This window comes from Canis lupus, chromosome 12 (genome assembly GCF_011100685.1).
Source record: "Canis lupus familiaris isolate Mischka breed German Shepherd chromosome 12, alternate assembly UU_Cfam_GSD_1.0, whole genome shotgun sequence".
Lineage (NCBI taxonomy): Eukaryota > Metazoa > Chordata > Mammalia > Carnivora > Canidae > Canis > Canis lupus.
This window is the reverse complement of record NC_049233.1, coordinates 45,883,236-45,955,324: the sequence shown is the minus strand read 5'-3', so window position 1 is coordinate 45,955,324 and position 72,089 is coordinate 45,883,236. Positions and strand designations below refer to the sequence as shown.

Genomic DNA, 72,089 nt, shown 5'->3' with positions numbered 1-72,089 from the left:
TGTGGGAGGGGTGAATAGGTGGAGCACAGAAGATTCTTTAGGACAATGAACTATTCTATAAGACACTGTAATGCAAGATACATAACATTACCCATTTGTCAAAACCCATAGAACTATACAACATTACTATGAACTAAATTGTAACCTCCAAAATCCATATGTTGAAGCTCTAATCCCTAATGTGACTATTTTTGGAGATAGGGCACCTAAGGAGATAATTAGGGTTAAATGAAATCATATGGGTAGTATACTGATACACTAGGATTAGTGTCCTTATTAGAAGAGACACTAGGGGGCTCTGTGTGTGTGTGTGTGTGTGTGTGTGTCTGTCCCTTTATCTCTGTGTGTTTGTGCCTCTACCTATATATGTTTCTGTTTCTGTGCTTAAGCACAGAGGAAAGGCCATGTGGCCACAGAGCAAGAAGGTGACTATTTACAAACCAGGAAGGGAGCTCTCCCCAGAAACTGAATCTACTGGACATTGATCTTAGACTGGCAGCCTCCAGAACTGTGAGCAAATAAATTTCTGTTGTTTTAAACATCAAGTCATTCATCTGTCATAGTCTGTTAAAGCAACCCAAGCAGACTAATAAAAAAAAATAAGAATAGTAAAAACTCATTGAGGGGTGGGGGATATATATTTTTTGTTCTATTTTTCTGTAAACCCAACAGCTACTGGTTTAAAAAAAAAATCTATTAATTAAAAAACACTTTAACAGAGAACATTTGGGGCTTTCATGATACAGTATGTGTTTCATAAAGATTAGAATCTGACCATGCCAGGGATGAGCACTGGGTGTTATGCTATATGTTGGCAAATTGAACTCCAATAAATAAATAAATAAATAAATTTGACCATGCCCTATAGCTATAAATATATCACCACAAATTGAGAGCTATTAGTTGTGTATGTTCATCAAAAGCTTTTATCTTTTTGGTCTTTAAGGAAAGTGTAACTTTGTTGACAAGGAACAAACTGCTAAAATATTTATATTTGGCCTTTTTTTCAAGTTTTTATTTAAATTCTAGTTAATATATAGTGTAATATTAATTTCAGGAGTAGAATTTAGTGATTCATCACTTACATGTAACACCCAGTGCTCAAAATATTAGTAACAGTCAAGGTTCAATCTGAAAAGCAGAACCACAGCTCCTCTACTCCTACCCCATAACAAAAAACTATCCAGTCAAAAATCCTGCAAATTTCTTAATCTCCAAATGTAACATTTTTGGACCAGATAATTCTATGCGTGTGTTGGGCAGGGTGGGGCATGCTGACTTGCACACTGCAGGATACTTAGCCATATATCTGAAGTCTGCCAACAGGGTGCCAACAGCTAACCTCTTGCCTGCACCACTATTCCTCCCACTCTCTCATTCCCATCAAGATAATCAAACCTGTCTCTAGGGATCACCAAATGTCCCATGGGATTCAAAACTGCTCTCCATTGAGAACCACTTCTATGAAGGGATTTGACATAGGGACTGTAAGAGCTGGTTAAGCAGGCCCTATAAAGGCTAGTGTCCCCAAATCTGATGAAGGAACGTGAAGTCCCCAGGGCAGGCAGACAGGAAGGGAAGATAGTGTATAGTGGGGACGAGCAAGAACAAAGTGAACACACATCTGGTGAAGAGTCAGAGAAACTGAAAAAGGACTTGGAGGGAAGGTGGAGTGGTTGCAGGTCCAACAATGTGAACCAGCATATAAGTGGCAAAGTGTATGAGTTACAAAATGGTTACTGCTTCATTCCCACTCTACTAAACTTGCACAAGAATATCTCTTGTGACCTACACTAACTGGAACTACACAGGAAAAGTAATTCTGGGAAATATAGTTCAACCTAGTCAACACATTACAAAGCCATCACAAAAATATTCTCACTTTAATACTATAAAATGAAAGTGTTCAAAGCTAATCAAGTAATCTCATCATAGATTTTATTTATTTTCAAATGATCTTCAAAGAAAAATATTGAAATACTCCAGTGAATCTGCAGGGACCTTCAACAAACTATACATTTTCTACAGAATATCAGTTTTGTCCGGTTGATAATCAAATTTTGTTCATATGTCACCTGCACTGTAGCCATATATAAATCAGACTTTTAAAATCAATTAAAAACAATATAATACCTGTGGAATATTTACAATTTATGGTTGCAAAGGCTAGATGTTAATGACAAGGAGGACTAGTATCAAAACATAATCTAAATGAACCTCTCATTTTCTTCCACCCTTCCCCCTCTCTGCTGAGTATCTAACTTTATCTCTTCAAGGTAATTTTCAATGGCCCATTTTTACATAATGCATTTGCTATTGATTTTTTCATTGCCAGCTAATCAGTTTAGAATCCATCTGCCAGAGTCTGAAGGTGTCCTTGCTGGGGCTGGTTAAAGATTCTTCCTTGTGAATGATCACATAGATTAGGGAAGATGAAGTGTGTCCTCTGATATATAAAATCTCAGTAATTTAGAAGTTTTCTCATAATGATCTATTTAGAATATTAAAAGATAAAACAACATCCCTGCAAAGAATAGCACAGTCTCTCTTGCTGCCCCTTTGTTATGGTTCCAAGATAATGGGGACTAAAGGGTAATTGGAAAACAACTTAGAAGATATTATCATATGGGTTCAATAAAGTCTTCGTGAAGGTGTTCCTATCTGAATCAGACTTGGACTGGGGACTGCCTGATTCACATTGGGTGGACATCCATGGGGTTAAAAATGCCTCCTCTAAAATCCTATGAGCCCAGAAGGATGTGTTCTGACCCAGCAATACATTTTTTAGTGATTAGGTCCATTTCTATCAAAATCATATCCTTTATCCATCTGCCAGTGAGACTGTAAACTTCCACATAAAAGTATAAAAAGAATTCCAAATGTACATGTCCTCATCTCCTTAACTGCTAGAAGGAAATCATTTCTCCTCAAGAATTTCCAGGAAGAATCAAGGGTGCTTTCACCAGCCAATGGGTCAGTCCTAATTTATGGTTAGCCACTACAAATGGCCATCCCAAGAACCCACAGCCTCAAGCCTCAATAGTCTCTCAGAGGCATCATTCTGAGATGGAACTCTTCTCCTAACACCAGTGCCCGAAACTAGTTAATCATTCTTTCTCTCTTTTTTTTTTTTTTAAGATTTATTTATTTGAGAGAGAAAGAGCAGGAGGGAAGGGCAGAGAGACTCTCAAGCAGACTCTGCACTGAGCACAGAGCCCAACAAAGGGCTCAATCTCACAACCCTGAGATCACAACCTGCACCAAAACCAAGAGTCAACCACTCAACCAACTGTGCCACCCAGGCACCCCGGTAACCATTCTATTGTGGGTAGAACCAAAACACCACGGCTCACAAGAGATGGCACTAATGCTTATGCAACACATAGAAACCATTTTTTTCTGTATTACACTGATGTAAAGTATCTCATGATAAACTTACTTGAGTCTCAAAGTTACTGTTTCATTACAATTAGTAACACGGTAGCTCAGTAAGTGTGTTAGCAATTAGTAACACAACCACTTTCTCCTGGGATATACAAACCATGTTTTGACCTCTGCGTTGTTGCTGGAATCTGTTCACAATGTGTGTGCTGTTCCTGAGCATGACCTAACCTGTCAGATACCCTCCTCTCTTCTAATGAATTCTTTCTCAGAGTCTTGGTCATGCTCTCTATAATCTAAGATTCCCATGGTGGTCCACTCTTTTGACCTGAACAAAATATGTGTCTGAATTCTTGCTGAATGGTGGAGTTTACATCTTTTCCCTAGAAGGAACTCAACTTTTATAAATGGTTTAGGGGTGAAGAGGCATGTGCCCTAATAGGGGTGAAGAAGCATGTGCCCTAATTTCACTCATCAGAGTCTATTTGAACCCCAGATAACATAACTTGTTACACTCCTTTTTATTTCTACCCTCTTCCTCAATAAATGCCAATAATAGAGATTCATAAATTGAATCTAGGTTACTGTTAAGGAATTATTTGTATCTAAAAGTAGATACAAAATTGGAATCTCATGATGTGACTTTCCTGCCATTTTTCCATAAGCATAGGTAGAGATTCCTGTGGGTTAAAAAATAAGGCAAATATGGCAAAATATGAACAAATTTTAAATCTAGATGATAGGTATATAAGTATTCTTTATATTATTACTTCATCTTTTCTATATAATTAATTTTTTTCATAATAAACAGTAGAGAAATGACAAAATTTAAAGTATATCTTATAGTTATTAAAATCTAGGGAAACCCAGTTGGCTCAGTGGTTTAGCACCAGCTTCAGCCCAGGGCATGATCCTGGAGACCTGGGATCGAGTCCCATGTTGGGCTTCCTGCATGGAGCCTGCTTCTCCCTCTGCCTGTGTCTCTGCCTCTCTCTCTCTCTCTCTCTCTCTCTCTCACTCTCTCTCTCTCATGAGTAAATAAATAAACCTTTAAAGAAAAATCTAGACTAGGGTGCCAGGGTGGCTCAGTCAGTTAAGTGTCCAACTCTTGATTGTGGCTCAGGTCATGATCTCAGGGTTGTGGGATCAACCTCCATCCAGCTCTGTGCTTAGTGAGGAGTCAGCTTGAGATTTCTCTCTCCCTTTCCCTCCCCCTTCTCTCTCTCTCTCTCTCCTCTCACTCTCACTTTCAAATAAATAAACCTTTTTTAAAATCTAGACTAATACGGCTTTATTCTTTTTAAGATTTTTTTTTTATTCATTCATGATAAGAGAGAGAGAGAGAAGCAAAGACACAGGCAGAGGGAGAAGCAGCCTCCATGCCGGGAGCCTGACACAGGACTCGAACCTGGGACTCCAGGATCGTGCCCTGGGCCAACGGCAGGTGCCAAACCACTGAGCCACCCAGGGATCCCCAATACGGCTTTATTTTTTTTTTAAGATTTTATTTATTTATTTGAGGGAGAAGAGAGAGAGATCATGAGCTAGGGAAGGGGCAAACAGAGGGAAAGGAGAAGCAGAACCCACTGAGCATGGAGCCTGATGCAGGGCTCAATACCAGGACCCTGAGATCATGACCTGAGCAGAAGTCAGAAGCTTAACCAACAGAGCCACCCAGGTGCCCCAATATTTATGGCTTTTATATCTATAATGTTGTGTATTGTTAATCAACATCATAATAATAACCCTTATACACTGTAAAATCTTTATGTCTCCTGAATCATCAAAGATTAATGATATTAAATGTTAAGAATAAAAGTAAAATGAATAAACAAGTTTGTGTATTGTGACATCATTCAAATAACAAAGAATTGGAAACCTCAAGTCTATCAACAGAGAACAGGATAAATAAATGATGGTATATTGATAATACTAAATATTATACATTCTTCAAACAAGAATGAAGAAGCATTATATATGCTGATATGACAAGAATGCCAGGATATATTGTTAAGTGAAAAAAAGAAAGGAATGGAACAGTGCATATGGAATACTATTTGTCCAAAGAAAAGAAAGAAACATATATATGTATACATATATATACACACATATAATTCTTACATGTATATTTAATAGCTAAGGAAAGATATCCTAGACGTGAGTAAATTGGAAGGAATTGGGAGACTGAGAAATAAAAGTGAGAGGAAGACTTAGGATATACTCTCTTGAAAACTTTTGAATTTTATGCTGTCATTATATCACTTATTTAAAAATAAATAAAGCAAACATTTTAAAATAAACATTTAAAATAAAATAAATAGAAAAAAGATAGGTGAGCTGCATATTTTAATCTATACTTGGGAAAGTTACAAAATTAACATGAAACTAATATGTAAATGATCAAGTATCAGAATACCACAAAACTGGCAAAATCCATCCATTCTTTTTGCATAAAGATGAGGAATTAACAGATCATTTTGTAATGAAAGCCTGGGAGAAAAACTAAAAGTCTGTTACTTAATAAAATCACCAAGATCCTTGCCCATTTTCTTTTTTTTTTTTTTTTTCGGGCCTGCTTTGAACACTCTAATTTTTTCAAAGTAAACGCTTCGTCCTTGCCCATTTTCAAGATCTCAGGAGGTTCTTTATATATATGGGTTTCCCTCAAGAGCACAGGAAACACCTCAGAGTGGTCATCTGACCTTTGCCTATTCCATATCAAACCATGGCCCAGGCTTGCCTTGGCCAGAGAACATGGAATCAAAAACCAGTTCCAGTACCATCCAGTCCCACCATATTGTCAACTCCAAATCCAACTTTTTTTTTTTTTAAAGATTTATGTTTTGAGAGAAAAGAGCACTTGAGAGCATGCGTGAATAGGAGGGGCAGAGGTAGAGAATCTCAGGCAGACTTCCTGCTAAGCGGGGAGCCAAACTTGGGGCTCAATCTCACCCCCTATGACCTGAGCTGAAATCACAAGACCAATGCTTAACCAACTGAGCTAACCATGCACTCCTCCAAATCCAACATTTTAGGTTCCATTTTCTTTCAAATTTTAGCAAATTTTCAATCATTTTTGCTATTTACTTATGCCAGACACAATCTTTAATTAATAAAGAATTTTTTTCAAAACTTGAATACAAATTTGAATATTTGTTTCACTCAAGTCCTGCTTAAAATGTTGAGCATCACAACTCTGTCATGTCCAAATTCATCCACTGACAGAGTAATAATCCTGGGGAAATTTCTGTCTTTACATGGCTCATACTTATTTAGCTATGTAGTAGCAGCCTCTGTGCTGATTTCCAATGACACTAATCTCTTGGTATTCATTCACACCCTGTGTAAGGGGATTCCCTCCCATTTAGTGTAGATGGATTTAGACTCATTTCTAATAAAAGATAGCAGAAGGATGTCACTTCAGAGATAGGTTATAAAAAGATTATGGTCTCCATCTTAAGGACTCTCTCTTTCTTACACGTATATCACTTGTCGAGGGAGAGGTCAATCGTCATGTTGTAAGTCTTTTCTATGGAGAGGACCAGATAAGTGAGTTTGGAAGCAAATGTTTCAGTCCCAATTGAGCCTTGAGAGGACGGCAGTCTTGGCCAAGAGCTTGACTGCCATCTTGTGAGACACCCTGAGTAAAAGGCACCCTGCTAAGCTATTCCCAGATTCCTGACGCTCAGGAACTATGAGATAATAAATGATTGTTATTTTAAGCTACTAAATTTGGGGATAAATAGACAACAATAGATAACCAATACATACTAAAATTATTAAAGCTGCAATTTAAATAAACTGATGCAGCATCTGATACATTCTCTAAAATACAGTAAATCTTTTGTCCAAAGAAGTTAAATAACAAAGAGTAGATGCTTAAAGTGTTGAATGATTGTGTGATAGACAATTGGAAACCTCATTTCAATAATTCGTAATTAATAAAATAATAATCAAATTTTAAAATAATGAAGACCTTGAAATGACTCATCAAAAAAATGAAATATTGTTTACCATAGCAAGTTTTGCATGTTTTTATACTCTGTGTAATATTAATGTATATTAATGTATTAAGAATCCCTGTATTTGCATAAATGTAATCACTAATCCCCAGTTCTACCAGATAATAAACAGTTTACTAAACTTGAAATTCAATTTGTAGGTTGAAATTTTATTTCAGTCATAATTCCTCTCGAATCAATGTCTGAAACAGTACTTGATATAAAGAATGGGGCATGAGTGCCCTCTTGTGATAGAATAGGCATTTAAATGCATGTGTAAATATTTTTCAATTGCATATGAAATAATTTGAACCAAATCATTTCACAAACACAAAATGCCCTTTAATGCTAAGCCAATTTGTATCAGTATTTTTCAATGTGGGGAGGACCAGTACCTGAAGAACTCGGTTAATGTTAATAGACAATATGAATAAATCACACTAAATTCCATTCCTTCAATTGTTCTTACAGCTACAACAAAAGCTGAGAATGATAGATGCTCTTTCAACCAATCATCACTTAACTGTCTCACAGATGCTCTCCATTCCTGTTTAGTAACTAGTCAGGCTCGCAGAACAAGAGTCTCAGGACCAAGCAAGTATGCTCCAGTAATGCCTCCACTCTCTAGCTCTCACTGGGTGAGGTGTTTACATTCTAAGGGTCATTGCTTGATCTTGAACCTATTTATGTCGACTGTACTTCTATTCAAATTATGTAATTAAACTAAATAATATGCAAAATAATGTTTTATTAAAAGGAAAGGAAGTGTTATTAGGTAAAATAATTAAATTGGATGCTTTGGAATGACTTCAGAAAAAGCATTCAAGAAAAAATTTTGAAATTGTACACGAGTAAGAAAACTATAAAAAAAATTAAAAATAGGGGGCACCTGGGTGGCAGTGGTTGAGTGGCTGTCTTTGGCTCAGGTCATGATCCCAGGGTCCTGAGATCAAGTCCCACATCGGGCTCCCCATGCAGAGCCTGCTTCTCCCTCTGCCTGTCTCTGCATCTTTCTCGGTATCTCTCATGAGCAAATAAATAAAATCTTTAGAAAAAAATTAAGAATGGAAGTCATGAAAACCTAAAGGAATTCTAAAACTTTTTTAAAAACTGTTAATAAAAGCTTTGGCCCCAAATCAAAAGATTGGTACAATATTCATTTTTATATTTTATACTAAAATAAAATATTTTAGCTACATATTACCTTTTTGAATGATTTTCTATTTTAACTTATTTATTTATTTATTTATTTATTTATTCACAAGAAACACGAGAGAGAGGCAGAGACACAGGCAGAGGGAGAAGCAGGCTCCCTCTGGGGTGCCTGATGTGGAACTTGATGTCAGGGCACCAGGATGATGCCCTGAGCCAAAGGCAGATGCTCAACCGCTGAGCCACACAGGTGTCCCTATTTTAACTAATTTTTTTAAAGATTCTATTTATTTATTCATGAGAGACAGAGAACGACACAGAGAGTGAGAGAGAGAGAGAGGCAGAGACACAGGCAGAGGGAGAAGCAGGCTCCATGCAGAGAGCCCGACATGGGACTCGATCCCGCGTCTCCGAGGTCACACTCTGGGCTGAAGGCGGCGCTAAACCGCTGACCCACCCGGGCTGCCCATTTTAACTAAATTTTTTGATCACTAAGTCTGAAGGATTTTTTTCCCCAAATGCTTGTATTTTACATATATTTAGATAAAAAATTGTATAGGATATGGATTTGGCCAGATTTTAAAATGAATTGGGTCTGTGTGACCTGAAATACAGGAAATGTGCCTGCCATTAAATATTGCAAAATGAATTCCTTAAAAGGATCATTCATCATGATCAAATGAGATTTATCCATGGGCTCCAAGGATGGTTCAACATATGCATAGCAATCAATATGATACATCACATTAATAGAATGAAAGAAAATCATGATCATGTCAATAGATGCAGAAAAAGCATTTGGCAAAATTTAACACCAATCATAATAAAAACTTTAAAAAATTAGGCATAGAAGGAATACATCTCAACATAAGAAAGGCCATATATGACAAGCCCATAGCTAACATCGTACTCAATGGTAAAAGAATGAAAACTCTAAGATCAGGAACAAGACAAAGATGCCCACTTTCACCGTACTATTCAACATAGTACTATAAGCTCTAGCTAGAGCAGTCAGACAAGAAATGAATACCAGAATTAGAAAGGAAGAAGTAAAATTGCCTTGATTTGCAGATGACATACAATATAGAAAATCTTAAAGACTCGACCAAAACTCAAAAACTGGGCAGCCCTGGTGGCGCAGCGGTTTAGCGCCGCCTGTAGCCGGGTGTGATCCTGGAGACCCGGGATCGAGACCCACGTCAGGCTTCCTGTATGGAGCCTGCTTCTCCCTCTGCCTGTGTCTCTGCCCCTCTCTCCCTCTGTCTCTATGAATAAATAAAATCTTAAAAAAAAAGAAACTCAAAAACTGTTAAACTTAATGAATTCAATAAAGTTGCAAGATATAAAATTAACATACAATAAATATTGGTGATTCTATACACTAAAATTCCATTTCTGAAAAAGAAATAAATCAATCCCATTTACAATAGTACCAAAACCAGCAAAATTCTTAGGAATAAATTTAAGTAAGGAGATAAAAGATCTCTATGCTGAAAACTACATGTCACTGATGAAGTAAATTGAAGAAAATACAAGTAAATGGACAGATATCCTGTGTCCTTGGATTGGAAGAATTAAGATTATTAAACTGTCAATACAACTGAAAGTTATCTGTAAATTCAGTGCAATCCCTATCAAGAATCCAATGGTATCTTTTACAGAAGTAAACAAAATGCTCCTAAAATTTATATGGAATCATAAAAGACCTGAAAAGCCAAAGAAATCCTAAGAAGGAACAAAGCCAGAAGTATCACTCTTCCTGATTTCAAGCTATCCTATAAAGCTATAGTCACCAAAACTGTACACTACTGGCATAAAACAGACCCAAAAGCCAATGTAACAGAATCGGGAGCCCAGAAATAAACCCAAACATATGGCCAACTAATATTTGAAAAGGGAATCAAGAATGGAGAAAAGACAATTTCTTCAATAATGGTACTGGGATAATTAGATATTCACATGTAAAAGAATGGAACTAGACCCATATCTTGTACCACTTACAAAAATTAACTTGAAATGGATTAAACACTTAAATATAAGACCTGATATAATGAAATTCCTAGAGGAAAATATAGGGAAAAAAAGCTCCTTTACATGGGCTTGGTAGTGATTTTTTGGATATAACACCTAGAGCATATGCAATAAAGTCAAAAATAAACAAATGAGACTAAACAAACTAGAAAGCTTCTGCACAGCAAAAGAAACCACCAACAAAGTGAAAATGCAACCTATGGAATGAGAAAAAATATTTTCAAACCATATATCTGGTAAGAGGTTAATAACCAAAATATATAAAGAACTCATACAACTTACTAGCAAAAAATAAATAAATAATCCAATTGAAAAGTGGGCAAAGGACCCAAAAAGGCATTTTTCCAAAACAATATATGAAAGGCCAACAGGTATGAAAAAGTGCTCAACATTACTAGTCATTAGGGAAATTAAAATTAAAACAACAATGAGATTTCACCTTATGCCTGTTAGAATAACCATCATTAAAAAGACAAGAAAAGAAAGGCTGGCAAGAAAAAAAAGAAAGAAAGAAAGAAATGTCAAAGATGTGGAGAAAAGAGAAATCTTGTATGCTGATGTTGGGAATGTAAATTGATACAGCCACTATGGAAAACAGCAGGGAGGATTTTCAAAAAATTAAAAATAGAACTACTGTATGATCCAGCAATTCCACTTCTGGTAATATATCCAAAGGAAATGAAAACATTAATTTGAAAAGATATCTGCACTTCCATATTCATGGCAGCATTATTTACAACAGCCAAGATAAACAACCTAAGTATCCATTGATGAGTGAATGGATAAAGTTGTGGTATTTATATACAATAGAATATTATTCAGTCATTAAAAAAAGAGGAATCTTACCACTCATGACAACATGGATGGAATTTGAAGGCATTATGATAAGTGAAATAAATCAGAAAGATAAAGTCAAATACTGTATGATCTCATTTATATGTGAAACCTAAAGGGATCCTTGGGTGGCTCAGCAGTTTAGTGCCTGCCTTCCACCCAGGGCATGATCCTGGGGTCCCAGGATCGAGTCCCACATTGGGCTCCCTGCATGGAGCCTGCTTCTCCCTCTGCCTGTGTCTCTGCCTCTCTCTCTCTGTGTGTCTCTCATGAATAAATAAATAAAATCCTTAAAAAAAAAAAAAACTAAAACAAGTAAACTTATAGGAAAAGAGATCAGTCTTGTAGCTAAACAGAGGTGGGGGTGGGGAGTCCATGATTTTCCTTTATTTTTCTTTTTTTCTTTTTTTTTGTGTGTCTATTTGAGAAGGCGGATGTTAGCTGAACCTATTATGATAATCATTTCACAATGTATGTAAACTAAACCATTATCCTGTGTACCTTAAACCTATACAGTGATGTATGCCAATTATTTCACAATAATACTGGGGGAAAAAATCAAACCATAACATTTGGCACTGACATCTGGGAATATTTGTATAAAGTTTTGACCCCTAAAACTACACTTTTATATTACTGGTATCAATATTTGGTATAAAATATTGATAAATATTGATAAAATATCTGCTTACACAGATAACAAATGTCTGGAATCCTCACCAAATCCTCAGCATTTACAAGTCTGAGCAGTTTTTTGTGGTGATGTAACCAATTACAGCATCAGATAAAAGGACTACCTCATTTTTAAAATTATTTTTTAATTACTCAGGAAATTGTGAATATAACTAGCCCAAACTAATGTAAATGGCCAATATTTCTCTGTATTAACATTAATGTTAAAATTTCTAAGCACCTACTATGAGCTCCTTCGATTCTTTTTTCCCTGAACTTATACAGTAAGTTTACACACAGTAATCGTCACATCGATTAGCAGATTTTGATAAATAGTTGTCCCACTTTGGAATCCATGAGAGAAAACAATAGCTAAAGTGCCATAAGACATGTATTCACATATCAGTTAATCAATAATTATTTAGTTTTTGCTATGTGTGAGGCTCTGTTCTTAGCCAAAACAAGAATAAAACAGATAAAAATTCCTGACCTTGTAGTGCTCACATTTTTTAGATGGAATATAAGAAAACCAAAAAACATAAAAGTTAGATAATGTGCTAGAAAGTAATTTATGCTATTAAAAAAAAGAAGAAGAAAAAAAAGGCAGATGGGGAGTGTTGGACCAGGGCTGCAATTCTAAATAGGCTGGCCTGGAAACCATACTGACAAGGTAACATTTAGGTTAGGACCTATAAGAGGTGAGAGAATAGTCAGGAAGAAATGTGGAAGAAAACCAATCCATGCTAAGAGGGGCATAGCTTTGACAAAGCCTAATCATAAGGCAGTTCTACCCATAAGTAGAATGACAGTATAATTTATGTTTAAAGCAAGATATACGTATATGTGCTGGTATGAATTCCAGGTGCTGGTATGAGTGACATAGCCAGTCAGTGGCCTGAGCTCTCTCTTCTGTGTTTCTTTCTATTAAAACAAAAACAACAACAACAACTTATCTGCTACCCTAAAGTCAAAAAAAATGTGTGTCTTTTTTTCATAAATTTATAACAGCATGATAGTGATTAAAGGGCTTTGGGCTCCATACTTGAAAGTCCAGCTACAACTCTGCTCCACCCTACACACCATATTAGGTGGTAACAACAAGCTAACGAACATGAAAATAGAGAAATAAAGGAATCTAAATTAAAATATTTGTCTATTTTCATCCAAGTCAGGTTTAAAAAGAAAAAAAGAGTACCCACAGTTTTGCCAAGTTGAGATTCACCTAGTGAAAAAAATGAATAATCTTTGAACCTCACTTCCTGGATATTTTTCTGTCCCTGGGAATTTTTCTGTCCTGGGTACTGCTTTGCATAGGTACATGTTTACTAAGTCATAGCTATTAAAGTCATGATTTTTTTTTTTAAAAACACAATGAAAAAAAAAAAAAAAAACACAATGAATCGCTTTTATTTCGGTATGCATCCACATCTCAGCATTTAGTGGTCCTGAACAGAAAAGTGGAAAAACGCAGCAATTTGCCAGGAAGTCAAGCCCGCCAATTTCGGGGATCTGCTGTGCACACTGAGTTCTTTCTCGATCCCTGCTGAGAACCATGAGACACAGCAGCACCAAAACCAAAGTATGCACCGAATCCAAGGTTCTTTTCATTCCAGTTGTCAGATTCCAAACTAGACCCAAATGGATTGTAAGATGACCACATGAGAACCCTGTTTAAAACTTCAATTGTTAAAAGCAAAAGCAATTACAAGAAAAGAAAACAATTCATTTAAAGGGATCATGTGTGCTTACAAGTGTCTTCTGTGGCCTTTCTCCAAGTTTTACCACCAAGCACTTTGAGAGCTGGCAGGTCTGAGTACCCCTGGTGACTGTTCTTTTCACTTTATCAAAACCTGAGCTAAAAAAACGGCATCAGCTGATGATGACAGCAGAGGGTGGCAGGGCTGAGGACCCAATATTCATTCCCAGGCTGGTGGAGAGTGAGTAAATGTGGTTCCAAACTAAACGAGGGAAGTCAGAGACTCTTTCCAACCTTACCTGATGGCTTCTGGCCAAAGCAAGGAAGTATTGGGTGGTGATGGTGCAAAAGGGACTTGAGGAGGAAGGAAAAAGCAGCACCCCTCAATTAAGGTGGGGGAGAAGATATGGGAAAAGCCCTGAATTCCTCACCAAAGGCCAATTTCAGAGGGGAGCAGAGGGGGTTACAATCTATGCTTCGGCCGAGGTCATGGGAAGTGGAGAAAGGATGATGGCTTGGAGGGGGGAGGGCATCATTTAAGACTTTAAAAAAGAAACCAGGGGTGCAGCTGGAGCACCCCTGCACACCCAGCAGTAGTCCCACAGGCTGCGACCTGAAACCTTCACGCCTATTTTAGCAAGCCACCCCAAGCTGGAGGGCTGTTGCAGGGAACAGAGGGGTGGGTGGAGGGAGGGAGGGAGGGAGCCAGCAGGAGGAGAAGGGGAAGAAGGCAGAGACCCCAGGCCATGTAATCAGTAGCAAGGTGATTATGTGATGTGTCTTTTCACAGTTGAGTTAGATGTGCCCCACCGGTTATGATGAGAATCAATTTAAATATACTTTCTTGATCCCAGAAGTTCAACTATGTGGACAGTGGTTACACTTGACAGGATGATTTGTTATAGCACAACTTATATATTTCAAATGGACAAAAAATTAGTATCGTTTACAGTATCTTAAGATAAATTGCCTTTGAATGGGAGCTTCCTTTTCAGTACTTTTGAGGTCTACAAGATGTATCTAGAAAATGTACTACTGTGGAAAATGACTGCTTAAATCGAATGGGGGGGAGGGGAGGGTCTGTGGTTTCTCTTTTTGATTAATTGCTGTAACACTGTCCTTCGGACGGCTGAGGGAGTTTCAAGTTTTCTTTAGACATCATTAGGCACCGGAGGTCTTGCAGGACAACTTTGATGCTATATGAATCCTGCCATTTTGCTAGCACGGATATGGCTCTTGGGTCCACCACTCCATTAGAACTATTAACTCCATTCATATTAATTTTTGTTACAAATCTTACAAAGGGGGGTACTTCTGGGTATTTAGGCCCACATTCTATTTTAAGGCTGTATATTCAGTTTTCATAAATTGTTCTTGGAGGCCCAATTATCATCCCTGTCCATCTTGTAAGTGTCATGTCTTCGTCATCTTCTAGACCCCAGCTAACTGTGCCATCTCCTACTCCTTTCTGGCCTTCTCCCAGTTCTTCCAACAGTAGAAAATTGCGAGGGACTTTTACTCCCGAGCCCATGGTGGCTGCCATCTTGTGTCGCTGTCGCTAAAGTCATGATCTTAAATGAAAAAATGAAACACATGATAAATTATTTTAAAAAGCAGTAAGCAGGGGACACCTGGGTGGCTCAATTGGTTAAGAGTCTGACTTCAGCTAAGGCCGTGATCTTGGGGTCTTGAGACCAAGCCCTGCTGTGGGCTTCCCCAATGGGCAGGGAGTCCTACTTGATCTTCTCCCTCTGTTCATCCTCCTATTCACATGCTCCCTCTCTCTTTCTTTCTTTCTGTCTCTCTCTCTCTGTCTCAAATGAAAAAAATAAAATACAGTAACCTATAAATTCTTGTCAAGATACCAGGAAGCTTTCTGTCTCTTTCTGGCATTCAAGATTTCAAAGTAAGGACGTGGCAGGTCTTCTGGTGCGAAATTCTAGATTTCCCTAGGTCTTCTGGTAGGAGCTGTGACCAGCTGTGCTGACAGCACAGGAGCCAAAAAATCTGTTTATCATTTTTGTGAAGGGGATCAAGGAACACTGAACAGACTTCGAGGTGCTAGTATGAGTGACATGCTGACGGCCACAGTGAAGAAATGCAAACCAGAGCTCAGAAAGAAGATGCATTCAGCAGTGGTAATTCCACAACAAAATTCATACTGAAGAAAAGATGGTGTGTTTCTCTATTTTGAAGATAAAACAGGGGTTATAGTAAACAATAAAGGTGAGATGAAAGGTTCTGCTATCACAGGACCAGTTGCAAAGAAGTGTGCAGACTTGTGGCCCAAGACTGCATCCAATGCTGGCTGCATTGCATGATTCTTTGGTGTTTAAAAATTTATTTATTTTGAGAGTGAGAACGAGAGAGTAAGGGAGAAAAAGAGCGTGCATGTGGGGTGGGGAGAGCAGAGGGAAAGAGAGAATCCAAGCAGACTCCTCCCTAAACGAGGAACCCCACTGCAGGGCTCAATCTCACAACCCTGAAATCATGACCCGAACCAAAATCAAGAGTCAGACACTTAATGGACTGAGCCACCCAGGCATCCCTTTTTGGTGTATCCTAAAAAAAGTAAAAATTATTAGCTCTCCTCTGCCCCAAAAAAGCAATGACCAGCCATCCCTTTGAGGAAATATTTCTATAAGTATGAGAAGATAGCTTAACCATTAATTTATTGGATAACTTTACATAAATCACGTGCCTTTTTGCATCTACTTTCCCTTTATTTTTAAGGAAATGATAATATATGCCTTATCAACTGTACAATGTTAATGTTAGGTAACATGTTAAAAGGCTTTGATTAATATAAATTATTATGTGTCATCATCACGATCATTAATCATTTACTGCTTATCTACTATAATTAAAGCAATACAATATATGTTTATTGGAGACTGAGAGCCAGGATACAATAAAAAAACAAGATAAAATTTAATAATACCTGTCCTACTCATGGAATAAGATTAGAATTGGGTGAATAATGTATGTGCTTCGTAGAAATGTATGCAAATACTAATACTGTCTGAAATAAAGTCAAGCACTTAGCAAAGATTACAATTGGAATAAATTATTGGGTAGTGCTGAGTTTTTGGAGATTACCTAATAATGATGAAAAAAATGCCAAGAACATCCACTGAAAGGAAATGAGTCTTGACAGAAAGACGACACAGCGGTTTTCCCCAAACATGGAGTCTTGTAGCCCAGGTATTACCTGAATCAGGATGAGGGAGTGGTGGGTGCAGGTGGGGCTGTTAGCTGTGCCCCTGCTGGTGGCCTATCTGCACATCCCACCACCCCAACTTTCTCCTGCTCTTCACTCATGGAAGTCATCGGGCAAATTTTTCACCTACAAGGGACTGCGCATCTTCTACCAAGACTCTGTGGGTGTGGTTGGAAGTCCTGAGATAGTTGTGCTTTTACGTGGCTTTCCAACATCCAGCTATGACTGGTACAAGATTTGGGAAGGTCTGACCCTGAGGTTTCATCGAGTGATTGCCCTTGATTTCTTGGGCTTTGGCTTCAGTGACAAACCAAGACCACACCACTACTCCATATTCAAGCAGGCCAGCATTGTGGAAGCACTTCTGTGACACCTGGGGCTCCAGAACCGGAGGGTCAACCTTTTGTCTCATGACTATGGGGACATCGTGGCTCAGGAGCTGCTCTACAGGTTCAAGCAGAATGGATCCGGCCGGCTTCCCATAAAGAGTCTGTCTGTCAAATGGAGGTATATTTCCTGAGACTCACCGTCCTCTCCTTCTCCAAAAGCTTCTCAAAGATGGAGGCAAGTTGTCACCCATCCTCACTCGATTGATGAACTTCTTTGTATTCCCCCGAGGTCTCACCCCAGTCTTTGGGCGGTACACCCGCCCCTCTGAGAGTGAGCTGTGGGACATGTGGGCAGGGATTCGCAACAACGATGGGAACTTAGTTATCGACAGTCTCTTACAGTACATCAACCAGAGGAAGAAGTTTAGAAGACGCTGGGTGGGACCTCTTGCTTCTGTAACTATTCCCATTCATTTTATCTATGGGCCACTGGATCCTGTAAATCCCTATCCAGAGTTTTTGGAGCTGTACAGGAAAACGCTGCCACGGTCCACAGTGTCGATTCTGGATGACCACATTAGCCACTATCCACAGCTAGAGGATCCCATGGGCTTCTTGAATGCATATATGGGCTTCATCAACTCCTTCTGAGCTGGAAAGAGTAGCTTCCCTGTATTACCTCCCCTACTCCCTTATCTGTTGTGTATTCTACTTAGGAAGAGATGCCCAAAAGAGGTCCTGGCCACAAACACTATTCTCTCACAAAAATCCGCCTAGACTTACATTGGTGATCAGCATATAGTAAAAAACCCACTGAAGCTCCAGCTAAGGATGGTCCTAACGGTCCGCCCAGTCCACCTCCCATTCTTCTCACAGCTGAGCGAGTATATGGACTTGCCTTTGTGCTGTTAGGAAATCCTGATAAGCACTACTCACAGACAGATACAGAGATATTCTTAAAAGTCTTTATAACCCATCTATGGACTTTTCTGAAATATCTAGAAAGGCTCATTTCTGGCCCATCCTTAACTGGAGTCCTATAGTAAAGAATGAGGAGAGGGTGTCTCCTGACCTGTCCTTGAATTACTTTAAGGGCATATGTTTTTTTTTTTTTAAAGTTCTCTAAGCAACACAGCTTCAAGTGAGAGTGAGTCTCCCTTGTCATAACTTGAAATTTCATTTCATTGGCTGCTTTTAATTATAAACATGTTGTTAAAATAGGTTTTGGTTTGAATAATGCAGTATTCTAATAAGTATACTTTAAGACTATGAGTTACCTACACGTATGATATGTATTTTTTAAGGATACTAAACCAGCAGATACTCTGGCAGAGTAGTGAACTTTATTAAACAGGTTTAATTTCTGAATAAAGTGAATTAAATCGAAACTATTTACAGAAGTTCCTAAAATCACAGGATACTATAGACCAGTAGCATCCGTGCCAGAGATTTACTGTTATTAGCTAATTCTAACAGCAAATAACAGTCTGACTCTTCATACCTCAGTGCTTAGAGGCATGTCCCTCCTGAGCTGGAGGGGAGGGGATCTTTGTATAGTCCAGGTTACCATACAGGGATTCCTTTTATGACAACTGCTTAACTTAACTTCTCATTGGTCGTCTCAGAGAGACTTCCTCATGTAGCTCAGTAACTCCTGTATTTAACAGACAGGAAAGTTCCAGAAACTTTAAGAACAAATTCTGAAAGACCCATATGAGCAAATGGTGCTGAATTTTTTTTAAGCCACAGCTTCATTGTCTTAGTCGAAACAGGATGATTAAGTGATTATTTTAAATTCTTTTTTTTTTATTAGCAACTTCAAGTATAACAACTGAAACTGGAATAAGTGTTTATTTTCTATTAATAAAAATGAATATTTTGACAAAAAAAAGAAAGATGACACAGCATGTAAATAACATGCTACTAAACAATAAATAGGACAGGAAATCAAAGACAAAATCCAAAAAAAAAAAAAAATATATATATACAAATGAAAATAAAAACACAATGGCTCAAAAGCTTTTGGATATAGAAAAGGTATTTCTAAAAGGGAAATTCATAGCAATATATATATATTATATATATGTTTTCTCTAAACCTACTTTGTTGACAGTTTTTATCATGAATGTATGTTGTAGTTTGTCAAATGCTTTTTCTGCATCTGTTGAAATGGTCATATAATTTTTATCCTTCCTCTTGTTGATGTGATGTATCATACTGATTGATTTTCAAATATTGAACCACTCTTGCAACCTAGGTATAAATCCCATTTGATTGTGGTGAATGACTTTTTAATATATTATTGGATTTGGTTTGCTAGTATTTTGTTGAGGATTTTTGCATCTATATTCATCATGGACATTGGCCTGTAGTTTTCTTTTTTCATAATGTCTTTATATCCAGTTTTGTTATTAGGGTAATATTTGCCTTGTAGGATGAATTTGGAAGCTTTCCTTCCTCTTCTATATTTTTTTTGAACAGTTTAAGAAGAATAGGCATTAACTCATCTTTTTTTTTTAAGATTTATTTATCTATTTTATTAGAGAGAGAGAGAGTGTGAACAGTGTGAAGGGCAGAGGGAGAGAGACTGAGAGAGAAACAGATTCCCCACTGAGCATGGAGCCCAACATGTGACTTGATTTCATGACCCTGAGATCATGACCTGAGCCAAAATCAAGTCAGATGCTTAACCGACTGAGCCACTCATATGTCGCATAAATGTTTGGTAGAATTCATGTGTGAAGCCATCTGGTCCTGGGCTTTTGTTTATTGGGAATTTTTTGATTAGTGATTCAATTTCTTTTTATTTTTTATTTATTTATTTATTTTTTTAGTGATTCAATTTCATTGCTGATAATAGGTCTGTTCAAATTTTGTATTTCTTCCTGATTCAATTTTGGGAGGTTTATGTTGCTAGGAACTTATTCATTTCTTCTAGAGTGTCCAATTTATTGATATATAATTTTTCATATATTCTCTTAAAATCCTTTGTATTTCTATGCTATTCGTTGTCATTTCTCCTCTTTTATTTATTTATTTTTTTTTAAAGATTTATTTATTTATTTATTCGTGATAGACATAGAGAGAGAGAGAGGCAGAGACACAGGAGGAGGGAGAGCAGGCTCCATGCCGGGAACCTGACATGGGACTCGATCCCGGGACTCCAGGATCGCGCCCCGGGCCAAAGGCAGGCGCCAAACCGCTGAGCCACCCAGGGATCCCCTCCTCTTTTATTTTTGATTTAGAGTCTTCTCTTTTCTTTTTTCTTTTTTTTTCCATGAATCTGGTTAAAGGTTTATCAATGTTTTTGGTCAGTACAAATAACCAGCTCCTGGTTTCATTGACCTGTTTTATTGTTATTTTACTTTCTATATCATTTATTTCTGCTCTAATTTTTATCATTTCCTTCCTTCTACTGGCTTGGGATTTTTGGTTGTTAGGTTGTTTATTTGAGCTTTTCTTGCTTCTCGAGGTAGACGTGTATTGCTATGAATTTCCCTTTTAGAAATACTTTTGCTATATCCAAAAGATTTTGAGCCATTGTGTTTTTATTTTCATTTGTATATATATATATATATATGTATATATATACGATTTTGTCTTTGATTTCCTGTCCTATTTATTGTTTAGTAGCATGTTATTTACATGCTTTCTGTCAAGACTCATTTCCTTTCAGTGGATGTTCTTGGCATTTTTTTCATCATTATTAGGTAATCTCCAAAACTCAGCACTACCCAATAATTTATTCCAATTGTAATCTTTGCTAAGTGCTTGACTTTACTTCAGACAGTATTAGTATTTGCATATCTGCCTTTGGCTCAGGGCATGATCCTGGAGTCCTGGGATCAAGTCCCACGTCGGGCTTCCTGCATGGAGCCTGCTTCTCTGCCTGTGTCTCTGCCTCTCTCTCTCTGTGTGTCTCTCATGAATAAATAAATAAAATCTAAAATATATTTATAACACTGTATATTAACCACATTGCAATTAAAATAAGAAAAGAAGGGAGGGACGGGCAGCCCCGGTGGCGCAGCGGTTTAGCGCCGCCTGCAGCCCAGGGCGTGATCCTGGAGACCTAGGATCGAGTCCCACATCGGGTTCCTTGCATGGAGCCTGCTTCTCCCTCTGCCTGTGTCTCTGCCTCTCTCTCTCTCTCTCTCTGCATCTCTATGAATAAATAAATAAAATCTTTAAAAAAAAAAGAAAAGAAAAGAAAAGAAAAGAAGGGAGGGAGGAAGTGAGAGAAAGAGAGAGAGGAAAGAAGGGAAAAGAAAAGAGAAGAAAAAGTTAACCTACTACAAATTTCTCCTGGTGTACCTGGGTAAAATGAAATGAGATTAAATTTTTTTTTTTTTGCTGTACCTTTAATAACATATAATAAGGTCAATAGGTAAATCATTACAGAGACTTACCTTCCTTTCATCCATTTTATAAATACCAAGTCCTCTGCCCAACTCCTGGAGCTGGAAGAGCTTGGTCAGACATAGTTTCCATTGTCCCTCTTGCCCATTATCCATTCTTCCTTCTGGACTCCATCCCAACTGGGCATGTTCTTTCCTTCCAGATGTCTATTTCGGCTTTTGGCTCATTATTTCTTTTGGACTATGTACTATCCCTTGTTCTTCAAAATTAGCTGCCAAATATAAAAAAAAAAAAAATTGTTCCATACCTGGTCTGGGATGGTACTTTTTTTTTTTTTTTTTTTTTTTTTTTTTTGGGATGGTACTTTTTAGTTGATATAATCAACAACCTCTTTTTTTAAATTTTTTATTATAAATTTATTTTTTATTGGTGTTCAATTTGCCAACATATAGCATGACACCCAGTGTTCATGCCATCAAGTGCCCCCTCGGTGCCCATCACCCAGTCACCCCAACCCCCCGCCCACCTCCCTTTCCACCACCCCTTGTTCGTTTCCCAGAGTTAGGAGTCTCTCATGTTCTGTCACCCTCTCTGATATTTCCCACTCATTTTCTCTCCTTTCCCTTTTATTCCCTTTCTCTATTTTTTACATTCCCCAAATGAATGAGACCATATAATGAACAACGTCTTTCTTGGAAAAAATGAGCATTCCTGATAAAATGGGTTAAGCAATTTTCAGATAAACATTATAGAATTAAGACTTGTTCTAGGAAAGTCAGGTTAGGTAAGAGCTGATATGAATCCAACCAGGAAGTTATTGGTGATGAGCACAGCCTCTATAGAGATATAACACAGAAGCCAAACCAAGCCAAACCATAGTGAGGTGAGGAATAAAGGAAAAGTAAGGAATTAGAGACCATGAATATGGATGACTGTTCAAATAAGTTTGTCTGGGAAAGGCAAGAGATGACAAGGTGGCAGCTTGTTTTCAAAGATGATGAATACTTGATCGTGTTTACATGTTAAGGAAGGGAGCATTATAACTAGATGTGGTTTTTTGTTTCTGAATAAAAACTTTTAACTCTCATTACAAATAAGATAGTGTGCTTGGTTTGGTTTCATTTCTTTGAATATGTAAGCATTAGGTATTTAGAGATGAAGAAAAGCTTATTTTTATTACTTAGCATTAGAGAGTGCAGAATAGGACAAAGTCTAATAAATTCTTCTGCCCACTAGACTCACACAAGGATCTTGATAAAAATAGAGATTCCAAAGTTCTGTGCCAGAGCCAGTGAAGCAGAATGTCTAAGAGAGAGGCCTAGAAAACTGCAGTTTTAACAAGTTCTTCTGAGCAAGCAAGGCTGGAGGGGAAATGGTATAGCATTGGAAAGCACAAGCTCAGAAATACCTGGGTTCAAACTCTTCTCCACCACTATACAGCTTTGTATGAATTATTCTACCTCCCTCAATAGTTGTATAGATGAAAGGAGATAATACTTGTAAAGTGCCTGGTATATACAAATGTTTGGCCTATATTTAGTATCTTTATTTTTAAAAATAAAACTTGTATGAAATTCCACTCTTCTAACCCAGTTAACTGCCAGAGAAAAGTCTAGTGATCTCTAGTGAGCTAGATTTTTTTTTAATATAGCTAGTTTAAGGATTATATAATCAATCATTCTCTTTTCCTTAAAATGGTCTTAATAGTGAATCTTTGGATTAGCCTACAAGGGACCTTTACTCTTGCAGAAAATTTGAAATAAAACTTTGACTACCTAAAATTTTTAAGAAGACTTCTCTATTACAACACTTTGAGTCTGATGGACTTTTCCAAACTCTAGACCATCCTTACTTCCTCACAGTAATGTTTTACTTCGGCACTACCTATACTGATCTCACTAAAAAATAGCCTCTCAACAGATAACCCAGCTGGCAAAACAGAATTGCCTAGACTTTAATTAGAGGAGATCAGTGAATATGAGGAATGCCACATTGCCCTCTCAGGAATAGGAACTTGAGACCAGGGACTGTGATTCACAGGGATGTTATAGCAAAGCAATTGACAGGAAAAAAAAATCCAGTAATCCAGATACTAGAAACCACTGTAAACCAGATACAGAAGAAATGTAAATAGGATCTTTCTAAAAATCACTGTAAACCAGAGACAGAAAAAAATGTAAATAGGATCTTTCTTAAAAAAAATGTAGAGTATCATTTCATACACCAGGGATTGAGAAAGGTGCTAAACAGAAAAAAGTGTGGTACACAAATGTTGAAATAAAAGATAAGAGCTGAGCAAGTAGTAATTGGATCGATGGGATATCTTTGGCCTGAGGCCACCTTGTTGAATTTAAAAGGGACTCACTCTAGGGAGTAATGCAGAATCTGACATAGAAACTTAAAGCTTGAGGTTGTTTCAGAATATCAGTAATTGACCTGGCTTTTGGCTTTGATTTTCTTGATTTCCCTCTTGTTTATTTATATAATTGAAATGTCTGCAGTCCTCTATTTTCACTCAATAAAGAGGGATTAATTTGATCACTTTACGAGACTCAGCTTCATTTTGAACAGGCTTTGATCTAATGGGCTCAGTCTCGGATTAATATCATTACAGAAGCTGGGTAAGGAATACCTCAGCAGCAGTCAGGGACCAAGATGGCAGAACCACAGAGAGGCTGGGCCAAACCAAACAAATGGATAGTAGCCTGGGAAAAGAGATGGAAATAAAGGCTTAAATGTGTAGATTACCGCCAGAATCCAGAGAGGGAAGCTAGTGAGCTAGGTGAGGAAGATGGAGGATCAGTGAGTAGTGATAGAAGACAGATCTAAACAAATAGGTACCCAGAGATCTCCAAGAACTCAAACACTAGAATCATTGAAATAAATACTTTGGACAGTGATACCTTCCCCATGCCCAAAATGCTCTTCTTTGAGATATCCACAGGACTTACTTTCTCACTTACTTTTAGACCTGCATCATCTGACATGTTCTTCAAAGCCTTCTCTGGTCATTCTGTCTAAAATGCCAACACAGACACACACACACACACACACACACACACACACACTCATCTTCAACCCTAGCTCTCTTATTTTTCTTCTTAGTTCTTATCAGTATCTATTATATATTTTATTATCTTGTTTAACCTTGCCCATGTAAGCTCATGACAGAGATCTTTGTTCATTGCTGCATCCCCTATACCTAGAAGAGTGATGGGCACATATTATTAGTTGATACTCAACAAATATATTATAATAAATGTTGAAGAGTTTGTTAGCTAATTGTAAAGATTACTTGTTAAAAATAATTAGAAGTACCAGATCACAATTTATACATCCTTTTTGGAGGAAGTGGAGGAAAGAGATAGTACTGAGAATAATCATTTCATAAAGAGTATCATGAAATCTTAGAACTGGAAAGAGATCTTGGAAATAATCTAGTTGAAAACTATCCTTGTTATGAATTGAATGTCTGTGTCCCCTCAAAACTCATATATTGGAAGTCAAAACTCTCAATGTGATGGCAGTAGGAGGTATAGACTTTGGGAGGTACTTAGGTTTAAATGAGGTCATGAGAGTGGAACCCCCATGGTGGGACTAGTGCCCTTATCAGAAAGAGACAATAGGGACACCTAGGTGGCTCAGTGATTGAGCATCTGCCTTCAGCTCAGGGCATGATCCCGGGGTCCTGGGACTGAGTCCCACATCAGGCTCCCTGCAAAGAGCCTGTTTCTCCCTCTGTCTATGTCTCTGCCTCTCTCTGTGTCTCTCATGAGTAAATAAATAAAATCTCCAAAAAAGAAAAAAAGAAAGAGACAATAGAGCTTCCTTCTCCACAATGTAAGAATTTACAGAAGGTAGCCATCTGCTAGCCAGGAAAAGAGTCTTCATCAAGGACTGAATCTACCAACCAGCACCTTGATTTTAAAATTCCCAGCCACCAGAGAACTGTGAGAATTAAATGTCTGTTGTTTAAGCCACTCATGTTGTGGTATTTTGTTGTAGCAGTCCAAGCTAAGACAACCCTAACATCTGGTTTTTGTTTTTGTTTTTTTTTTTTCAGGTTTTATTTATTTATTTGAGAGAGAGAGAACACATGAGCATGAGAGAGGGAGGGGGCAGAGGGAGAAACAGATCACTGAGCAGGGACCATGGAGCTCAGTCCCAGGATCCTGAGATCATGACCTGAGCCAAAAGGCAGACACTTAACCAACTGAGCCATCTAGGTGCCCCAATCCTAATGTCCTTTAATAGAAAACTGGTTAAATAAATAAATTAGGGTCAAATAAATAACAATATGATCAAACACTATGCAACTGTTAAATAAAGAATGAAGAACTACATGGTGCTATAGAATGATCTCAAGATTTAAAAAAATGCGAAGTGCAGAACAATAAATATAAGTACTGCTTTTGGGCTCTCTGCCTATAATTCTCAGCCCTCGTATCAGTGTCATCATTAGGTCTTAGCTGAAATGAATGGTGATATGGTGAAGACTGAGTGATTTATCCCCCTAGTTTTTTATTTCTTTTTTCCTTTAGGAATTATAGAACCAAATGTATGGCTCCCCTCTTGCAACTGGACAGAATCTTCTGCTATAGAGTACTGTGTGTTACGGGCTGAATGTGTCTCTCCAAAATTCACATATTGAAATCCTAACCCCAGTGCCTTAGAATGTTAATGTATTTGAGATAGGATCCCTCAAAAGATAATTAAGCTAAAATGAGGTCATCAGGGTGGGTCCTAATCTAATCTGATTGGTGTCCTTACAAGAAGAGGCAATTAAGTCACAGGTATACAGAGAAAACATGTGAAGACACAAAGAGAAGATGACTATATACAAGCCAAGGATAAAGGCCTCAGAAGAAACCAACCCTGATGGCACCTTGATCTCAGATTTCTAGCTTCCAGAACTACTAAAAAAAAATAGGTTTCTGTTGTTTAAGCCACCCAGTCTGCAATATGTTGGTATGGCAGTCCTAGCAACTAGTACATCATTATTAACTAACATCTCCCCTTATTTCGAGTATATTCCATCCTAATTTTTCTTTCCCTCTGATATTTTATTCATTTTTCTTTTCTGTGTGTTTTTAAGTAACTACCTCAAATCCTTTCTGGAATCCATCTATCTCCTGAGGTGTGAGTCTAAAAATCCTCTCTAAAAAAAGTTGGATTAAGATTAATTTACCATCACTAGTTCTTAGTGAATCTTCCTCAATTCTGATTAACTACTTCCTTTTCTAAGTGATTGCATGCCAAATGAGTAATGATCCACTCAAGAATGTTGATATGGATCAGCATCAGGTTGATGGGGAGAGGCAGTTAAGAAGCATCTAAAGAGTCCAGGACTAGGACTCTGGAGTTGGTATTAATACTAAGGACTTGAGGAATGACTTTGGAATGTGGGCACTGTTTTTAATAAAACTGATCAAAGAAATTATTTGATAGAGCCACTTGTACAGTTAAATGAGTATATACTATGTACTAAACACATATGTTTACTTCATTTCTCACTGCGATCCTATGAGGTAAATACTAATATCTCTAGTTTAGACTTGAAGAAATTGAGGCACTGAAGAGGTTCAGCAGCTTCTCCAAGTTCACACGACTAGTAAGTGATAGAGCCTGTTTTGATAACTAGCAGTCTGATTGCAGAGCCCGTGCCTTTGGCTGCTGGATTATACTGCAGAAGACAAATAGTAGGGGATCCCTGGGTGGCTCAGCAGTTTGGCACCTGCCTTTGGCCCAGGGCGAAATCCTGGAGTCGCGGGATCGAGTCCCACATCAGACTTCTGGCATGGAGGCTGCTTCTCCCTCTACCTGTGTCTCTGCCTCTCTCTCTCTCTCTATCATAAATAAATAAATAAATCTTTAAAAAAAAGACAAATAGTACAAAGTCAATTGAGCTGAACAAACATTTATTGATTGAGCAATTACTATGTCTGAAGCAGTGCCCTGCAGATACTTAATAGGACATAATTCGCTCTCAGAGTTCTTGGTCTTGCTAGGCAAAACCAATAGGTATGCAAATAAATGAATTACAACATTGTATGATTGAAGAGTGGGAAAAAAAGAAGTTCACATTTCAGAAGTATTAGAGTAGAAGAAATGATTTGGTTCTAGGGACAGTCTTCCAGAGAAGTTAACCTGTGACCTTGGTTTTGAGGAAAGAGCTGGCATTCACCACGCAGCTAAAATAAATAAGGACATTCTAAGCAAAAAGCATGACATGTAAAAACAGTATGGTTAGTCTAAGGAACAATTATATACTGTAGTCAGATACTGCTGGAGATAAAGTGAGAGGGAAGAGACGGGAAAGGCAGCTGGACATATTAGTGCTATGTTTCCCTGGGTGTCTTTCACATTTCACCTGTACCCAATTTTCATCATAACTTCTTTAGACTTTTTTTTTTTTCTAATCATCTCATTTGGGCAGATGATATGCTTTACCCTATCTGGAGCTGATCTCCTTCTTTAATTGACTGGATTCAATGAATCTCCTTATTGCCTGACTGGATTCTGTATCCTTTTTATATTTTCTTTGCATGGCATCAATTCTATAGCTACTTAACTGACAGGCTAGGAGAGACACATATGAACAAGTAATTACTATTCAGTGAAATAGAGCAGTCTTCGAGATATGTACCTGGCACTGTGATAGCAAGAATCAAGATGTGTTCTATTCCATTTGAGTAGGAGGCAACAAAACTGAGTTTTGAAGGATAAGCAGATATTCCAAGCAGAGAAAATAGCATGTACTGTACAGACGCATAAAGTACAGCCTGTATGAGAAACATGAACTACCTTAACCAGAGGGAAATGATGAAAAGTGAGCCTGACCAGATAAGCAAATACCCAAAAATGAGTTACAGTTTCTATACCAAGGAGTTTGGGTTTTTCTGGTAAGTAATTGGGAGTCACTGATGAAGAAGCACAGTAATACAATTAGAGTTTCATTTTAGCAATTGCCTCTGGCAGCATCACAGAGCATGAATTCAAAGCAGAGAGATCAGTCAAAGGACTACTGCAAAAGATAAATTGAAGGGCAATTTGACAACATCTGTCAGCATTAAAAATCTGCCTATAATTTGACTCAGAAATTCCACTTGGAGGAATTTATCCTATAGGTACAGTTGCACATATATACACGAAGGTTATTCATTGCACCTAAATGTTCAATAGTCATCCAGAAAGTGAAATAATTTCTTTTTTTAAGATTTATTCATGAGAGACACAGAGAGAGAGGCAGAGACACAGGCAGAGGGAGAAGCAGGCTCCCTGTGGGGAGCCCAATGTGGGACTAGATCCCAGAACCCCAGGATCACAACCTGAGCCAAAGGCAGATGCTCAACCATTAAGCCACACAAGCATCCCCAGAAAATGAGATAATTTAAAGCTATAAAAAATATTATGCACTGATATAAAATGATCTCCAAAAGTTATTATTAAACTACAAAGACAAAAATCGCAGAACAACACAGTGTGTGTGCCATCATTTAAGTAAAAAAGACAAACAAAAGTAGTTTATGATTTTAATATACATTCACTACATGAAAAAAATGCATATGCATAAAATATCTCTGGGAAGAAACCCTAGAAACTGATAACATTAATTGATTCTGGAGAGGTGAACTAGGTGGATGAGAAGTAAGAGTAGAGGGCCATTTGGTTGGCTCAGTTGGTTAAGCGTCTGCCTTCAGTTCAGGTCATAATCACAGAGTCTTGGGATGAGCCCTGCATTGGGCTCCCTGATCAGCAGGCAGTCTGCTTCTCCCTCTCCCTCTGTCCCTCCCCGCTGTTTGTGCTCTCTCTCAATCTCAAATAAATAAATAATCTTTTTTCAAAAAAGAAAGAAATAGTAGTGGGAACAGACATTTCTCTGAACTTTTGAATCTCGAACCATTTGAGTGTATTGCCAATTCCTAAATAAATAAATTCAAAGTTAATTTAAAGGGGTGGTGATCTTAGGATCCTAGGATCAAGCCCCACATCGGGTTCCACAGAGAGTTTATTTCAGGATTCTCTCTCTCCCTCTACCCCTCCTCCTGCTTTCTCTCTCTCTAAAATAAATAAATAAATCTTTTAAAAAATTTTCATGACTCTTTAAAAATGACATGTAAGGGGTGCCTCAGTGGCTCTGTTGGTTTAAGCGTCTGCCTACAGCTCAGGTTATGATCCCAGGGTCCCGGGATTGAGCTCCAAGCCAAGTTCCCTGCTCAGTGGAAAGCCTGCTTCTCCATCTCCTCTGCCTGTTTTCCCTCTCCCTCTGCCTGCTGCTCACCCTGCTTTGCTTTTTTCTTTTTAAATGGCATGTAAGAGAGAAGAGTTTATAATAACCCCAGATTTCTGAACTGGGAAATTGAGTGACTATACTGGTGCCACTTATCCAGATAATGAAGGCAGAGGGAATAACAACTTTAAGAAAATGAGTACAACTGTGGATAGGTTATGCCTGAAGTGTTGCAGAACCACATATCTAATTGCATACTAGGTGACTTATATAATCAACTGTGCTAACCACTGAGAGCATACACATGGTGTGAAAGTAGACCTATCCAAGAGGTATTGGCTATATTGCCTAAAGCTCAAACAAGGAGTCTAGATGAGAGATACGGTTACACATCTTTGAGTCATTAAAACATAGATAATTGATATGGATGAATTGTGTCCCCCTAAAACTTATATGTTGAAGTCCTAAACCCTAATACTTCAGAAGGTGGGGGCAGCCCGGGTGGCTCAGCAGTTTGGCACCTGCCTTCGGCCGGGCGCGTGATCCTGGAGACCTAGGATCAAGTCCCACGTCGGGCTCCCTGCATGGAGCCTGCTTCTCCCTCTGCCTATGTCTCTGCCTCTCTCTCTGTGTCTCTCAGGAATAAATAAATAAAATCTTTTAAAAAAATACTTCAGAAGGTGACTGCTTTTGGACATAAGGTTTTCAAAGAGTTATTAAGGTCATAAGAGTGAGCCATAATCCAATATGACTACACTACCAGTAATAGAGGGAAATAAAGAGAAGCAAAATGCTGCTGATTGACCTGAGAAGCCCAAGAAAGCCAACAGATGTTCACTGAATAGTTCAAGGGTCAATTTAAAAATAGCAGCCAAGCGCAGCACAGGTGGCTCAGCAGTTTAGTGCCACCTTCAGCCCAGGGCATGATCCTGGAGATCCGGGATCGAGTCCCACGTCGGGCTCCCTGCAGGGAGCCTGCTTCTCCCTCTGCCTGTGTCTCTGCTTCTCTCTCTCTCTCTCTCTCTCTCTCTGTGAGTAAATAAATAAAATCTTGGGAAAAAAATAGCAGCTGAAACTAGGAAGGGTTTTACACACTCTTACATCAGGGGTCCGTATTAAGTTCTGAAGGAAAAGGAGCAGTCTTCACCATTATCTCTCAAAACTAACCAGCTAAAGAATCTCTCAAGTATAGCCCTACACTGACGAAATCATCTGAGATAAGAACCAAATTGAACAGCATAGTGATAGTAGAGACAAAGGAAAGAAGAGATTCAGGTAAAAATTGGGGAGGGAAATAGAAAACAGAGAGCTCAAAAAATAAGCCATTATGTTTTCTAACACTTCATAAGCATAACAGAGAAGGGAACACTAGAACAAAGAAGTTAGAAAACCCATCCTGGGGCAGCCCCAGTGGCACAGCGGTTTAGTGCCACCTGCAGCCTGGGGTGTGATCCTGGAGACCTGGGATAGAGTCCCAAGTCGGGCTCCTGGCATGGAGCAGAGGGAGCTTCTCCCTCTGCCTGTTTGTGTGTCTCTACCTCTCTCTCTGTGTGTGTGTGTCTCTATGAATAAATAAATAAAAATCTTAAAAAGAAAAATCTTTAAAAAAAAGAATACTTAGTGTTAAAAAAAAAAAAAAAAGGAAACCCATCCTGCAACAGCCTACTTTGAAAAGCCAGGCAGATTAATTTTTCATAAAAATAAAAAACAGAAAATAATCATAGTCAAGTTTCATACATACAAAGATACTATAAGCAAAAAGGAGGATAAGATGTAGAATACTGGGATCCCTGGGTGGCGCAGCAGTTTAGCTCCTGCCTTTGGCCCAGGGCACGATCCTGGAGACCCGGGATCGAATCCCATGTCGGGCTCCTGGTGCATGGAGCCTGCTTCTCCCTCTGCCTATGTCTCTGCCTCTCTCTCTCTCACTGTGTGCCTATCATAAATAAATAAATAAAATTTAAAAAAAAAAAAAAGATGTAGAATACTATGCCCATAAAAAGCACACAAAACAGATGAAACTATTTTCTACTCTTTCAAAATGAGTTAAAATATACTAAAGTATGAAAGACCAGCACAGAGTTAGAAAGACTCAGAAATGAGGTAATAAAACTCAGAAAAGAATTAAAATAAAAGAAGATATTTCAGAAATGAATATTAAACTGGAATATAAAAGTGAATTAAAAAACACAGTGACTTAAGAGGGGCACCTAGGTGGCTGAATCAGTTAAGCATGAGATTCTTGATTTGGCTGAAGTCATGATCCCAAGGTTGTGAGATCAAGCCTCCTGTAGGGCTCTACACTGGGCAAAGAGCCTGATTAAGACTTTTTCTCCTTCTTCCCCTTCCCCTCTAAAAAAAGTAATGACTGAAAAAATGAGTAGAAAAAAAATGAGTAGAAAGGATAGCATTTTTTATAAAAGAAACTGGGACACTGGGTGGTACAACCAATTAAGTGTCAGACTCTTGGTTTTGGCTGAGGTTTTGATCTCAGGGTCATGAGATTAAGCCCACTGTGGGGATCCATGCTCAGTGTGGAGTCTGCTTGGGACTCTATCTCCCTCTCTCTCTGCCCCTACCCCATGCTCTCATGATCTCTCTCTCTAAAATTAATTAATTAATTAATTAATTAATTAAAAGAAATACGATTCAGTAGCAAGTAACAAATACAGAAGCAAAGACTCCCGTAACATATCTATTATAGGAATCACCAAAGAACAAAACCAAAGCAACAGAACAAAACAAATACTAAAATATATAATTCAAAAAAAATTTCCTGAAATAATAAAAAGGAAAAAAAATTGAAATACATAATGTGAAGGCATAATAACTGAGAAAAATTGATCCAGAATGCCCAATATCAAGAAATACTGAACGGGTGGTCTTTAAAATAATGACATAGAAGGCTCCTGAACTCTCGTCCTGCCATGGACACACCAAATGTACAGCTATCCATGAGAAATTCCCCCTGAAAGAAACCCAGAAACTAACTGAGGGCCTCTTACACATGGGGTGAAAGAAAATATCCATATCAAAATGGGTAGAAAAGGCTGAGTCACACTCTCACCATAAAACCCATTCAAGCAAGGCACTATACCATCAACTCCCCATTTCCCCCTGAGGAGCAAAGAGTTTAGACCTTACATCTAGCACCACAGTATTTAACACTCCCTCCAAAGGACAGGCCCAAAAACACCTACCCCTTAAAGTCAATAGGGCTTGCATACAGGAGACCCGTAAGACTGTGGCAAACAAAAAAAAAGCAATTCTTAATGGGCACACAATACTCACCATAACTCAGTAAGAGGGAAAAGGCAAAATCACCCATCTCCTAGTCTTTCGCTGAATGGGGTTTATTTACACACTTTAAAAGATGATGTCTAAGAATCAGACTTCTAATTTAGCATACATCTAGCGGCTGACTGAAATCCTCCCTGGGCCCCAAGGAAGCTGGTAGACATTTCCCCTGCTCTCTCCCACTAGTCTACTCCAAGTGGCCAGTATTTCCTTGGATAATGCTTGATACACATCTGGCACCCCAGCTTTTGCAGCTGCCATCTGAGAGACAAGCCACTAGACTGCCTGGCTCTTTAGGCAACAGGGCTTCTATTCAGCTTTCCCATAAAACTTTAGCGAACAAGAAAGTTCTTAACAGGCTCAGGAACACCTTGCATAGCTATACATCCAGGTTGTTTTTTGTTTTTTTTTTCATATGACAGTTTATTCAAGACTAGTAGGTTTTTGTTTTTTGTATCTTTTTTTTTACTTTTTTTTTTTTTAATGGCTAGTGGAAAAGATTTCTGCTTGTGATCAGCTCTTAACTTCAATTTTTACATCGAAGCGTCCCTGAAAACAGTCTTTCTCACTGTAACCCATGTTCTCCCCATAAGCCTTACACTCAATGAAAATTTCAGTCCATGGTGAGGTTGGTGAACTGCACAGCGAGCAGGGGCTGCAGGTACTTGGGCTAGAACAACTTGCCATAGTAGGGGTAATATTGCAGGGGAAAGCCCGGGTAGCCACCCAGGCCAAAATACTCCACGTTTCCAACTCTAGTGCAAAGGGAGCAGGAAAAATGCCAATCCTAAGTTTCACCCTGGAAGGGGCCCATCTACATATATTCCCAGCTCTTGCCTGAGATTCCAGCTTCTCACTAACCTGCATCTAGATGCTGATGTATTCCTCTCCTTTGGGACACTGACAGTTCTTGACACACCCTCAACTACTGGGAGCCACCAAAATCAAAGAAGGCAGCTTGGACAATCAAAGCTTTGAAAGACAACTAGGAGCATGGGCTGCGCTGAATAACGTTCATCTCCTACATGAGACCACTTTGTTAAGACTGTGAGTGGTGGCTATTCTATATTATAAACAGAAACCATACAGAGAATTAGGGAAAGTGAAGAAACAGAGGAATATGTTCCAAACAAAAGAATAAGATATAACTCCAGTAACAGATCTTACTGAAACAGAGATAACTGCTTTACTTGATAGAGAGTTCAAAATAATGTTCATAAACATACTCACCAAGGTCAAGAGAACAATGCATGTAAAAAAGTGAAAATTTCAACAAAAAAATAGGAAATATTAAAAAGTACCAAACACCCACAGCTAATATCATCCTCAATGGGGAAAAGCTGAGAGCTTTTCCACTATGATCAGGAATAAGACAGAGATGTCCACTATCACCTTTGTTTTGTTATTTAACATGGTACTGGAAGTCCTACCCTCAGCAACCAGACAACAAAAAGAAATAAAAGGCATCCAAATCAGCAAGGAAGAAGTCAAACTTCCACTATTTGCAAATGACATGATACTCTGTGTAGAAAACCCAAAAGACTCCACCAAAAAGTTGCTAGAACTGATACACTAATTCAGTAAAGTCACAGCATACAAAATCAACATACAGAAATCTGCTTCATTCCCATACACCAATATACACTGAAAACTATAATATATTAATGAAAGAAACTGACAAAAACATAAATAGATACTCTAAGCTCATGAATTGGAAGAATTAATATTGTTAAAATGTCCACGCTATGCAAATTCAATGCAATGCCTATCAAAATTCTAATGGCATTATTCATAGAAATAGAAAAAACAATCCTGATACAAGTCCCTGCTCCGCTGTGTCGGGTATACTTGGACCCAAGCTTGAGCTTGCAAATAAACCCTCGTGTGCTTGAAAAAAAAGAAAAAAAAGAAAAAAAAAGAGAAGAAAGAAAAAAAAAGAAAAGAAAAGAAAAGAAAAGAAGAAAAGAAAAGAAAAAAGAAAAGAAAAGAAAAGGAAAAAACAATCCTAAAATTTGTATGGAACCAAAAGACCCAGAATAGCCAAAGAAATCTTGAAAAATAGGAACAAAGATGGAGCCATCATACTTCCTGATTTCAAACTATATTACAAAACTAAAACAATCAAAACAGTATAGTATTGGCATAAAAACAGACACAGACAAACAGAATAGAGAATCCAAAAATAAACCACACATATACGGTCCATTAATTTAAAACAAAGGATACATGAATATACAATGGTAAAGATAGTCCCTTTGTTAATGATGCTGAGAAAACTGGATAGACACATGCAAAAGAATGAAACTGAACCATTATGTCAAACCATGCACAGATCAGCTCAAATTGGATTAAAAACAGTAAAACTCATAGAAGAAAAACATACTGGGTAAGCTTCTTGACATTGACTTTTTGGATTTGACACCAAAAGCAAAGGCAACAAAAGCAAAAATAGAGTGAAACTACATCAAACTAAAAAGCTTCTGTACAACAGGACCCCACCAACAAACTGAAAAGGCAGCTTTTCTCTCAAATAAATAAATAAAATCCTTAAAAAATAAAATAAAAAATAAAAATTACTGGTTTTAAAGAAAAAGAGAGGGGAGTCTGGGTGGCTCAGTCACTAGGCATCTGCCTTCAGCTCATATCATGCCCTCAGGGTCCTGGGATGTAGCCCCGACTAGAAGCTTGCTCAGTGGAAAGTCTGCTTTTCCCTCTCCTTCTGGCCCACCCCCTTTTCATCCCTGCCCAAGCTCTCTCTCTCTCAAATAAATAAATAATATCTTTTAAAAAAAAAAAGAAAGAAAAAATTCTTTTGGGCATAGACATAAGGCAAAGTCACTTAAATGGGAAAGAAAAAAAATGGGAAACTCAAATTCTTTCAACAGAATAAAATGGCATAATTTACATAAGGTACTCAAGAAAAGAATGTCTCAATGATTATATATTTGAAAGTCAACCAAACTGACTTTCAAAATTAATCGCCACAGAAAACTGTTATCAATATACAAGAGTTCATACTGTTCACATGGACCCTTCCTATCAAATCTACTAGGGAATGAGCTCCAGATAGCATAATGACTAAAGAAACATTGACATAAGAACTACTGGTGAATATTAAATATTTATTTAGTTGTAGAACTAAGATTAGATAAGGATAATGAGAGAATATAGTATACAATGGTTATATGAGTTTACATTGTAGATACAGTACAGCTGTACTATGTATCTTTTTCTTAAGGTGAGGAAATGAGGAAAGCATACACAAAAATAATTTGTTTTCAGAAATCATATGAGTGATGGTAGTATTGGTATTGTTTTCCTGAGACTATCATGTATACAAAGTGTAACAAAATAAATAATTAAGTTTTATAATAACATGCCAATATCTTGAAAACTGGGATTATTCTTGATGTGGAAAAGAGATTTAGAAATCATAATGTTATAATTTCTAAAGCATTGATGGATTTAGGCATTGAGTTTCAATGTCATCTAGCATCAAGAAAGAAAGACAATCAGACATTACCTACTTATTAAATCTATGTAAGACTGAGTAATGTCTTAAAATATACTATGAGAGGGATCCCTGGGTGGCTCAGCGGTTTAGCACCTGCCTTTGGCCCAGAGCACGATCCTGAAGTCCTGGGATCGAGTCCCACATCGGGCTCCCAGCATGGAGCCTGCTTCTCCCTCTGCCTGTGTCTCTGCCTCTCTCTATATATATGTCTATCATGAATAAATAAATAAAATCTTAAAATAAAACAAAATAAAATAAAATATACTATGAGAATATAATCCACAAAATCAAGACTGTAAGAAACAGTATAGGTCAAATGACTCAATTTCCTCAACAAATAAAACATGAGGGGAAAAACAAAAAGAAATGCAGGAGAACTCACAGATTAAGAGAGACTTAAAAGAAAGAACTAAACAATGATGTTTAGGGATGCATACACAGCTGATAAAATTATAATGAGGGCAAGGAATTGATTACTACAAAATTCATGATAGTTATTACTTTTAGGCGGGTAGAAAGGAGTTTGTTATTAAAATAAGACATATTTAGGGCTTGTTGGTTAGCTGGCAAAATTCTGTATTTTAACCTAGGTGGGACTTAGAAGGATGTTCAACTTTTAACAATTCATTAATGTATGCCTTGGTACTATACAGTTTCCAGCCTCTATTATAGTAGGTGTAAAAAAGATTAAAAATAAACAAAAGTAAATTTTTAAATGTAAATCATATGTTGCTGCTGAACCCTCCAATAGCTTTCCATCACATTCACAACAAAATAAAAATTCTTTCCTTACAATCTCAACTCCTTCCATTCTCCACCTTTAAAAAGCATCCTAGTCAGTGGACCTGGCTGGCTCAGTTGGTTAAGTATGGCCGTTGGCTCAAGTCATGATCCCAAGGTCCTGAGAGTGAGCCCTGCAAGCCCTGCAAGCCTGTGAAGAGCTGCATGCCCAGCAGGGAGCCTGCTTCTTCCTCTCCTACTGCCCCTCCCCATCCTTCACCCCCCCATGCCCTGCTCATGCTCTCTCTTGCTTTCTCTCAAATAAATAAATAAAATCCTTAAAAAAAAAAAAAAAAAAAAAAAGGCATTCTAGTCACTTTGGCTTTCTGTTTCTTGGTTATGTCCATTGCATTTTACATGAATTCTTCTCTGTCTTGGGACTTCACACTAACCGTTTCCTCTATTGAGATCAATTTTCCCCTTCTGCTCTGTAGAATCCATTCTCTATTAAATTGAATCATACTGTTTATATTCTTTCTAGTACTTATCATCTGAAATTACCCTGCTAACTATTTACTTTTTCTGACTGTATCTTCCATTAGAACAAAAGCTCTTTGAGAGGAAGGACTTGTCTGACCTGGTCACTGCTGCAACCCTTGTTCCTAGAACAGTGGCTGGCACATAGAAGATACTCAATGAATTAAATCACTCAGAAAGAATGAATAGTATGAGAAGAGAACCAAGGACAAAACCATGGGGAATGCCTACATTTAAGAGACAGATAAAGGAAGAGAAAATAATGAAGAAATCTTTTGAACCAAGGAAAACAGGTATTCCAGGAACCAGACAGTAAAGAGTCCTGGTCAATTTGGTTCTTGAATCCTTACATCATTTACTGCTTGTAGCTTAGAACTTGCTCCTTGGACCTGATGCTTGATATTCTCCAGCTGGTAAAGATTTCTGTTCTCCCACCTATTCCAATTACCTCTTGAAGTGAGAAGCTTCCAACTATTCCAGGAAAAGCTCATCGAACCCATTCCTCTGAGACTTCACCCTTGGGACAGCCCTTTGCAGCTGGAATTCCTGCTAGATTCACCTCAGGAATGTGGACTGAATAGAATCAAATTGATTGTATGGTAAAGGACACAGAAGCAATTTCTCAAATGTCTCCATAATCATAATCATTATCAAGGAAACAAATCACCAAGGGTAAAGCTCAAAGATAAGAGTTGGAGAAAGAATTGCAAACACAGATGAGTTCAAAGAAATTGGAAGTGACAATTTAACAAAAAAAAATTTGCTGAAGAATTAGAAATACTAAGTATCAAACACAAACTGAAATGAGGAATAGATAAGATCTGAAACATCACGTCCAAAAACTGCCATAGTTGTCAAATTTCATACTTAACAAACACCTGTATTTCAATAGGGAAGAATCAGGATTCTAAGGAAGAAATCATGGAAAATAATGACAAAGGGACTTGTGCAAAACCAATAACAGAAATGATGAGGAAACATAATATTCTGTAGACACATGACAGGATAATCCATTGATATATTAATTTGCTCTCTCAGCTGAGAGTATTTTTCCCTCCTCTATTCTAGTCAAGTAGCCATAAAAACTTTGGAATTTGCTTCTAGGATACAATCTTAAGTCTAACTTCTCTAAAAATCTAAGTCTTCCCTGACAGGGAGATGTGGAGGCTAATGCTTTAAGTGAATGAGGCAATATTAGGCAAACCAGAAGACTGGAGGAGATTCTCTAAGACAAGGGAAGGGACACAGTACGGAAGTGAGATTAAATATGGAAGAGAGTCGGCCCATATGGCGGAAGGATTGCATGGGAATTCCAACAAGATTCCTACAGAAGAAAATAAACACCAAGCACCACAAACTTGAGGGCAACAATAAAGTTCTTTTCAAGAAAATCTATGGACATTGTGAGAAGCACCTGACTCATCTCAAAGAAATAGTTGAAACTACAGACCACTTTCAGAAAAACCACATCAAGTAGCAAAGAAATTCCAGTGACACTGCCAACCACCTTGAATTAACTAGTCCTTCCCCAGTGTGATGATCAGACTAGTTTATATTTGTATAAACTAACAGAATGGAGAAGGGGATCCCAGAGGTGAATGCGATGCTGTAGCTGGCAGTTTAAAGCAAATTTTAGTCTTAGAGAAATTAAGGAATGTGACATTCCTTGCATGTCAGTATTTTGGACTAAAATTCATAACTATCACAGACATTTAAATAAAAGAAGATAGAGGAGTTCCTTATGAATACAACACAAGAGATTGCAGAGCTTTGGGGTGCCTGGGTGGTTCAGTTGGTTAGGCACCAACTCTTGATTTTGGCTCGGATCTAAGAATAGATAACTATATAAATTTCTATATGTATACAGAAAGAGAAAGAAAGTGAGAGAGAGACCTACAGAGTAGGCCAGTAGACTGGAGACCCAGAGGAGTTGTAGTTCTAGCCCAAAGGTAGAACATTTTTTGTTCTGAAGACAATAGTTTTGTTTTGTTTTGTTTTGTTTTAATTTTAATTTATTTATGATAGTCACAGAGAGAGAGAGAGAGGCAGAGACACAGGCAGAGGGAGAAGCAGGCTCCATGCACCGGGAGCCCGACATGGGACTCGATCCCGGGTCTCCAGGATCACGCCCTGGGCCAAAAGCAAGCGCCAAACCACTGCGCCACCCCAGGATCCCCTGGAGACAATAGTTTTTGTTCTATTAAGGCCTTCAACTAATTAGATGAGACTTACACATTATTGAGGGTAGTCTACTCAAAGTCCACTGATTTAAATGTTAATCTCATGCAAAAAAAAAAAAAAAAACATATTCATAGAAACATTCAGAAGAATGTTTCATGAAATATCTGGGTACCATGGCCCAGCCAAGTTAACACATAAAACTAACCATATAGCATATATCCCCTGAATGCCAGGGCAATTCCATTTATGTATGTAAGATACCTTCAGCTGTAAATACCTGAGAATGCACTTTAGAGATCACTTGATATGTAAAACAGAGGAAAAGATGTTAGGTTATTGCATATATTTCAAAACAATAGGTACATCTATACTGAAGGTTCTACAGCAAAAATTTAAAGGATGAAAAATGAAAAACTGTCAAATAGTGAGAAAGTCTGAAAGCTGATTTTAAAAGGATGTATCTTATAAAGAGTTTGTGTGGGGATGCCTGGGTGGCTCAGCAGTTAAGCATCTGCCTTCGGCTCAGGGTGTGATCCTGGAGTCCTGGGATTGAGTCTCACACCAGGCTCGCTGCATGGAGCCTGCTTCTCCCTCTGCCTGTGTCTCTGCCTCTCTCTCTCTCTCTCTCTCTCTCTCTCTCTCTTTCTCTGTGTGTGTGTGTGTCTCATGAATAAATAAAAAATTTATTAAAAAAAAAACAGTTTGTGTGAAGTTATTCTATTTTTCCTAAAACTAGGGACAAGGGGCTAGAAAGTAGTCAAGAGATCATAGACTGACACAAAAGAGATCATTCACTCCCACCTCACTGTGGGGTTTTTTTGTATGTGTTTTTGTTTTCGTTTTCGTTTTTGTTTTTGTTACGTAAGCTCCATGTGCAGCATGGAGCTCAAACTCACAAACTCAAGACTCCAAATTCATGACCCGAGCTGAGATCAAGAGCTGGATACTCAACTGACTGAGCCACCCAGGCACTCTTCCCACCTCACCCTTTTACCATAAACTAACTTGACCATCTCTTCTACTTCCCAGAATCTAGAATCTCAGTGACCATCTCTTCTACTTCTCAGCATCCAGAATCTTTTTATTTTTTTAAGATTTTATTTATTTGTTCATGAGAGACACACAGAGAGAGAGAGAGAGGCAGAGACACTGGCAGAGGGAGAAGCAGGCTCCATGCAGGGAGCCCTACGTGAGACCGGATCCCAGGTCTCTAGGATCATGCCTGGACTCAAGGCAGCGCTAAACCGCTGAGCCACCCAGGCTGCCCATCAGCATCTAGAATCTAAGAGTCAGAGGGAATGAAACTAACCCACTGTACTTCACTAAGGTGGCACCTGAGTGATATTTAACGAGGGTCTAGAAACAATCTTTGCTGGATATAATGAGCCAAGTAGCCTCAACTAAGTCCCCAATAACCTCAGGCCTTGAAACATGGCAAAAGTTTGACATATTAAAAAATACAGTGTGACCTTCATTACATTATCCCACATCTTTGTTCTAATGAATAAAAATTGGTAGAATGCCTCTTAATGTGTGAAATACTCTAAGAAACATCTCCATCAGATTTGTCTCCACATGGCTTCCTTGAACTGCCAAAAAGTTATAGTTTATATTATTGTTCTTTAGTTTTTTGATACAGATTTTAGATTTGCTCAAGCAGGTCCCCTAATACTCAGAATGATATGAATGCGTTTGGCTTTATCTTCAAAGCATGAGTTATATATATATATGTGTGTGTGTGTATATATATATATATAGTCTATTCATAATGTATATCATGGTTAGTGAATCCCTGAATTCAAACTCTTTCCAAATAAGTTGATTTCCAATGTGTCTTTCTTAAAAGGTTATCTTTCATTTTCTATTCTTATATATAAATATCTCTCAGAAATAAAATCTGAGTTTCTTTCCATTTCAATACCCTCATTGTAAAATCATTTTACAAAGCTGACAAGCTCTAATTACCTACACAATATGAGTTAGGAAAATTCTTTCTATGACAGACCATTAAATAATACTTCTGAGATAAAGGTTCCTGATCCATGGCCTTGCCCTGCAACAATACATGCATTTCAGGCTCCTCCATATACCTGAGGCAGACCGTTGAGAACATCACAGGAAAGTAGTGTGAGGAGAGCAAAGTAAACATATACATCTAGATAGCCATACACTAGCCAATTCCCAACTCCACTTGAATTCCCACCCCCTCAAAACTGCTCAACCATTCATGATATTTGATACTTAATAGCTGAAGTACTTAGAAAATATAGTGAACCATTATATTGGTTGTATGATAAAAGATAAGTGGCAAAATTTTGTAGTGTGCTGGGGAAATTGTCTTAACAACAACAACAACAACAACATACAACATACAATAGCCAAGATTTCATCCTTTCGAAATATCTTTAAGAAATCTGTACTAACTGGGACACCTGAGTTGCTCAGCGGTTGAGCATCTGCCTTCGGTCCAGGGTGTGATCCTGGAGTCTTCAGGATTCAGGAGTCCCACATCGGGCTCCCTGCATGGAGCCTGCTTCTCTCTCTGCCTGTGTCTCTGTCTCTCTCTTTGTGTCTCTCATGAATAAAAAAATCTTTTTAAAAGGGGGGCAGGGGGCTTTGTAATACAAAGAACAAGGCCCTAAAAATATCCTTAAAATAAAAAAAGAAATTTGTACTAGCTGTTTGCCATTTAGCTGTTTGTCATTTAGAGAATTATTAAATTTTCTAAAACCAGAGTTTAAAATACATAACACATTATTGTGTATTATAAAGCTAAAGCATGAATGAAAGGGTTAATATAAACATCTGCTTACAAACCTTACTTTGAAAATTTAGGATACTAGGACTTATGTCCCTGAAGTTATAATACAATGATAGCTAACAGCATTTGTACACAATTTACTGACAAGGTATATAATTCAGTTATTATAAGATTTCCCAATCAGTTTCTAGGCAATCATTTGCTTGCAGCTATTCTTAACTATGCTTAGGAATTACCTGAACATCTCACTTAATATTGACTACAATTTATTTGTAAGGAGCTACAGTACAATGAGCAGTTGTACTATGCTTCTCATAGATGCACTGAAAGCTTTAATTTAGACAATGTTACATAATCTTGAAGAATTGGGTAAAAAGGGCAGCTCAGGTGGCTCAGCGGTTTAGCACCACCTTCAGCCAGGGGTATGATTTTGGAGACCCGGGATCGAGTCCCACATCAGGCTCCCTGCATGGAGCCTGCTTCTCCCTCTGCCTGTGTCTCTGCCTCTCTCTCTCTCTCTCTCTCTCTCTCCCTGCCTCTCATGAATAAATAAATAAAATCTTAAAAAAATAATAATTGGGTAAAAAGAGAGAGAGAACTAATCACTAGGTAAAGCTGATATACAGAAACCAAAATATTAATTCACTTTTGCAAAATTGACAAGACTAGAATATCCTTTATTATATACATTAGTGCATGGGTACTTTTAAGTGTACTTAATCCTTGTTTGTTAAAATAGTATTTTGGGACTCCTGGGTGGCTTGGCGGTTGAGCATTTGCCTTTGGCTCAGGACGTGATCCCGGGTCTGGGGATCGAGTCCTGCGTCAGGCTCCTGCATAGGCAGGAGCCTGCTTCCCCTCTGCCTGTGTCTCTGCCTCTCTCTGTGTGTCTCTCATGAATAAATAAATAAAATATTTTTTAAAAATTAAAATAAAATAAAATAAAATAAAATAGTATTTTATGTGTAAATTTTATTCAGGGTCCCAACAGAAAACATATGGGTAATTTGAGAGAAGTTAATAAATAAGCTTTATAAGATGGGCACGATGAAGGAAAACCAAGAAGATAGAAAGTATACTAGGCTAATTGAGCTTTACTACCCTTGCTTCTAAAGGGGCAAGAGAAGAAAGAGAGGATGAAGTGGGCCACTTTAAAAGAAGCTAGCCCTTTAGTGGAGGCCAACAGCAACTCCCTCTTCCCTCTGATCTGCTGGAGTTGCCTATTGGCCCAAACCAATGGAAAACCAGAGGACAAGGAATTCATTAGTGCATTTAATTCCACTACTAGGTATTTACCTTAAGAAAACATAAACACTAATTCAAACATTTATACACACACACACACACACACACACACCTCCATTTACTGTAGCATTATTTAAAATAGCCAAGATATGGAAGCAACCCAAGTGTCCATCAATAGATGAATGGATAAAGAAGATATGGCATATATACACACAATGGAATATAAAGAATGAGATCTTGCCATTTGTAACATGGATGGACCTAGAGGATATTAGGCTAAGTGAAATAAGTCAGAGAAAGACAATTACCACACAATTTCACTTATATGTGGCATCTAAAAAAATAAACCAACAAAAACGCAAAAACAGAGCCATAAATACAGAGAAGAGACTGATGGTTGCCAGAGGGAAGGCGGGGTGGGGGTGGGGATTGGGAGATAGGCAAAATGGGTAGAGTAAGGAATACAGGTTTCCAATTATGGAATAAGTAAGTCATCAGGATGAAAAGTACAGCACAGGGAATACAGTCTATGGTGTTGTATGATGACAGATTGTAGTTACACTTGTCATGAGCATAGTATTACACGTAGACTTGTTGATATCCTATGTTGTGTACCTGCAACTAGTGGAACATTACATTTCAATTTTTTTAAAAAGAGAGATGGTTGTAGCACTCCCAGATTTCACATCCTCTATGCTCAATATGCAGTAGGACTTTTTCTCAACAGTTGGATAAAAAAGTCAAATCTGACTTTCACTAGCTCAAACTGGGTTGTTTCTACCTGCAGACCAATCAGTGTAGCCAGGTGGATTGGAGTGGTTAAGCCAATCAGGCCCTACCCTAGAGCTTAGAATGACCAACTGCATCCAAATAGTATGAGCTGAGAGTAAATGAAAGATGGATCCACAAATAATTAAGAGAACTTGGAAAAGGATCACTGGAGATGTCAGGTGGCCAGAAATGATAAATTTGTAGTACAAATCCCAAATGCATATCTCTACCCTTCAGCTTTCTCCCAAATTCTAAGTTTGTTTATTCAATTACATACTTGGTATTTTGTATAAGATGTCTCCAAACATCTCAAACTTTATTTTTTTTTAAGATTTATTTATTCATGACACACACACACACACACACACACACACACACACAGGCAGAGACACAGGCAGAAGCAGAAGCAGAAGCAGGCTCCATTCAGGGAGCCCAACATGGGACTCGATCCCGGGACTCCAGGATCACACCTTGGGCCAAAGGCAGGTGCTAAACCGCTGAGCCACCCAGGGATCCCCACATCTCAAACTTGAAATGTCCCAAACTGAACCAGCTACAGAAAAGAGGCCTGGAACTGGAGTGCTCCCTTTGTTCTTTGTTGTAGCTCCCAAATTCTATCCCCACTCTCCTCTTGCCAAAGTCCCATAATCTTTAAAGTAGGCCAATAGATTTTAACACTAGCTTCTTGTCCTTGTTACTGTCTCTTTCAAACCCCTGCATCACATCCCTTCTTCGCTGATGACTCTAGCACCTATTTCACAATCTTTATTACCACCACTACTCATCACTTACAGTGTCCACAGTGATGATTCACCTAATACCTTACATTCTGTTTCTCAACCTCCTTGCATCCAATGATCATTTCATTCTTCCAGCTCAACTACCCACTCCTTTGGTAACACTGTTAAATTTGGTAACACAGTGAATTGTCTGTACCAATAATTATACTACCACTAAAATCTCAAAATCTAGAACCCTATTCTCTAATGCTCCCATTTCCTGTCATTTCTAGTCTTCTCACTGCAGCTCTTCCTTGGACTTCATGAAATCTCCAGTCCACTGACACCATCACTTCCTCACTACAAATCATCCCCTTACCCAGTTTATATTTCCTTGTTTATTGTTCAAACCATTTCCTTCAAAACACTCTTAACTCTTCTAGTCCTTTCTTACCTTGTTATCTTGCCTGGCAAAACTTGAACCCTAATTAATTCCATATATTCCATACCTGCACCCAAGTGTCTGAATATTTCTAGAAAAGGAAAGCTTTAAGCTTTTCTTAAGACTTTAGTCATAATAAATTTATGGCCATAAATGTCATGGGCACAGGACTCTGGCAACCAATCCTACTTCACTTCCTTGGTCTGCCTTTTTTTTTTTTTTACTGTGCATACTGACAATTCCACATATCCTTTCTCCTAAACCTCTTGTACCTCATTATTTCCCATTCTCAGTTGATGACTTTGCCTCATGAGTATTTGAGAAAATTCAAACAAGGAGTCAGGACCTGCATTATCTATACCTATACTTCCTGCCATGGAGCAAGTGACATCTCTTGCTTACTACCAGAAGTAGCAGCCCCAGGATATCAACCACTGCATGATTTGCAAATATCAGGATCACCAAGAAATATGACTCACACACGCACTGGATCTAACACTTTACTCACACAAGCAGAGCAAAATCAGCCTCAATAATGAGCATCTGTTCCCCACGGCCAGTGCATCTTGACCCACAGTTAATGCACAGATGATCTGCACAAACCCTTCCTGTGATGCAGGTGAAGGATCCCCATCTATCCCTGCCAGGAACATGTATAGCAGTGGGGTTGGCCAGGTGCCATAAGATGCACACACTTTAAGCATAACAAAGAAGTACATATCAAATCAGGAATAGGGAAAGATATTCCTAAACAAATCTATATGCCCAGCACAGGGTATGAGGGCCTATCTCCATGTCAGGAAATGTTCCAGACCCAAGGCACACTGCTGTGCAGCCAAACAAGGGTCAAAAGACTGCATGACTGCCTTTCCCAATGGTCCATCCCCCAACCATTGTTCAGCTGCTTAAATAGCAGATACAGTGCAAAAATCTCGTAGGACCACTGTCTGCCCCAAATTTGGAGATAGAGTGGAGTCTAATGGGGCCCCTGAAAAATCCATAGATGCAGTTTTTCTGCACAGCCTACCTGTCATTTTGAGACAGCACTTCATTTTGAGACAAAACCAAACGCAGGGTGATGATCAGGCCTATCCTTGAGGATGGTCCCTAATTAGGAACCCCAAGTGCTTGGATTAAGCCAACTAAGGAATTAAAAAAATAAGTCTGGGAGGGACTGCAGGTATATAGTTCAATAATCATCCCACCCGAGCATAGATGTTCTTTAGTTTTTACCTTACCTGAATTATTGATATATACACAAGAGTTATTGGCAATCATACCAATGCCTCACTGTTCTGCCAACAGATAGTCAAGGCTATTGTTATTCATCCCTACCTTAGCTAGTGAATTCAGTGAATCCTGTTGGTTTTGGATAGCTTGGGGTCTGAGTCATTCTGTACCAGTCAGGACATCACAATGGAAACATGAGATTAGGACCTTAACCTCTAATTTGGAGGGGCTTCTCTCTACCACATAGCATGGGTGTAATTCTTCTATAGGAATCTCATTTATTTCTGTTTTATCTATCCAGTTTTACCAACCAAAGCTATATTGCTCTGTGGATCAACCCTGTTCTCTTTTTTTCCCACCTTTATAATCTCTTGAATTCCCCTTTTGGCCCTATGGACATGGATTCCCCTTGTTTTCTATCTGAAGCCATTGAAATCAGTTTATTGTTTTTATCCTAAGCAAGACTTTTCAGTGGAGCTTTTCCATTGCTTCCCCCACAGTCATTTCAGAGACAACGGTAGTGATAGCCCAGTCTTCCACTGGGAAGGGCCCTGTTGCATGAAGGCCTCTAATTCATCATCCATGTCCCAGAGGCAGGGTCATATAATCAATTACCTAAGGCTTTTACTGAAATGAGGGCTTTAAGAATGACTTTCCAGGAGTCTTAGTCTTAGGGGACTCCTCATAGTTGGGAATACTATGCTCATACTCCTTGCAATCTACGTCAAGAGTGACACGAGGGGCACCTGGGTGGCTCAGTGGTTGAGAGTCTGCCAATGGCTCAGGTGTGATCCCAGAGTCCTGGGATGGAATCCTGCATCAGGTTGCCTGAAGGGAGCCTTCCTTCTCCCTGTCTCTGCCTTTCTCTGTGTGTCTCATAAATGAATAAATAAAATCTTAAAAAAAAAAAAAAAAAAAGAGTGACATGGACTTACCTGTCCTGTCGGTTGCCCTATTCGATATAGGCAAAAAATGCACTGCAGCAAGGGGTCCGTGGTTAGCTTAGACGGCACCACTCAGCCTAAGACATTGGGTCTGCAAGGCCTTCTCATCAAACAGGGGCACCAACCAAGCTGCACAACTCCCCTGGCCTCTGTCCACATCTTTCAGTTTTTGCTTTTCACTCTCCAAAAAGGACCTCATCAACTTCATTTTCAGCAAAACCACTGGTGGCTTGCATTTAGTGAAAACAAGTCCAACCTGGATAAGCAGAGCTTCCTACATAGGGGCCTTTGATTTCTCTTGGGTGTCATCTGCAGCTTCTGGCATGTGGGAGTTAGAGGACAGTGTGGGAGTGTGAAGGTGACCAGAAACCAGGTTAATTTTCCATGTAATTTCTTGCATTTCTGCCCTTATCCATAATACCAGTTGATCCTGTTGACACGGAAATTGTGTACATTTCATTTATTCACATTCAGCCAGAGAAAGCCCTGTACTCAGTCAGCCCATCATCCCCCCCAGGGGGCTGACACTACCCTGGAATGGCTGGACTGATGAACACCATGCATCTGCACCATGCACTAACATTGTTGTTGACCTTGCTCACTGCACTAAACTGTTGAGTAACTAACACCTGTTGCCAACCACTAGGAAAAGCAATAGCAAGATGTCAGCCTACTGCAGAGTTTGCAGGTGTTGGCGTTGCCAAGAAAGACATGACTCACACAGACACTGGATGGAATAAGACTTTATTCACAGAGAAGAGATCAAGCAAGATGAGCTTCAATAGTGACTGCCAGTCCTTCATGGCTAGTGTATATTGCCCTGAAGATGACACAGGGAAGTGGTCTGTCCTCAATCCTTTTATGCGGCAAGTGAAGAATGTTTTCCCCTTCCCACCAAGGAATAGATATAACAATGGCGTTAGCCAGGTGTCATATGATGCACATGCTTTAAGTAAAACAAAGAGGTACATATCAAATCCTGAATAAGGAAAGATAGTCCCAGACAAGTCCATATGCCCAGCGCAGGCTGTTAGGACTTCTTATCTCCATGAAAGAAAATGTTCCAGGCCCAAGGCACACTCCTATACAATTATGCAAGGGTCAAGGGGCTATAAGTAACTGCCTTCCCCAACAACTGCTTTTTCTTTTCACAGATGAAACAGATGAAGTGTTCCTCTTCCAACCAAAGACCTCCATCTGTAGTCTGGAAAGGATCTCCCCTTGTCTTCTCAAAGATTTTGCTCCTACAACTTTTGCCTTAAAAAGCAGTCCTTTGGGACGGCAGAGTGGCTCAGTAGGTTAAGCATCCGCCTTCAGCTCAGGTCATGATCCCGGACTCCTGGGATTGAGCACTACAGCTGGCTTCCTGCTCAGGGGAAGGCTTGCTTCTCCATCTCCCCTTGCCTTTCCCCTCACCACCACCCCCATGCTCTCTCTCTCACTCTCTCTTAAATAAATAAAATCTAAACAAACAAACAAACAAAACCAGTCCCTTGACCTTATGACACTCTCCAGCTACTGACCCATTTCTGCCTTCTCATCTCGTTTTCTCTTCAATCCTCTTCAATCCGGTTTCCATCATCACTATTTCGCTGAGACTGCTCACAAGATCACCAGTGATCTTCATGTTGCCAAACCCAATGGTCATTTCTGTTATCGTACCTGACCTTTCAGGAGCATTCCAAATGTTTTATCTCTCTCTCTCTCTCTCCACTTCATTTCTGAGATATCACACTCTCTAGTTTTACCCCGAATGGGGTCTCCTTTGCTGGCACGTCCTTTTCTACTAGAACTCTAAACTAAGCAGTGCACCAAGGTTCTGCTCTGTCCTAGGCTATCTCCTATTTATACTCTTTCCCTGATGATCTCAGTGTCATGCTTTAAATATCTTACTCATGCCAATGACACTCAAGCCCTGACCTCTCCTCTGAACTTTAGACTCATGTATTAAACTATCCTTGACATTTCCACATATACAAGATTTTCCCCTAATTTAAGCTCTTTAACTTTATTTCATGAACTTAACACTTTATTATTTCACAGAGTACTGACAAGATTTTCAATTCACAATTGTCTGTTCTGCAATCAAACCTAGAGTTTACTGGCTAGTTCAGTCTAGAAATTGGAAAAAAAAAGAACATTATACTAAGATTCTTTAATTCTAATTTTTGAAGTCTGATTTTTTTTTCTGCTTTAGAATAATCATGCTGGGATCCCTGGGTGGCTCGGTGGTTTAATGCTTGCCTTTGGCCTGGGGCGTGATCTTGGAGTCCCGGGATCGAGTCCCATGTCAGGCTCCCTGCATGGAGCCTGCTTCTCCCTCTGCCTATGTCTCTGCCTCTCTCTCTGTGTGTCTCTCATGAATAAATAAATAAAATCTTTAAAAAAAAAAAAAAAGAATCATGCTTATACTACTTAACATGGCATACATACATCTACCATGATTTAAGCAAAAGTTGTAATACCAAACTTTATTCTCATGCATTATCTACCCAGAGCTTTGTGTATATTGAAATGTTTTCAAAAGTGGTCTACTGTAGGATATCTGCACACACTATGGCACTGGTTCTAGGCTACTGCAGTTGGCCCTTCTCTTCCTACACTTGTTCTTGCACAAAACTTCAATCATCCTCTCTACATTTATTTGCCCAATGGTCCTTCTCTAGCCCTGACTTTTCTCTTGGACTTCATCTCTACAGTTCTGATGATCCACTGGATATGTAACTCAATGCAAAATGCATCTTCTTTTGTATTCTCCGTAATCAATAACTTCTGACTTCCCTCCTCCTCTCAACGGAGTCGCAGTTCTCTTGGCTGCCCAGGCCAGGCTCCACTCCACTCCCACATCTCATCATCACATCCTATTATTTCTTCCTTCAATACGGTAATATCATGCCTTTGTGACATTATGAATTTGAGGAAAGGAAGACTTGGGAATATTAGTTAACTGAGATCTCTATGTCTCACTTTGTTCATCTCTAATGCAAGATTAAAAATATATATCAGGATTATTCTGAAGATTACATGACTAGGGAAGCTTGGGTAGCTCAGCAGTTGAGCACTTGCCTTCGGCCCAGGGCATGATCTGGAGTTCCAGGATTGAGTCCCACGTCAGGCTCCCCGCATAGAGCCTGCTTTTCCCTCTGCCTATGTCTCTGCCCCTCTCTCTCTCTCTCTCTCTCTCTCTGTCTTTCATGAATAAATAAATAAAATCTTTAAAAAAAGAAAAAGAATAGGGCAGCCCCTGTGGTGCAGCGGTTTAGCACCGCCTGCAGCCTGGGGTGTGATCCTGGAGGCCCAGGATTGAGTCCCACGTCGGGCTCCCTGCATGAAGCCTGCTTCTCCCTCTGCCTGTGTCTCTGCCTCTCTGTGTGTGTGTGTGTCTCTATGAATAAATAAATAAAAATCTTAAAAAAAAAATTAGACATTTTTTAGCTCTCCAAGTAATTCATTTTTCTTTTAAGATTTTATTTTCTTTACTCATGAGAGATACAGAGCGAGAGAGAGAGAGGCAGAGGGAGAAGCAGGCTCCATGCAGGGAGCCCAACACGGGACTCAATCCTGGGTCTCCAGGATCAGGCCCTGGGTTGCACGCAGTGCTAAACCGCTGAGCCACCGGGGATGCCCTCTCCAAGTAATTCAATTGATAAGGCAAGGTAGGGGATCATTGTTGTTTGTTTGTTTGTTTGAATAAATTTTTTTAAAGATTGTATTTATTTATTTGACAGAGAGAGAGTGAAAGAGCACAAGCACAGGGAGCCGCAGAGGGAGCAGGAGCCCCAACGCAGGGCTTAATCCCAGGACACTGGGAAGATCATGACCCTAGCTGAAGGCAGACATTGAGGAAATCGTTTTATACGGCTTTTGCCGAGGTGATTTTGATAGTCTTCAACACAGCAGTGATTCAAAGATAACAGAATAATAGTTTTCAATTTCGATGTGTAATAACTGCCATCCCATAAAGTCGTATGTATGGTTTTCAATTAGCAAAACACTCTTCAAAATATAAACACAACAGGACCATTGGGGGGAATGGAAGGATAGTGGGGACAATTAAGTAGTATCTATCACAAACTTAAGTGACTCACTTCTAGAAATTGATCTTGCAGATCTCACAAGCTCATTACACCTGAAATTCACATCAGCAGAATCTGAAAGTGAAAATTTGAAAACTGAGGAAATAAATTATGATACATCAACTGAATACTATGCAGACTATAGACAAGAGTAAGTTCGTCTATATATACTGATACAGAAAGGTATCTAATTTATGAGGGGGCAAGGCAAGTTGCAGAAAAGTATACAGATCTTATCTGTACACATGAAATATGAAAAAATACATACACATATTTGTATATGCATAGAGAGTAAAAATCTATAGTGGTTACTGTTAACAGTGGGGAGATTCTCACTGATATGGAAAGGGACTTTTTGCTTTTTATATCCTTCTGTACCATTTTGGTTTTTTCACTATGAGCAACGTGCAAATTTACATTTACATTGCAAAATACTGTATATAAGGGAAGGGGGAAGAAATGTGTGGGAAATATCAGAAAGGGAGACAGAACGTAAAGACTGCTAACTCTGGGAAACGAACTAGGGGTGGTGGAAGGGGAGGAGGGCGGGGGGTGGGAGTGAATGGGTGACGGGCACTGGGGGTTATTCTGTATGTTAGTAAACTGAACACCAATAAAAAATAAATTTAAAATATATAAAAAATAAAAAATAAAAATAAAAATCTGCATAAGACCTAGCCAACTAAGTACCTCATCATTTAGGTTCCTGGTACAGAAATTTGCTCTTCACTATTATCTCTTAATCTGCAGTTTGGTCTTTGTTTTAATTTTCTAAAAGGCCTCACTCATCACATATATTCTTTTGTTCCTTCAACCAATCGTTACCGACAACCTACTTCATACCAGACAGAGCACACTGTTCTAAGGCACAAAATCGTGTGCTCCTTACACATGGGTAGGACGATACACCCACACATAAATAATAATTAGAATTGAGTGCCACGAAGATCTGAATTTTCAAATGCTACAATGTTCAAATGTCATGTGTGCTTGTGTGTGCCTATACACGTACTCGCTCACACGTACCAATTAATACAATCATTGCTACTGAATTAAGAGTCGTTTGTATATAGTATTCGGGGATATTGAACTTTCTCTTGCATTCATTATAACGCACTTAGCACAAAGAAATCAAAAACAGTAAAGAGTCTGTGTTGTCCGAATTTAGGCAAATTAGGTGCTTCAGGGCCTCAGCCTAAAGGGCTATTTACCTCTCAGGCTGGCTGTCTCGGGGACAATTCTAGGTGCTGACCGGGTAACCCACCGCGGGGCCTGGCGCAAGCACGCGCGGGGCGGGGCGGCGGGGGCGGCGGGGGCGGCCGGGGGGGGGCGGGGACGGGGGCTGCCGGGGACGCCCGCGCCGACGCGCACCTGGACCGCGTGCTCCGCTGCCGGCCCGCTCTCCCGGGGCGCGCGGTACTCCCGCCGGGGACCGCAAGAGGAATGCGGCGCTTCCACCAATGTTTTCACCCGAGCGCTTCTGCGCCCCAATTTCTCTCTCCGGGCGTGCGGGGCCACAGCGCCCGCCAGCTCCTGCGGCGCCGGCTGGGCAGCGACTCCCGCCCAGGGCCGGCCAACAAACCAGCCCGACTTCTCCAGAGGGCCGTGTGCCGAGGCCGCCCTGCGCGGCGAGACTCCAGTCCACTGCCGGGCCCGAGCTGGCCAAGCTGTTCCGGGCAAGCCTGGGCCGGAGCAGGCGGTGGCTTCGCCTCCCGACTGCAGCAGTTGGTTTGAATTCTGGCGCCACTCCCGCGCCACGTAGAGCCGGACTCGGAAGCGACAGATCGCCGCGCGGCGCGGGCGCGCACGGGGCGGGGGCGAGCGTGCAGTGGGCGGGCGGACTAGGCGCGCACCACGCCCCGGAACCAGCCTCCCCCGCCCCCCGAGAGAAGAAAGCCGCCGCGCGCGCTCCCGCGCTCTCCTCTCGGGAAGCGGCCACGCCCCGCCCCTCCCTCGTCCAATAGACGCGAGAGGGCGGGGCGGCCTCGGTCCGGCTCTGGAGAGGCTATAAAAGGAACTGCTGGAGGCGCAGCTCGGTCTTTTGCGTCTGGACTTGGGAGGCGCTGCTCCGGTGGAAGGTGAGTGGGCAGCGTGGGCGAGGCCTTCGGCGGGTGGGCTCGGGGCGGGCTGCGGCTCGCTGCGGCGCTGCGAGGCTCTGGTCAGCTGTGCCTAGAGCGCTGTGGTTTGGGAAGCCGCACGTGGGAAGCACGCAGCCGGGCCGCCACGTGTCGTCCGCGGTGGCGGCGGCGCCAGGCTTCGAGCTTAGGCGTGCGGAGGCTGGTGCTGAGGGCCACGAGCTCTGCGCGCGGCCTTGTTGAGCGCCGACACCCGACTGGCCGAGCCTGGGCAGCGGAGGGATGACGACCGTATTCCCCGCGATTTGAGCCAGGGAGTTAGATCTACGTTGAAAATAAGAGACCTTTACTACTAAGACGAGTGTCCCTTTATCGTCGCAAATCAAAAGGTTACTTGAAAAAATGGGCGGTCCCCGACCTTGTCTGAGATGGACTTGTACTGTGCCCAGGTGGCGCTGTGTGCAAGGCAGCCTAGTCAAAGAGGCAGGGTTCTAGTGCTGAAAACCTCCAACTGCCAGTCTGTGAGAATGCTTAGTTTTCAAAATATTGGTCCTCTGCAGGAACAATGGCTCTCGGTGGTGTAATGAAGCTGCTCTCTGAAGATGATGAGGTAAGTACGGTGGAGAGCTTCGTTTTTAAATTGAAGTAAACCTGTTGATACGCAGGAAAAGATGATGCATCATCTGGAATTTTGCTTCTTAACAGCTGCAAAGGAAAACTCCAACAAAACACGTGAGAGAGTATTTGCTGGGAAATTACTTGGTCGAAACCTGACAGTCTTAACACAGGTATGTGTTGGGCTAATACTTGAATTCAGTAGGTTTACTCCGTAATGTAGATTAAATGAAAATTTTTTTCTTGTTCTTGAACAGCTTCCTGGGGATTGATCACAATGGACCTATAGATGTCACTGACTAGCAACCTCATTTTAAAGTAAGTTGTGTGGTGTACAAGATAACACTACAGTGTTTCCAGCACCGTATTTACCTTTTAACATGCCTTTGGCTAATGGTTAATTTCACTGTTCTATAATGAATTCTGGTCTAATCAATGATGAAACCTATCCCGAAGCTGACCACCTGAAGAAAAGCATATACGGATTCGGCTTCTGAGATGAGACCAGAATAAAATCTGTTCTGTTGTCCGGGTTTTATAACAGTTCTGTTAAGTTACAAATCTTGTAGGGGGAAAACTGCTACCTCACAATGATGTATTGGTGGGTTTTTGTTTTTCTTTGCCAACAGTGTGGTGGGGTCGCTGTCTGCCCATGGAAAGAGGCCAGTTTGTTGGAACCTTCCGAAGGTGTAACCCATCCCCGTGAGTGGAGTTTTTTTTTTTTTTTTGACATTTGGTCATTGTTTTGTCCTTGGTCTTAATCTATGATGATCTTATCCCGAACCTGAATACATGTTGAGAAAACCAATACGGATCTGGCTTCTGAGATAGACCATTATAAGGACAAAGATATTTTTTTAATTCTTTCGCTCTTCTGTCTTCTGATGTGGATTGTCTTGTAAATCTCAAATGTTTTTCCTTTTCTAGGGCTAATGCCACGAGATTTACTTGTATGAAAAACTGATGAAGAACAGCTCCTTTTACTGATATTGAAAGAAAACCTACAAATCAAGACAACATATTGATTTTTTTTTTTAATTTTTGTAAACAGATTATAAAGCAGCATCTAATCTAATGTATCCATAAGAAGCAATTCCTGGGTGGCTCAGTCGGTTAATTGTCTGCCTTCAGCTCAGGTCATGATCCCAAGGCCCTGGGATCAAGTCCATCAGGCTCCATGCTCCAAGTGGAGTCTGCTTCTCCCGCTCGCTCCTCCCCCTGCTTGTTCTTTGTCAAATAAAGTCTTTTCAAAGTAAATGATTGTAATTAAAGCGGAGTCAAAATTTATGCTGAATATTGTGGGGAAAATCCATAGGTTTTTATGGAGAGCTGTGGTTTGACAGTATCACAAAATAAATAGAAATGTTAACTTTATGTGGGATATTAAATATTACTGGGTTAATGGTGAAGAAAACGGAGAGACCGCCTATTGGAGAGAAACATGCCAGTTATCAAAATGATCCGTCTGATTACTGAATCCTGAAATATTAGGTCTTGATGCAGTTGTAATTTGAAAGGATCCACAAAATGGAAAATGTGGAATAAAAATGAGCACAGCCTAACAATTATGGGTCATGGGGGAAGATTGCTGATAAAATCGGAGTTTAAGCTAGTCAAACATTGCACAGAATGGATTTAGCGTAGATCATAATAGCATCTGATCTAACCAAGATGGTCAGGCCATGCAGGATCATTTTCCCTAAATAGCTGCATGAATAAGTTGTTCCCAAACCCATATGTGTCAGTCAAAATAATAGGGTTTTTTTTCTTCTCAGCTTATAATGGGCTGTATCTTTTTCCTAAAATTGTCTGCCTTAGTAAAATTTAAATTTTGGCCCCATGCAGTTAAAGAAGAGACTCCTGAGCCTGGCAAGCATGCTGGTTTAGTGGGCAGGTACATAGTGAATTTGCTCAAGTATTAAAATGGTGCACAAAATACTCATTGGAACTACAGTAAAATCTTACTAAGGTTATTAATTCCACCACCAAGTATTCTGGGTCCCTGCACACTATTAGAGGTGGTGAGGAATTGGAGGGACCAATGTGGTCACTTTAAAATGGAAAAGCCAGGGGATTCTTGGGTGGCGCAGCGGTTTAGTGCCTGCCTTTGGCCCAGGGTGCGATCCTGGAGACCGGGGATCCAGTCCCATGTCAGGCTCCCAGTGCATGTAGCCTGCTTCTCCCTCTGCCTGTGTCTCTGCCTCTCTCTGTGTGACTATCATAAAAAATAAATGGAAAAACCTGCTTTTTGCAAATTGCAGGAAATACAGACCAGACTTGATAAGTTTGAGAAACCTAATTGAGACCCCAGGATGTGGTACCTTTAATGAGGCATTAAGGCTTGATGAAATCCAGCAATTGGAAAAGCTACTTGGCATAAGTAATTAATATCTTGATATTACAAAAAGAAATGTGGAAAGCTGTGTTGCCCTGCCACCACCAATCATTTAGAAAGACCGGATCAATGGTACAATGTATATAAAATGGAGTAGTTGGGCAAAATATTAGGTGCTGAAATTAAAATTCCTCAATTTTATAAAATGTTTTCTAGATCAAAGTTCTGGGTTAGGGATCCCTGGGTGGCGCAGCAGTTTAGCGCCTACCTTTGGCCCAGGGCGCGATCCTGGAGACCCGGGATCGAATCCCACGTCAGGCTCCCGGTGCATGGAGCCTGCTTCTCCCTCTGCCTGTGTCTCTGCCTCTCTCTCTCTCACTGTGTGCCTATCATAAATAAAAATTTAAAAAAAAACAAAAAAAAGTTCTGGGTTAGTAACCTTGTTAGTTGCATTTATCATTCAAAAAAATGCCTGCATCTGTATATGTAAACCAGTGTGTAAGATCAGTTTCAGTCATCAAAGTATCTTAAGTACTTAGATACCACAGTTACCTACTTGGACTTGTTTGCATAGTAAATTTTAGGTGGACAATGAATGATAAAAAAGATTGGGGGTCTGCGGGAAATTTTCAGGGAAAAGTGTACCCTTTTGTCAAAGCTGGCAAACATCACTTCAAAACAAGTTATGAAATAGACAATCTGCTTTGGAGCACTCTGACCTCTTTTCCTGCAGTTCCTTCTGTTTTTGTTCCTTTCCCTTGCAATCAGTCTGGTAATACGTCATATTTCTTCAGTTGATATAATCCAAATTAAATTAATTTGTGTATTGCACTGTTCAGGGCTCTGCTAAGGAGGCCAGAGGTGAAACCCTTCCTATGCCCTTTATATCTTAATAGTGGTCCAAAATGCCATGAAAATCAAAGGCAAGCTATGACATTAAAAAGTACTGTGAGAGAGAAATACTTAATATCAGGAGATTGAGCAAGTGAATTGGAGTCAAAATGAACTCAAATGTGAGGACTATGAATTTTTAGGCATAAACATTTGAAGCAAAGATGGTATGCTCCAGAACCTGAGAGTGATGAATTGGGAATTTGGGTACCAATTGGGTGGTTAGATACAGGACAAATTAGATGGAGGATAAGGCTGAAGTGTATGGAGGCAACAACTGTAAAAAGCTATGGTCATTTGAATGACCTAAAGTGACATTTTCTTCAGTGGGAAGGCATATAGCAGAGAACTACATATTTAGTCCGTTTGATTCTGCAGTCAACACTTGAACAAATGAGTCAGGACCACAAAGGTACCATTTAGTGAAATTAAGCTTGAAAGCTTAAGATGTTACAATTAATCATCAGCTTCCATTTTAAAATTACTAATTGATTAAAACTTCTAGTAGATTGGATGACATTTTTCATTCATACAACAAAGGTCTTGGCTGTTAGATTCTATTAGCCTTCAGCTTTATGAATGCTACCATACCATGTAATACCTTTCTATTACCAAAGTAGGTAACTACTAGTTATGACCAGGGACCTTAAGTTATCTGGATAAGGGACTTAACCCTTCTGAGCATATGTGCGACTTAATAGAGAACTTATGGAGACTCCAAGCCTTAAAGACCTAAGGAATAAAAGAATATGGCTGTAATAGATGGATCTGCATGGTTAGGACTGATTTCAGAAGTTGAAAGCAAAATCTACATGTCTGGCTTTAGCCAGAAGGAATTCTTTTCTCCGCCTTCCACCATGCTTCCAGGTTATCTTCAAATATAGTAGGCTCAAACCTACCATTTGGTGCTTTCTATAATTAGTTCTGTTGCCAGAAATCTAATATCCACTGCACTTGGCTTCCCAACGAAGTGCCCTCTGAATCAGTTATGCCCTCATAAATCCTTATTGTTTGCCTAACCTGTGTGAAATCTTTTGCTTGTGCTCTGGTTTTTAACCTCGCTTTCCCAGTTAGAATCTTTATTTGAATTCCAGCCTGCTAAGATAGTCTGCCTGCCTTTTGCTAGTCCTTCCTCCCTGGAGGTGACACTCTCCCATTTCTTCACAAAAGCTCAGTTCTAGATCCAAGTAGTACTCATAGCATAGTATAGTATTCATAATTGCCTGACGGAATATTGCCACTGCCTCTGGCCTTTCTCCACCTCACTGATACTGCATATTTGGGTATGTACAGAGATCAGATCAAAGCACCAGATTAAGTTTTGGAAGCTTTATAGACTATCTTGGGGTGGAAGGAGAGGGTGTCTTTCCAAAATGAGAACCAGAATCCTCAGTCTCATTCTCACAAGTCTTGGCTTCTTCCCTTTACCACTAGCACAGTACTGAAGTCCTGGCATGCCATGTGGCTGAGTTATAACAGGAAATAAGAATTTAATCTTACAGAATCCCAAATTGAGTACAGTATAAACCAACCTATTTGGGAACTCTGTCTTAGTTATGCTTACTCAGTTGATTCCAGTTCTCTTCAAAAGAGTATTCATAATGGAAAAAGCATTTCAGAATACTCAAAATTTATCATTTGAAGAAAATAACATTTGCAAATATAGTGCATTGCTTTACTGAGGTCACTAAACTTTTGACATACGCTTGTGTCCTAACTAATTGGTGTACAACAAATTGTACAGTTTTAAATGTACAGTTTGGTGAGTTTTTCCATTGATACACACCCATGAAATCATTACCACAATCAATAATGACCATCCATTTCTCCCAAAAGTGCTCTTATAGAGGCTTAATTTTGAACACCTTACATTTGAGATGGCATCTAATATCCAGATGAAATTTTGAGTTAAGTAGAGAAGTATGAAGTTCAGTGAAGAGATCTGAGCTGGAGAAATAAATTTGGGAGTCATCAGCATGTGGTGGCGTATTTAAAGCTATAAGATTAGATGAGATCACCAAGGAGTGACTATAAATAGAGAAAAGAAGTGGTCCAAGAGTTGAGTCCTGGAACATTCCAAGATTAGGGAATTCCAGGTTTAGTTGAAATCCTGAAGATTGTTTTGTGCCAAGGGACAAAAATTGGGAAGCAGAAATCTGTTGTCAAGTCCAACTGCCATATCAAGAACAGAAACTAGATGGAAAAGGAGTTCTGGAATGAAAAGGGTGAAAACTAGCAAATAATTGCTTGGGGTCTAGGTAGGGCTGGAGATAGCCTTGATTTAATGCAGAGCCTTCGCATGGAAATTGAAGGAGTTAACATATGAGAACAACTTTGTAAAGTATCAGACAAAATAGTCCCCAGAAAAGAATGAGATAAGGAATTTAGGAAGTGTGATAGGATTTTCATCAGACACTGTCTACTTTGAGAAGTGGAGTTGACTACAAATAAATTAGAGGTTTGTCTTAATAGTACTAAAGTGCCTACTGAGACTGAAAACTACCAAAAGTTGAGCTTCTGGTTTTGGCTCAGGGTCCCTGCAGGGAACCTGCTTCTCCCTCTGCCTATGTCTCTGCTTCTCTCTGTGTGTCTCTCATGAATAAATAAATAAAATCTTTTAAAAAAATTATTAACCTTGATCCAGGTCGATTAGGGGGAACAAAACAAGGGTCCCAAGTAAGACGAAGTCAGATATACCATGGAAAGACACTGATGAAAACTGGGTAAAATAAGTTCCTCTCCAGTTACACTACAAAATGACCCACAGCATGTTGTAGTCTGATTGTTGGTTTATCTCTCTATGGCCCTAGAATGTGAAGTCTTTACAAGAAGAAACTGTGCACTTTAATCTCTTAAATTCTGCTTAAAACAATGTAATGACTCCTATAAAAATTGCCTAAGTGGAATTCAATTTGTATATTTAAGGTAGTAATGATGATGTGATTTAACCTCTCAAAAAGGGGTAAAATAAATGAGAAGAGTTGGAAGGTGTTAAGGACAAATATTTGTGTCACCCAAAACTCATCTGTTGAAGCCCTAATCCTAGGGCTAGCTATATTTGGAGATATATTTGGAGATAGAGTCTCAAAAGAGGTAACTGAGTTTAAATAAGCTCATAAGGGTAAGGTTCTGATTCAGGAGGAGGTCTGTCCTCCTTTTTATAAAAAATTTAAAAAAGCAAAACACCATAGAGCTCACTCACTCTCTCTCTCTAGCACACCCATAAAGAGGTCATGTGAGCACACAATATGATGGTGGCCACCCACAAGCCAACGCAAGAAGCCTAAAAATGTTGAACTTTCAACCTCCAGAACCGTGAGGAAAAATCATCTCTATTGTTTAAGCTACCCAGTCTGTGATATTTTGTTATGGCAGCTCTAATAGAGTAAGAAGCAAAGGATAAATGGCCACTGCTATAATTTGGGGAGTTTATATTTAGCTAAAGAATTATGAGTAATAACTATGAAAAAAAGCCCATGGAATGTAATCTCTCTGGTCTTACACATTTTCCTTTTAGGTATCTTTTTATTACATTGGAAGTAAATCTACAATGTGCTTTCTTATTGAATATTAATAAACACAGCTGCCAGTCACAAAGCTTCCTCTCCACTTGTTTTAACATCATGTTCAGAATTTTTGAGAAATAGATAATTTTTCAATAAAAAGTATCAGTAGAGAGGGACATCTGGCTGGCTCAGTAAAGCTAGCAACTAGATCTTGGGGTCATGAGTTCAAGCTCTACATTGGGCGTAGAGCTTACTTTAAAAATTAAAATTAAAAAAATATATATCAGTAGAGAAACCAGAGATTAAAATGAAACTATCTCAGATAAGTGAATGTTGTCTGAAGTCTTAGACTTCACAGGAAAGACTTTTTGACATAAATGGAATTACTTCTTTCATATTCACTTCATATAACAAAAAATGGCTTACTAAATTTTTCAGTCTAAAATTTCATTTTTCAGGACACTTGGGTGGCTCAGGGGTTGAGTGTCTGCCTTCGGCTCAGGGTGTGATCCCGGGTCCCCAGATCAGGTCCTGCATCAGGCTCCCCACAGGAAACCTCCTTCTCCCTCTATGTCTCTGCCTCACTCTCTGTGTCTCTCATGAATTAAATAAATAAAATCTTTTAAAAAATAAAATTTCATTTTTCTATATGAACATTAAGATTGTAGTAAGATTTAAAAATTAACATTTTTTGTAACTGGTAAGTCTTACCTATCATAATTTTGTTCCCTATTTAATGAAAAACAGTATAAAATAATGACTGACATTTTCAGTTATTTTATTTTTCACAGTATTTTGACATATATCATCTTCATTTCTCCTAGAGAAACCCTGGAAGGTAGGTAAAGTAGGCATTATTTAGTATTCATATATTTTATATGTGATAAACTAAGATTGAGGTATTAAAATATAGGCTGGTTAAGGTCTAGATCACTGGATTTTATCATCTCTATATTTTGTGCATAAAAATACTGTTTTTTAGTTGGGTGCTACATTTAAGAAAAACACTGACAGACTAGGAGGCATCCAAAGAAAGAAGACAAAGGCTCTAGAAACCATTCATTCTGGACAATATGTTAAGGACTTGGAAATATTTAACCTGAAGAAATGAAAGTCAAGGGAAAACATGATGACTATTTTTAGATATCTGAAAGTGTATCAGGTAGGATAATAGTATAATAGTATATTAATAATAATCCCATGTAGTAGTTAAGATTATTATGCCCATTTTACAGATGAGGAAGTTGAAGCTTAGAAAAGTAACCTAATGAAGGTCACATGGGGAGTGGAGGAATTAAAATTTAAAATCTGGCAGTCTAATTCCAAAGATGGTGTTCTTACCACTAAATACCTTCCCCAAAGGAGTAGTTAAGTGTTTCTCTAGAAGGCACAAAGGAGATCAATGAAATAAAAAGAGGCAAACCACAACTGAACCTAAAAATGAAGTTCCTGGGGGCAGCCCCGGTGGCGCAGCGGTTTAGCGCCGCCTGCAGCCCAGGGCGTGATCCTGGAGACCGGGGATGGAGTCCCATGTCAGGCTCTCTGCATGGAGCCTGCTTCTCCCTCTGCCTGTGTCTCTGCCTCTCTCTCTCTCTCTGCATCTCTATGAATAAATAAAATCTTAAAAAAAATGAAGTTCCTAATATGAGAATGCACAGCCTCCAAACCATGGTCTCCTGTCAGTTTAATTTGGAGGAAGAAGGCTTGGCCTAATCAATTTCAAAGACCCATTGAAGTCTAAGTTCAGATTCTTGACTTGCCCAAGGTAAACCAGCTAGTGACCAAAACGACAACCAACATTTTCTATCCCTTTCTCAGTCTAGTGTTCAGTTTCACTAAGTATAGTGCCCCAGTTTTTTTTCCAGTGGCAATGTCAATTTCCTCAAAATTCACTAATCTATGGGAAGGGGTAAAATCACATTCAGTTACCCTAGTCACTGCCCACTGTTAATACAGAACCTGTAGCCCCTCCAAAATTCCTTCAGAGAGGTCTGGAGTGCCCATTAGAGTATCTCACATGTATTCACGGATAGGCCTCCCAATGCCCTTCCTGATAATTCTGTTACTGTGGCCCCTCGGTTGGGTGCCCCCCACATCCAGTGCCTCCCACAAAGCATCAAAGTCTCCTTTCTTGCTAACACTGTCATAGTCCAGAGCAGTGTTATCTTCTCATATCCTCCTTTCAGTGCTATGCCTCAGAAATTAGAACTCTGTGGAGTTCTGCTTGTGCCTTCTGTCTCACAAAGCCCCTCAGAAAATAGCCCCATCAGCCTTTTTTCATAAATGTTTTTACATGAGGGGCACCTGACTGGCTCAGTCTGTAGAGCATGCAACTCTTGATTCCAGGGTCATGAGTTTAAGCCCCACGTTGGGAGTAGAGTCTACTTAATAAAATAAAAAATAAAAACGTATCATAGACATTTTTCCATGGCACTGAGACTTGGTCCCTGTAGTTAAGCTTGGGTTTAGTACTTCCCTATCCTACTCCTCTGCCCCATCTCTGATCTCTTCCTAGCAGACTCCCACCCTGCAGTTCCTCCTAAGAATCTGGAAGGCTCAGCCTCATCAGTCCAGATAAATCCAAATCTCAGATTAGGCTTAACCATGCTATGTCAATAGTAGCCTGAAATCCACTTTTTTTTTTTTTGAAGGTTTTATTTATTTACTTTTTTAAAAAAAGATTTTATTTATTTATTCATGAGAGACAGAGAGAGAGGCAGAGAAACAGGCAGAGGGAGAAGCAGGCTCCATGCAGGGAGCCTGACATGGGACTCGATCCAGGGTCCCCAGGATCACGCCTCGGGCCAAAGGCGGCGCTAAATCGCTGAGCCACCTGGGCTGCCCTATTTATTTACTTTTTAAGTAAACTCTACAGTCATGTGGGGCTCAAACTTACAATCCTGAGATCAAGTCACTTGTTCCACTGACTGAGCCCCCAGATGCCCCCAAGTAACTTTAATCAACCACTTTTATACAAAAATGTTGCTAATAGTTGATAATTTCATTACATTAGAAGTAACGTGGGCATTAAGCATACTAAACTTCTCTGGGGCAATAGTAAATGTATTCTTTGGGGTACATCTCAATTCTCATCTCCTAGTTTCATCACTGATGGAGACTCTCATTTCTTTTTCAAAAATGAATGCACAGGGAAACTTGGATGGCTCAGTCAGTTACACATCTGACTCTTGACCTTGGCTCAGGTCATGATCTCAGGGTTGTGAGATCAAGCCTCATGCCAGGTTTCAATAGGAGTCTCTCTCTTCCTCTCCCTCTGCCACTCCCCCATCTCCCTCTCTTTCTTAAAAAAAAAAAAAAAAAAAGTGAATGCACAAACATTGCTCAAAGTCTAACCACATACCCAGAAATGTCAGTCTAGTTTTGAAATTCATGGATTTGTCTCTATATACTTTGATATAGCTCAATTTCTTGATGGATGTTGTTCATTTTTGTTTTGTTTTGTTTTTTTAAGATTTTTAAAATTTATTCATGAGAGGCAGAGAGAGAGAGAGAGAGAGAGAGAGGCAGACACAAGCAGAGGGAGAAGCAGGCTCCATGCAGGGAGCCCGATGTGGGACTCGATCCTGGGACTCCAGGATCACGCCATGGGCAGAAGGCAGGTGCTAAACCACTGAGCCACCCAGGGATCCCAGTGTTGTTCGTTTTAAATTGAATCTGTTCCTTTGAGATTGAACCTGATCAGTTAGGTGTGTGATGATTCACAAATATGCTAAAGTTTATTCACTTGTTGATTTAGTAAATAGGTAGTGAATAGCTAGCATGTGCAAGTACTGTCTGTCCTAAGCACTAAAGATATAGCAGTGAACCAAACAACCAAAATCCCTGACTTTGTGGAGCTTAAATTTTAGGAGGAGGGGTGGAATACTATATAATAAATACATACATTATAAAGTATATGAGAAAATGAGAAGTGATATGAAAAAAAAATAGGACACAGGACATTGAGAGTGGATTTGAGGAGGTAAGTAGTGTTGTGGTTTTAAATATCAGGGACACATGGGTGACTCAGCGATTGAGCACCTCCCTTCGGCCCAGGGAGTGATCCTGGAGTCCCTGGATTGAGTCCCACATCAAGCTCCCTGCATGGAGCCTGCTTCTCTCTCTGCCTGTGTCTTGCCTCTCTCTCTCTCTCTCTCTCTCTCTCTCTCTATCTCATGAATAAATAAATAAAATCTAAATAAATAAATGAAGTAAATAAGTTGAAAGGTTAGACTTCCATGGGATTAAGCAAAGACTTAGAGGGAATGAGGGATCAAGCTATGCACATATCTAGGAAAAGGGCATTCCAGTTGTAGCAGGCCAAGGACCGAAACGTGTGGTAAAGAAAGAGAAGAAATAAGCCATGCAAATCACCCAGAGCTTTATGGGTTATTAAAAAGATTTTATTCTGAGTAAAATGGGAACCACTACAAAAGAAAACTCAGAAACTCGAAGTGTGATTCATATGCATCAAAACCTATGAACCCTAACCCCTAGGGCCCAGATTGTGGTCTCTACCATTTACCATTGAAAGGAAGCAGGGCTTGTTGGAGAAATGACTGATTACAGATCTGAGGCAAGAAATGTTTGAGATGAAGCTGGTGCACCTAGCTATAGCAGAGAGCAAGAAAGCTATTAGAGACTGCGAGGATTTTGTTAAAGGAACTCAAGAGCCAACCTGGAGCCTCTCCTACCATCCAAAGATGTAAATTCAGGCTAATAATAAAGATAATAACTACAATAGATTGACATACATAAAATATGTTCAAATCTGTGAATTCATAATGATAGCTAAACAAACCAAAACTTATTTTGATGCTGTTAGAGGATGCTGCTGAACCAAGTCATCAGTTTCAGAACTGGCAAATAAAGGGACTTTCCAACACCCAACTGTAGTAGCGGAGAATCAAATAGAAGTTAAGAAAGTTTCTTTTTATTGATGTATCCTAGTTAATAACTGAAAAAGATTAACATAATTAGAATGCCACCATTTTGTAAACATCTAACTAATGTATCTAAGCAATCATCATCAATGGCTGCTAACATCAAGAAAAAGAAGCAAGGTTAGTGTAAGTAGTGATTGGATGTTTTGGGACATGTTAACAATAAACATACTTAAAGATCCATTTTTTTTTAAAGATTTTATTTATTTATTCATGAGAGACACAGAGAGAGGCAGAGACATACGCAGAGGCAGAAGCAGGCTCCATGCAGCAAGCCTGATATGAGACTCAATCCCGGGACTCCGGGATCACACCCTAAGCCAAAGGTAGACCTCAACCACTGAGCCACCCGGCATCCTCAAAGATTCACTTTCCATAGGATATATGCTATAATATTTTTTTTCCATTAAAGATGATATCCTAAGATACTGGCACTTTCCATTCTTTGCAATAATGTCACACATCTGCAAAATTTCTGATCAGCCTCTCCAAAAAGAGTTCTTTGAATGAGCCTAAGAAGACTCTAGAAAACTAATTATTAACATGAATGGAACAGCATGAGATTTATCACTTCAGCTTCAACTGCATCTTGGAGAGGTGAGTTTGTTACATACATTATAAACTCTTCTATCAACTAGTGATATCAGTTCTGTCCATATTATTGTTTTCTACCTTAATAAAGAGCCATATCTCACACATATCTCAGAAAGTAAAATATGTTCAATACCATATTAACGTTTATTCTAGATTTATAGCTATGAGATGATTCATATTATAGTACCCCAAATGTCTTTGAACATTCTTTGTTTTTTAGATTTTATTTTATTTTATTTTTTTCAGAAAGAGAGAGAGTGGGGGGGCGGGGGGAGTAGGCTCCACCCTAAGCAGGGAGCCTGACATAGGGTTTAATCCCAGGACCCTGGGATCATGACCTCAGCCAAAGGCAGGCGCTTAACTGACTGAGCCACCCAGGTGCCCCTTTATTCTTTTTTTTTTTTTTTTTTAAGATTTTAGGGGATCCCTGGGTGGCGCAGCGGTTTAGCGCCTGCCTTTGGCCCAGGGCGTGATCCTGGAGACCCGGGATCGAATCCCACGGCGGGCTCCCGGTGCATGGAGCCTGCTTCTCCCTCTGCCTGTGTCTCTGCCTCTCTCTCACTCACTGTGTGCCTATCATAAATATAAAATAAAATTTAAAAAAAAGATTTTATTTGTTTATTTGTCAAAGAGAGAGCAAAAGTAGGGGAAGTGGCAGGCAGAAAAGCAGGCTCCCCACTGAGCAAGGAGCCCTATGAGGGATGCCATCCCAGGACCCTGGAATCATGATCTAAGAGGAAAGTGGACAACCCACTGAGGACCCAGGCATCCCATTTTTACTTAATATTCTATCAGGACAATCTTCAATGCCTCTAAAAATTCTTCTATATTTCTCATTGGCAACATCCAGAATATTTCATTTTTATGGATAGTCAATAACTAACCAATTCTCTAAGACTGGAAGTTTCAATTGCTTTGAATTTTGTCATGATGACAAATTTAACGCCAATAAATATTCCAAACAATGATGCTACACTGATTATCCTTGGATAGTGGGATTTATATTAACATCCATGACTTAAACGCTTCTGATAATCTATCTTCTCATATCCATTTGCAACCATTCCAGTCCATACTACAACCCAACTGGTACCCTCTCTCCCAGTCTTTTCCACTGCCCAGTCTACAGGGGTAAAAAAACTACCTAACGGGGATCCCTGGGTGGCTCAGCGGTTCAGCGCCTGCCTTTGACCCAGGCCGTGATCCTGGGGTCCTGGGATCGAGTTCCAGGTTCTCAGCATGGGGCCTGCTCCTCCCTCTGCCTGTGTCTCTGCCTCTCTCTCTCTCTCTCTCTCTGTCTATCATGAATAAATAAATAAAATCTTAAAAAAAACACTACCTAGATCCTTAACTGTGTACATTCCTTTCAGCTCCTTGCCTTAAGTAAAATCTACTCCTTTCTTGAAGGCACCACTTCCCTTTGCATCTTTTTTTTTTTTTTTAAATAATCTCCACACCTAACATGGGGCTAGAATTCACAACCCCAAGATCAAAGGCTAAATGCTCTACTACCTGAGCCTAGTTGCCTCCCTTTGCAGGCTTCATAAGCTATTTCATAGGTTTGCTGTGTTATTCTGTATCATCTGTTTCTAATGTCCATTCATCAATGTACAATTTGGCTTCTCAGTTCTTTTACTTCTTCCATTTTCTCTCCTCCACACCCAGCATTCACACCGGAGACCCACTGGCCTTCAAGGAGCTGTGGTGTAATTCAAGGGATCTATGAATTTGGGCAGGAAAACATCTATATATTTATTTTCACTAAGTTTTCACTGAAATGTAGCATTTCCTTCAATAATAAAAGGAGGCAATATACCACAGAATTACTAGTAGTATCTATGGCTTTATCACCATAGAAAACACAGCTATTTTTATATACATTGCATTACAGTTACTATCACATACAAATACTTAAAATTTTTATTTATGCTCATTTCTACCTAGAAATTATGGTTCTTTTTAAGCCTGCCACTAAATCTTGTTGTTTAATGCAAAGAAGCATATTATCTTAGTCCATTCAGGCTGCTATAAAAAAATACCACATACTAGTTAGCTTATTAACAACAGAAATTTATTTCTCACAGTTATAGAGGCTGGAAGTTCAAGATCAGAGTGCCAGCATGGTCAAGTAAGTGCTCTCTTCTGGGTCACAGCTTCTCATTGTATCCTTACATAATGGATGGGAGGGAAGGAGCTCTTCGGGGTCTCTTTTATAAGAGCACTCATCCCATTCATGGGAGCTCCACCCTCATGACCTAATATCTCCTAAGGTCAACCTCCTAACACTATCATGTTGGTGTTAGGTTTGTGACACATGGGTTCTAGGGGGAACACAAACATTCAGGTCATGGCAAACACACATTGCTGTAGCATATGTGTAGTTATTTAAATATTTTTATATTTTAATTTTTTAAAAAGATTTATTTATTTGAGAAAGAGGGCACATGAGGGGTGGGGCAGGGGCAAAGGGCAAGAGAGAAGCAAACTCCCCAATGAGCGCTGAAGCCCAATATGGGGCTCAGTCCCAGGACCTTGAGATCATGACCTGAGCTGAAGTCAGACACTTAACTAACTGACCAACCCAGGTACCCTATAACTGTATTTTAATACAAAGGGTTTTATATATAATTCTACATATATACTTAAAAATATTTTTTGAAAAGTGGTCTATAGGCTTCACCAGAGTGGCAAGTAGTCCATGGCACAAATAGTTATGAACCTCTGTGTTATACAAGAGTTCCCCTGTATCTGCAAGGATACTTTCCAAGACCCACTATGGATGCCCCAAACCATGGGTAGTACCAAATCCTATATATGCTGTGTTTTTTCCTATACATACATGCCTATGATAAAGTTTAATTTATGAACTAGGCATAGCAAGAGATTAACAACAATAACTAAGGGGCGCCTGGCTGGTTTGGTCAGTAGAGCATGCAACTCTTGATTTGGGGATTGTGAGTTTGAGCCCCACACTGAGTGTAGAGATTACTTAGATATAAAATCTTTTTTAAAAGTTTAAAATAAAATAAAAACAACAACTGAGGCGGGTGGGTGGTTTAGTCGGTTAAGCATCTTTCTGCAGTTCAGGCCATGATCTCAGGTCCTGGGATGGAACCTCACATCGGGACTCCCTGCTCAACAGGGAATCTGCTTCTCCTTCTCCCTCTACTAGTCCCTCTGCTTGTGCTCTATTGCTCTCTGTCAAATAAATAAATAAAATCTTTTTTTTTAAAGGAAAAAAAAACAATAATAATAAAAGAGAACAATTGTAACAATACTGTAGTAAAAGTTATGTGAACAGATCCTCTCTTTCTTAAGATATCTTTTTTTTTTAAGATTTAATTTATTTATTCATGAGAGACACACAGAGAGAGAGAGAGAGGCAGAGACACAAGCAGAGGAAGAAGCAGGCTCCATGTAGGGAGCCCGATGTGGGACTCCAGGATCAGGCCCTGAGCAGAAGGCAAAGGCTCAACTGCTGAGCCACCCAGGCATCCCTGACTTTCTTAAGATATCTTATTGTACTGTACTCACCCTTTTCTGTATATACACCCTTCTGTATATCAAATATACAGTACTTGTATTTAACTTCTCTCCTATCTAGCCTAATTCCATGACTTATCCCTGGTCCTCTTGTGCCAGTGTTCCCAATTCCCTTACCCCTATTTTCTTTCCTTAGCTACTACCTGGCAAAACCCCAATTGCTCTGGCCATTTGCCTTGGTACAGAAATCACACAGCAGGGCAGATTTATGCCACTATACATCCATGGTTTCTACCCTCAACCAGCTCCCCTCAATGCTTCTAGGCAGCCTTCCTTTCCCTTGTTAGTTTTCTTCCCTATTTCAGGTTCTTTTCTGCTCCACACCTCTAATTCCTCTGACCCCCTACCTCAACTTTCCCCTCACCTCAGCAGAGATTTCACCTTCCTCTTCATGGAGAATTTTAAACACTTCAGCTGACACAATTTCCTTATGCCAGCCATTACATGTAGCCACAGTTTTTCCTTCCCTCTCACTGCAATAGAATGGTGTCCCTCCTCTGGTCTAAAGCAAATTTCTCCTCCAGCTCTACAAATCATATTCATTCATTCAACAAATATTGAATCAAGATTTCCTATGTTTGTTGTAAGTTATAGCCCTCTCCCCTAAAAAAGAGACATGTTGAAGTCCTAAACCCCAATACCTCAGAATGTGACCTCATTTGTAAGTAAGTTCATTGCAGATGTAATTAGCTTAGATGGTGTCATACTGGAGTAAGTGGACTCCCTGATCCAATATGACTGGTGTCCTCATAGGAAGATGCTTAGGTGAAAGCAGAGACACAGAGGGAATGTCCTGTTGCAATGAAGACAGAGATTAGAGTTCTGCATCTGCAAGCCGAGGAAAGCCAAAGTTTCTCCGCATGCTTCCAGAAGCTAGGAAGAGGCAAGGAAGTTTCCAGAGGGAACATAATGCTGACAACACCTTGATTTCACAGTTCTAGCTTCTAGAGCTGTGAGACAATAAATTTCTATTGTTTTGAGCACCCAGTTTGTGGTGTTTTGTTTCATCAGCCCTAGGAAACAAATATGCTGTTGTAGGCACAAAGCAGTAAACAAAGCTATGATCCCTGGCCTGTTTGTGGAGCTTACCTACCCTATTTATAAACTGGAAATAAAGATAATCCCTTCTTTTTCCTCTATCTTCAATTTCTACTTCACTCCTTGTTCCTCCCAACTTTAAGTATCCAATCTCTCTCTCTCTGTGTGTGTGTGTGTGTCTCTCTCTCTCAAGATTTTATTTATTTA

At 39.4% G+C, this 72,089-nt stretch overlaps 1 long non-coding RNA gene, 2 other non-coding genes and 3 pseudogenes across 3 annotated transcripts; 5 read left to right on the top strand and 1 right to left on the bottom strand.

The window, feature by feature from the left end:
- Positions 1 to 13,460: 13,460 nt before the first annotated feature.
- Positions 13,461 to 53,781, bottom strand: LOC102152576 (annotated as a pseudogene).
- On the top strand, positions 15,487 to 16,088 carry LOC100687005 (annotated as a pseudogene).
- Positions 16,941 to 19,172, top strand: LOC100688102 (annotated as a pseudogene).
- Positions 53,782 to 54,316: 535 nt separating the features above from the next.
- On the top strand, positions 54,317 to 56,303 carry LOC100688055. Its single transcript, XR_005367445.1, has 6 exons — positions 54,317 to 54,420; positions 54,978 to 55,027; positions 55,123 to 55,205; positions 55,290 to 55,350; positions 55,662 to 55,734; positions 55,960 to 56,303. It is a non-coding gene; the product is annotated as an uncharacterized LOC100688055 (long non-coding RNA).
- On the top strand, positions 55,463 to 55,532 carry LOC119874347. Its single transcript, XR_005368215.1, has one exon. It is a non-coding gene; the product is annotated as a small nucleolar RNA SNORD50 (small nucleolar RNA).
- Positions 55,792 to 55,861, top strand: LOC119874346. The gene has a single exon (XR_005368214.1). It is a non-coding gene; the product is annotated as a small nucleolar RNA SNORD50 (small nucleolar RNA).
- Positions 56,304 to 72,089: the final 15,786 nt, after the last annotated feature.